Source organism: Pipistrellus hanaki (genome assembly GCF_964339955.1).
Source record: "Pipistrellus hanaki genome assembly, chromosome: 15".
Taxonomy (NCBI): domain Eukaryota; kingdom Metazoa; phylum Chordata; class Mammalia; order Chiroptera; family Vespertilionidae; genus Pipistrellus; species Pipistrellus hanaki.
The window spans coordinates 43069882-43138975 of record NC_140517.1 but is presented as its reverse complement, the minus strand read 5'-3'; the positions used below and the strand labels follow the sequence as shown (position 1 = coordinate 43138975).

Below are 69094 nucleotides of genomic sequence, written 5' to 3'. Positions count from 1 at the left end.
GGCCGGAGACCAGGACACGGGCTTTATTGGAGGGGAGGGACCTGCCGGGCTGGCTGCCTCCCAAAGGAAGGGAGCGCACCTGCAGGGGTGAGGGCGCCTTTTGAGGGGGAGAACGGGAAGGGGTGGGGCTTAGGGCACTCGGCACGCGCTGATTGGCGGTTTCATGTAAGACACATGATTGGGGACTTAGGGACTTAGGAATCGGGACTTAGGGTACTTGGCAGGTGCTGACAGTCCATGTAAGGTGGTTCATGTACAGTCCATGGAAGGCGCCTGGTGAGGCGCTCAGGCATGTCCGGCCGCAGGTGCAGGTTACGTCATTCTCCGTCCATCAGTGGGGTGAAGGGAGGATGTATCATTCATTTCTTTCCAGTCTATCTTTTTTCTTTCAAATTTAATAAATCTTTATTGCTCAGATTATTACAATTGTTTCTCCTCCCCCCCCCATAGCTCCCTTCCACCCAGTTCCCACCCCACCCTTTGCCCTTACCTCCCCCCCGACTGTCCTCATCTATAGGTGTATGATTTTAGTCCAGTCTCTTCCTGCACCCCCCGCACCCCTTTCCCCGTGATAATTATCAACTCACTCCCTGTCTTTGCCCCTGATTCGATTGTATTCACCAGTTTATTCTGCTCCTCAGACTTTTAATTCACTTGATTTTTAGATTCACTTGTTGATAACTATGTATTTGTTGATCGTAATTTTTATCTTTTTTCTTCTTCTTCCTCTTCTTAAAGAATACCTTTCAGCATCCAGTCTATCTTTTAAAGATGTCATAGGTTCTCCCTCTTCCCCCCCTTCACTGTGTCCACCACCTCCCTGGCCTCCAGCCCCGTGGCACCCCCTCTCTAGAAGAATCTTGCTAAACCATGAACCTGCTTAGAGCCTGCTATGGCTCCCCAGCGCCCCCATCCCTGACCTACAAGCCCCCTCTCTGAAACGCCTTTCCCATACCCTTCTATCAGGTTAACATTTCTCAGTCCTGCAAGGTCCTGCGCGGCCACCCGCTCCGCTGAGACACCGGCCTGAGTCCCTCCGCCTGAGCCGAGCCCTCCTCCCAGGACGCCGGGCTGGTGTGGCGGTTCTGCTGGGCTGTGTGTGCGGTTCCTTTGCGTGCTCCGGCCCATGGAGCTGCCCAGAACCCCCAGAGTTCAGGGACAAACACGCCAGCTTCTGAATGGAGAGACTGAGGCAGCAGCTCCGTGAAGGAACCAGTGGACAGAGTCAGGACTTGGGAGCCCTGACCTCACGCCGCCTCGCTCAGTGGTCGGCAAACCGTGGCTCGTGAGCTACATGCGGCTCTTGTGTGTGGCTCTTCCACAAAATACCATGGCCTGGGCGAGTCTAGTTTGAAGAAGTGGCGTTAGAAGAAGTTTAAGTTTAAAAAATTTGGCTCTCAAAAGAAACTTCAATCATTGCACTATTGATATTTGGCTCTGCTGACTAATGAGTTTGCCGACCACTGGCCCTAGCTCATCCAGTTATGTTGAGTGTTTGTCTCAGGTTGCTAAGTGATTTTATAACATCCTCAATAGAGGCACACGTGTATGTAATTTATGAATAAAGGATATATTCCAGCCCTAGCCTGTTTGGCTCAATGGACAGAGCATAGCCAGAGGACTGAAGGGGTCCTGGGTTTGATTCCAGTCAAGGGCATGTACCTTGGTTACAGGCTCCATCCCCAGTCCGTTTGAAATACATGCAAGAGGCAGCCATCAACGTGTCTCTCTCACATCGATGTTTCTCTCCCTGTTTCTCTCCCCCTTCCTCTCTCCCTAAAAATCAATTAAAATATTTATATATATATATATATATATATATATATATATATATATATATATATATTATTGAATTTTTACAGAGAGGAAGAGAGAGGGATAGAGAGTTAAAAACATCGATGAGAGAGAAATGTAGACCAGCTGCCTCCTGCACACCCCCTACTGGGGATGTGCCCCCAACCAAGGTACATGTCCTTGACTGGAATCGAACTCGGGACCTTTCAGTCCACAGGCCAACGCTCTATCCACTGAGCCAAACCAGTTTCCGCAATAAAAATATTTTTTTAAAAACAAAACATGTCCTCAGAATCAGCAATTATGGATATTTTTTTATCCATATCTAAAGTTTTACATATGTCTTCTTTTACCCCAATTGACCTCCCTGACCCACACCGCGGGCAAGCCCCCGCTGCCCTAGTCTGTCCATTGGTTATGCTAATATGCATGCATACAAGTCCTTTGATTGCTCTCTAACCCCTCTCTCCTCCCCTACCATTTGTCTCTGGGTCTATTCTTTTTTTCTTTTTTCTTTTCTTTTTTTAATTTTTTCTATAACATTTTATTAAAAAATAAATGTATATTTTATTGATTTTTACAGAGAGGAAGAGAGAGGGATAGAGAGTTAGAAACATCTATGAGAGAGAATCATTGATCAGCTGCCTCTTGCACACCCCCCACTGGGGATGTGCCCGGAACCAAGGTACATGCCCTTGACCGGAATTGAACCCAGGACCTTTCAGTCTGCAAGTCAACGCTCTATCCACTGAGCCAAACCGGTTTCAGTTGGATCTATTCTTGTTCATCAAATTATCCCACATATGAGTGAGATCATGTGATATTTATCTTTCTCTTACTGGCTGATTTCGCTTAGCATAATGTTCTCCAGTTCTACCCATGCTGTTGCAAATGGTTAAAGTTCCTTCTTTTTTTTATAGTGGCATAGTATTCCATTGCATAGATGTACCACAGGTTTTTTTTTTTTAATATATATTATTGATTTTTTATAGAAAGGAAGGGAGAGGGATAGAGAGTTAGAAACATCGATGAGAGAGAAACATAAATCAGCTGCCTCTTGCACACTCCCTACTGGGTATGTGCCCGCAACCGAGATACATGCCCTTGACCAGAATCGAACCTGGAACCTTGAGTCCATAGGCTGATGCTTTATCACTGAGCCAAACCAGTTAGGGTTACCACAGTTTTTTAATCCACTCATCTACTCATGGGCATTTAGGCTGTTTCCAAACCTTAGCTATTGTAAATTGTGCTGCTATAAACATAGGAGTGCATATATCCTTTGGGATTGGTGTGTCTGGTTTCTTGGGATATAGTCCTAGGAGTGGGAGCACTGGGTCAAATGGTAGTTTCATTTTTAACTTTAAAAAATATATATATTTCACTGATTCTTTATAGAGAGAAAGGGAGAGGGATTGTCAGAGACATCAATGAGAGAGAAACATGGATCAGCTGCCTCCTGCACCCCCCCCCCTCCCACTGGGGATGTGCCCACAACCAAGGAACATGCCCCTGACCGAAATCGAACCCAGGACCCTTCAGTCCTCAGGCCGACGCTCTGTCCACTGAGCCAAACGGACTAGGGCCATTTTTAACTTTTTGAGGAAACTCCATACTGCTCTCCACAGTGGCTGCACCGGTCTGCATTCCTACTAGCAGTGCACGAGGGTTCCTTTTTCTCCACATCCTCACCAGCACTTGTCGTTTGTTGTTGATTTGTTGATGAAAGCTATTCTGACAGGTGTGAGATGATGTCACATTGTTGTTTTGATTTGCATCTCTCGGATGATCAGTGACTTTGAGCATGTTTTCATACGTCTCTGGGCCTTCTGTATGTCCTCTTTCGAAATGTGTCTATTTAGATCCTTTGCCCATTTTTTTATTGGATCGTTTATCTTTCTCTTGTTAAGTTGTATGAGTTCTCTGTAAATGTTGGAGAATAAACCCTTATCAGAAATATCATTGGCAAATATGTTCTCCCAGACAGTGGGCTTTCTTGCTACAACATATGTCTGCTATTTTGCTGACTATGGAGTCTTGTTGGATTTTTATGGTTTTCCATCTTACATTTTAGTCTTTTAGCCATTTTGAGTTTGTTTTTTTGTTTATGGTGTAAGTTAGTGATCTAGTTTCTTTCTTTCTTTTTTTCCTTTTTTTTTTTTTTTTTCATGTATCTGACCAAATTTCCCAGCACCATTTATTGAAGAGACTGTCTTGACTCCATTGTATGCTCTTTTCTCCGTTGTCAAATATTAATTGAACATAATTATTTGGGTCAATTTCTGTGTTCTCTGTTCTGTTTCACTGGTCTATATGTCTGTTCTTGTGCCAGTACCAGGCAGTTTTGAGACACGTGGCTTGGTAATATAGCTTAATGTCTGGTATATGATCCCTCCAACTTTGTTCTTCGTTCTCAGAATTGCTGTGGCTATTCGAAGTCTTTTTTTATTCCAGATGGATTTTTGGAGAGTTTGTTCGAGATCTTTGAAATATGCTGTTGGTATTTTAATGGGGATTGCATTGAATCTGTAGATTCCTTTGGGTAGTATGGACATTTTAATGATGTTGATTTTACCAATCCATGAACATGATATGCTCTTCCATTTGTTTATGTTTTCCTCTATATCTTTTTTTAATGTCCTGTAGTTTTCCGAGTACAGGTCTTTTACTTCCTTACTTAAGTTTATTTCTAGGTATCTTAGTTTTTTTGGTGCAATGGTAAATGGGATTGTGTGTGTTTTTTTTCACTTCTCTTTCTGTGAGTTCATTATTAGTGTATAAGAAGGCCATAGATTTCTGGGTATTAATTTTGTATCCTGCTAAATTGCCAAATTCATTTATTAGGTCTGGTAGTTTTTAAAAAATATATTTTTATTGATTTCAGAAAGGAAAGAAGAGAGAGAGAGAGAGAGAGAAACATCAATGATGAGAGAGAATCATTGATTGGCTGCTTCCTGCACACTGAGGCAGCTGATCAATGTTTCTCTCTCATTGATGTTTCTAACTCTATCCCTTTCCCTTTCTCTCTATAAAAAGTCAATTATACACACACACACACACATATGTATACATATCCTATCTAATAAAAAAAAACCATGCAAATTGACTGTACCCCTGCCACGCCCACAAGCCATGCCACAAGCCAATCAGGAATGAGTATGCAAATTAACACAACCAAGATGACCGTTAATTTGCATATCCAGGTGCAAAAGGAAGACTGAAGACAGTGTGGAAGGAAACCAAGTGCTGCAGAAGGGAGCGAAGCTGTGGAGAAGCAAGCGGGGCGGCAGAGATGGCCACAGGAAGCCCTATTTTTGCAGAAATCGTCCTGCAATGGGCCTCTATATAGGAGTTGTCAACAAGACCTCAGAGGTTATTTGGGAGGTATTTTTTATTTATTGATTGATTTTGAGAGAGAGATCGAGATCAATCTGTTGCTCCATTTATTTATGAATCATTGGTTGATTCTTGTATGTGCCCTGACCGGGGATCGAACCTGTAACCTTGGCTTATTGCAATGATGGTCTAACCAACTGAGATACTCAGCCAAAGTAGTTGGGTATTTTTTGATGAGCAAATGCAGTCATAGATATCAAACACTTAGAACAGGATCAAGCACATGTTAAGTGCTATATGAATGTTGGCTTTTAGTATTTGGAGTTTTGTGGGGGGGGGGGAAATGTCTTAAATTCACACTAACAGTTAAAGAATGAAAAACTCCCCCCAAAACTTTGCATCCTCAGTGTGGAGACGTCCAAGAAAACGTGGAAGCACGCACAACCTCTAACAGCCACGTGTGAGCATGCGGAGTCCTCTGGGCTCCCCAGGGCGAGTGCTCCAACATTCTGTGCTGGACGGAGCTGTGTGGGCGAAAAGCTTGGACACCTCCCAGTCTACACTCTGCCACGTGCTTTCCATTTTCTTCTTCTTCTTCTTCTTCTTCTTCTTCTTCTTCTTCTTCTTCTTCTTCTTCTTCTTCTTCTTTAAATATATTTTATTGATTTTGTACAGAGAGGAAGGGAGAGAGATAGAGAGCTAGAAACGTCGATGAGAGAGAAACATCAACCAGCTGCCTCTTGCACACCCTCTATTGGGGATGTGCCCGCAACTCGGGTACATGCCCTTGACCGGAATCGAACCTGGGACCTTTCAGTCCGCAGACCGACGTTCTACCACGGAGCCAAACCGGTTTCAGCTCCATTTTCATTTCCTTGTTTTGGTCTGTGTAGTGGCATGAAGGGCATGCCCTTTCCTTCCCCTTCTCTCCCCTCCCAAGAGATGTCCACCTGAGACCTGTGACTGTGAACTCGTTGGGGAAAAGGGTCTTTGCAGACATGATGAAGGTAAGGATCTCGAGGTGAAATCCGGGTTATCTGAGTGAGCCCTAAGTCCAATGGTAAGTGTCCTTCCGAGAGACAGGCAGAGGTGATTGAGCACAGACACACGGAGCCTGGGCTGATGCAGCCACAGCCAGGAACACTCGGAGCCACCAGAAGCGGGAAGAGATGAGGCATGACCCTTCCCCAGAACCTCGGTGTGAGTGTGGCCCAGCTGACACCTCGATTTCGGATTTCCAGCCTCCGGAACTAAGAGAATAAATTTCTGTTGTTTTAAGCCACCAAGTTTGAGGTGATCAGGAAACGAATATCATCTAGGGGCCTATCCTCACCCGGAAGGCATAGTTTCTCTGGCTTTCAGATACCATGTCACAGGGGGAAACTGGGGCTTGGAAAAAGGCTGGAGTCAAAACCAGACCTCAGACCCCCAGAGATCCATCTGAGATCCAGGGGTCATTGTGGAAACTTGCAGATATTTTGCCCATTAAAATAATACTAGAGGCCCAGTGCATGAAACTCCTGCACCAGAAGGGGGGGTCCCTCAGCCCAGCCTGCACCCTCTCCAATCTGGGACCCCTCGAGGGATGTCTGACTGCCCAATTAGGCCCGATCCTACTGGGATCCCTCTCACAATCCAAGACTTCTGGCTCCCAATCACTCGCCTGCCTGATTGCCCCTAACTACTTCTGCCTGCCAGCCTGATCATCCCCTAACCACTCCCCTGCCAGCCTGATCAACACCTAACTGCTCCCCTGCTGGCCTGGTCACCCCTAACTATTCTCCCCTGCAGGCTTGGTTGCCCCTAACTACCCTCCCCTGCCGGCCTGGTACCCCCAACTGCCCTCCCTTGCAGGCCTGGTCCCTCCCAACTGCCCTCTCCTTGCAGGCCATTTTGTGGTGGCCATCTTTGACCACATGAGGATGGCCATCTTGTGTGTTGGAGTGATGGTCAATTTGCATATTACCTCTTTGTTATATAGGAGGATAGAATGCAGCCCTGGCCAGGTAACTCAGTTAGTGAGAGCATCATCCTGATACACCAAGGTTTCAGGTTTAATCATTGATCAGGGCACATATAAGAAAGTGGAAGAACAAATTGATGTCTCCCTCTCTCTTTCCCTTCCTTTCTCTCTGAAATCAATAACAATTTAAAAAACATAGAGAATGCTTATTGAGTTTTATTTTAAGGCGGTGGTGGAGAATACAAGGTTTGTTTGGTGTCTTGTTTGCTTATTTGGTGGGTGACTTTGAGCAAGAAATAAACCTTTCCATGCCTCAGTTTCTCCTTCTATAAAATGGGGAGAAGGCCTGGCTGGATAGCTTGGTTGGTTAGAGTGTTTTCCTGATACAAGAATCAACCAGGGAATGTATAAGTAAATGGAACAACAAATCAATGTTTCTCTCTCTCTTGCTTCCTCTCTCTCTAAAATCAATCAATCAAAATTTATTTTAAAATTCAAAACTTTAAAAAATAATAAAAGAAATAAAATAGCGATAAGGAGATAAGTTATCTCATGAAGTGGTGGTGTGGAAAATGAATGGCATCAGAAGGCAAGAGTTAAAACTGCCACTTGTATCATTTTCAAGGAAAACCTAAGAAAATCAACAAACTATTTCAATATGAGAATTTGGTCAACCACCAATATTTAATGGCATTAATCAATTAGAAGTTATAGCAGAAAGAAAATGAGTTCATAAACTAGAAACTTACCTTCCGCATGTTCATTGGTGACCCTCAAATTTCAATCTTGGACCCTCAGCTCCCTCCTGCACTGGGACTTCTCAAAGGTGTCTCCAGCCCTGAGGCACTGGCAGAATTCTCAGCCTTCCTCCCCAGTCTGATCTTCTGGTTCCAGTTATTGCCAGTCCCTCAAAACTAAGCATTCTTCTTCTTCTTCTTTTCTTTTTTTTACAAAGTTATTGTTTATTTGTTTAAATATGTATTTTATTGATTTTCCACAGAGAGGAAGAGAAAGGGATAGAAAGTCAGAAACATCGATCAGCTGCCTCCTGCACACCCCCCACTGGGGATGTGCCCACAACCAAGGTACATGCCCTTGACCGGAATCGAACCTGGGACCCTTCAGTCCACAGGCCGACGCTCTATCCACTGAGCCAAACCGGTTAGGGCTCTTCTTCTTTCATTAAAATATTTTTTTTTATTAATTTCAGAGAGAAAGGGAGAGGGAGAAAGAGATAGAAACATCAATGATGAGAGGGAATCATTGGAAAATGTTTTCAGCTATCTTATTTTAAGATGCACAACTGAATAGAATGGATATTGAGTTATGTCCATTTCAAACTAGGCTAAAACCAGCCAGTTTCTTCCAACATAGGGTCACTAGAGATGCTGAAGGTCCTATACAGAACAGGGGCATCCTATATAATAAAAGCCTAATGTGCACATTGACCAAATGGTGGAGTGACCGGTCGCTATGACACGCACTGACCACCAGGGGCAGATGCTCCCACAAGGGGAGCACCGCTCAGCCAGAAGCCGGGCTCACAGCTGGCGAGGGCGGCAGCTGTGGGACAGTGGTGATAGCCTCTCCTGCCTCCAGCGCAGGCAGGCAGTAGGTAAGGAGCAAGGGGTCCTGGGCTGCGAGAGGGATCCCAGCCTGGAGAGGGCGCAGGCTGGGCTGAGGGACCCCCACCCCCACCCCCAAGTGCACAAAATTTCATGCACCGGGCCTCTCTTCACATATAAAAATCCAGATAGTAATTCTACCAGAAAACCAGGAGCATTGTAGACTCAACGTGAGAAAAATGTTTTATCAAAAATGTGGCGTTGGATAAATAGTGTCATTAGGGATGATCTAGTTATAGAGCTTCCTTGAGAATATATTCTTCTTTTTTTAAAAAAAAAATATATTTTATTGATTTTGTACAGAGAGAAAGGGAGAGAGATAGAGAGTTAGAAACATCGATGAGAGAGAGTCATCGATCAGCTGCCTCTTGCACACCCCCTACTGGGGATATGCCCGCAACCAAGGTACATGCCCTTGACCGGAATCGAACCCGGGACCCTTCAGTCCCCATGCGACGCTCTATCCATTGAGCCAAACCAGTTTCGGCAGAGATCCTTCTTTTAAAAAAAAAAAAAAAAAAAAAAAAAAAAAAATTCTGTATAGTATTCCATGGTATAAATGTCCACAGGATCTTTTTATCCACTCATCTACTGATGGGCACTTGGGCTGTTTCCAGATCTTAGCTATTGTAAATTGTGCTGCTATGAACATAGGGGTGCATATATCCTTTCTGATTGGTGTTTTGGGTTTCTTAGGATGTATTCCTAGAAGTGGGATCACTGGGCCAAATGGGAGTTCCATATTTAATTTTTTGAGGAAACTCCATACTGCTCTCCACAGTGGCTGCACCAGTCTGCATTCCCACCAGCAGTGCACAGGGATCCTTTTTCTCCGCAACCTCGCCAGCACTTGTCATTTGTTGATCTGTTGATGGTTGCCATTCTGACAGGTGTGAGGTGATACCGTTTTAAGATGCCGTTTTAATTTGCATCTCTCTCATGATCAGTGACTTTGAGCATTTTTCATATGTCCCTTAGGCATCTGTATGTCCACTTTGGAGATTGTCTATTTAGGTCCTTTGCCTATTTATTTATTTTTTAAGTATTTTATCTATATTTAATTTTAAAATATATTTTATTGATTTTGTACAGAAAGGAAGGAAGAGAGATAGAGTTAGAAACATCGATGAGAGTCATCGATCAGCTGCCTCTTGCACAACCCCCACTGGGGATGTGCCCGCAACCAAGGTACATGCCCTTGACTGGAATCGAACCTGGGACCTTTCAGTCCCCAAGCCGACACTCTATCCATTGAGCCAAACCGGTTTCAGCCCTTTGCCCATTTTTTAATTGGATTGTCTTTTTTTCTTTTTTTTTTTTCCTTTTTTTAAGTATTTTATTGATTTTTACAGAGAGGAAGAGAGAGGAATAGAGAGAAACATCGATGAGAGAGAAACATCGATCAGCTGCCTCTTGCACACCCCCTACTGGGGTTGTGACCACAACCAAGGTACATGCCCTTGACCGGAATCGAACCCGGGACCTTTCAGTCCGAAGGCTGACACTCTATCCACTGAGCCAAACCGGTCAGGGCTGTTTGCCTTCCTTTTGTTAAGTTGTATGAGTGCCCTAAATATTTTGGAGATTAACTACATCTCTTCTTAAATGCTCCTTTGACAGGAAAAACGTTTCTGCCCTCCCATTCCCCACCCCCAGTTAAAATGGTGTCGCCACATTCTTCTATTCACTTATCTTAAATTTAATATATATTTTTTATTGATATTTTACAGAGAGGAAGGGAGAGAGAGATAGAGAGCTAGAAACATCGATGAGAGAGAAACATCGACCAGCTGCCTCTTGCACACCCCCTACTGGGGATGTGCCCGCAACCAATGTACATGCCCCCGACCAGAATCGAACATGGGACCTTTCAGTCCACAGACCGACGCTCTACCACTGAGCCAAACTGGTTTCGGCAAATTTAATTAAATTTAAACTTTCCATCAATATTTCTCTCCTCTCTACCCTCTTCCACCTCCACCCCAACCCCTGCCATCACCGCCCTGTTGTCCATGTCTATGACTTCTCTCTCTCTCTCTCTTTTTTTCCTTTTTGCTCAATCCCTCAACCTCACATGCACCCCCACCACACCCGCCAGAGCTGTGTGCCTGCTTCTGTGAGTCTGTCTCTGTTTTGCTTGGTAGTTCAGTTTGTTCATTCAATTCCACGTATGAGTGCAATCATATGGTACTTGTCTTTCTCTGACTGGCTTATTTCACTTAGCACAATGCTCTCCAGGTCCCTCCATGCTGTCCTAACGTCCCCACATTCTTGTCCTTCATGGCACTTGTCAGGTTTATGGGACTATTAATTCACTGATTCTTAAACATTTTGGTCACAGGGTCTCTTATGCTCCTAAAAATGATCGAGGGCCCCAAAGAGATCTGTAGATGATGTGGATTATCTCTATCAATAATCACTGTATTGGAAATGAAAACGAATGTAGTTCAGACATATTCACTTCATTTAAAAAGAATATAAAACCAACTTCCTGTTACCAGAAGCCACATCGTTTGTTGTTGTTAATCCTCACCGGAGGATATTTTTCCCATTGACTTTTAGAGAGAGTGGAAGGAAGGGAGGGAGGGAGGGAGAGGAAGAGAGAAACATTGCTGTGAGAGAGAGACATTGATTGGTTGGTTGCCTCCTGCTGGGATCAAAGCTGCAACCCAGGTATGTGCCCTTGACTGGAATCAAACCCAAGACCCTTTGGTCTAACCACTGAGCAACACTGGCCAGGGTTATAGTTTGTTGTTTTCATCCTTCCCCGAGGATATCTTTCCATTATTTTTAGGGAGAGTAGAAGGGAGGGGGAGGTATATGTAGAGAGAAATATCGACGTGAGAGAGACACACGGATTCGTTGCCTCCTGCACATGCCCAACTGCGGCCGGGGAAAGAGCCTGCCACTGAGGTAAGTGCCCTTGACCGGGATTGAACCCGGGACCCGCAGTCCACAGGCTGGTGCTCTATCCAGAGCCAAACTGGCTGGGGCCAGGGCCATAGTTTTAATTAAAAACCAAATTTTCCAGAACTAAAATTAGTGATTTAATTTCTAAATTTAAAGTTTAGTAATTTTTGCAAATTGCTTTAATGTCTGGCTCAACAGAAGACAACTGGGTCCTCGCCTCGCTTTCGCGTTTGGTCTGTTGTGGTACTGGGCAGCCTGCACCGTACACTCAGGAAACAGCGAGAGGGGCCTCCAGCCGGTGTGGCTCAGTGGATAGAGCATCAGCCTGCAGACTGAAAAGTTCCAGGTTCAGTTCCGGTCAAGGGCAACTGCCTGGGTTGTGGGCTAGATCCCCAGTAGGGGATGTGCAGGAGGCAGCCGATCAATGATTCTCTCTCATCATTGATGCTTCTCTCTCTCCCTTCTCGCTGAAATCAATTTTAAAAAAGTGAGAGTGAAGAAGGCAGGTGTTTTCTTCTTAATCGTCTTAATACGATGATGATGATGATGATGATTTGACCTCAGGGGCCTCTTGAAGGAGAGCTGGGGACCCAGCCAGCCTCCCAGCCAGGGGTCTGAGACCGCATTTTGAAACCCCTTCTTAGCTTGGGGTCCTCCAGAGCCTAGAGTCAGGACGGAGGGAGCAGAACGCCATTGGGGCCAGGCAGCCTGGTTCGAGAGACAGCTCCGACTGCTCCCGAGGTGACCTGAGTCAGGGTCTGTACATCTGACCTGGGGTGATGGTTTGGAAATCAGCTCCCAGGGCCGTAGGGAGCCCAAAGGAGGCCCGTCTCAGAGTCGCGCCTGGCATTCTGCACACCATCACCATCGCCGTTATAATTTTAAAACATCATTTTCTTTTATTACCAACACTTCTTATTCATGCAGTTAATTTCCCCAGAGGCCTGTCTTGTGCTGGTCGGCCCCGGGGACACGGTGATGATTGAGGAGGGCCTGGCCCTGCCCCCTGGGGTGCCCTGCCCAGTGGGTCAGAGTTCATTTGTGAGGGATTCCCTTAGCGCCAGGTCCCTGGAGAGTATTTTTTTTTTTTTTTAGAGAGAGAAAGGGAGGAAGGAAGAGGGATAGTTAGAACCATTGATGAGAGAAACATCAATCAGCTGCCTCTTGCACACCCCCTTGGGGATGTGCCCACAACCAAGATACATGCCCTTGACCGGAATCGAACCTGAGACCCTTCAGTCCGCAGGTCAACGCTCTATCCACTGAGCCAAACCGGTTAGGGTCCCCCCTTGACTTTTAGGGAGAGTGGAAAGGAGGGGGAGAGACGGGAAAAGAGAAACACGGGTGTGAGACAGACACATCCATTGGCTGCCTCTCACACGCACCCGGCCCAGGACCCCGGATGGAGCCCACACCGAGGTCAGTGCCCCTGGCCGGAGTCAAACCCGGGACTGAGCCACACTGGCCGGGCAGGAGCCGGGAGGGGCATTGCAGAGCGCGGGAGCAGCACGGCCAGCGCAGAGGCAGCTGCCGGGCTCCTGTGCCCGTGGCTCTGCCCCGGACCCTCTGCCCTGATGCTGGCGGGGACAGGGCGCCTCTCGGCTGATCCCCCCTCCTCAGCCTCTCTCTCCGGAGAAATCCGTCCCTAGAGGCGGGGCTGCGGGGGGGACGTCCCTCCTCGGATCTCACCCCAGCCTCTCGCGCCGCAGGCCCTGCTGGCTCTCCATCGTCCGCAGGGGACCTGCAGGGACCTGGGCAGAAGCGGCGCCGGGGGGCGCGGGGTCGGGCCGGACGCCTCCGCGGCCCCCGCTCCCTCCGGAGCCGCCGCTCGGGCCGGCCGGGCGGGCGGGTGAGTCAGCCCCGCGGCGCCCGCGTCACCGGGCCGCTCGGCGCTATTTCGGGCTCCGGGCGCTATTAATAGCGGCTCCGGCCCCGCGCCCGGCCCGCGGCCGCCGCCCCGCGTCACCGGCTAAGTTTAGCGGCGGAGGGGACGCCGGCGGCCCGCGCCTCCCGCCGGCCCCGCTTCCAGAGCCTTCGGCCGTCTCCCTCCGCCCCCCGCCCGCTCGCCCCGAGCCGCCGGGAGGGGGTTATGGGGGGGTCCCCCCTTCTGCACCCCCTCCGCCCCCTGCCCGGCGCACAGGACACTGGAGGTTGGGGTCCCGGGAAGGTCTGGGAGGGAAGCGGGGATTGCACCTAAGTCTGCGCTGGGGACCTTCGGGAGGAGGACGCGGGCCCCGGGGGACCCGAACTCTCCACGCGGGGCGCGGGGGAGACTCGAATCCAGGACCCGAAAGCCCAGTTTGCGAATCTGGTGTGGAAATCAAACTTGCAAAAAAAAAAAATGTAGACCCAAAGGCAACTCTCCCCGCACCTCCCCACCCCGCTAATCTAACGGGCTCAGAGTGACAGGAGCCGCACGCGCTGGGGTCTTTGCAGCAAGTTTGCGGAATAAAAGCGAGGCAGCCGCCTTCCGGGAGCCTCGCCCCGCGGGGTCCCGCCCCGCACAGCGGCTCTGCGGTCCCCACATCCAGCATCCTCTGCTGGGGCGCCGCCGCCCCCTGGCGGGAGAGGCGGGCGTTGCAGGTTTGCTGGGCGGCCACTCCCCCAGAGACAGGTTGGAGGGGTCCCTCTGGGTCGCTGGGGCCAGTGTCTTCATTCCTCCAGTGACCTGAGGGTCCCTAAGGGGAGGGTGACGGGGAGGCTTAGCTCAGAGGAAGAGCGCAGGCTCCAGCAGTCCTCCCCGGGGGGCGGAGACCCCCAGTGAATGGCTAAAAGGGGGTTAGTACCCAACTCTATGAGTACTTTTTCCCTATGCATACCCCTGTAAAGTTTAATTTATAAATTGGGCATAGTAAGAGATTAGCAATAACAACGAACAAGCTGAAACCGGTTTGGCTCAGTGGATAGAGCGTCCGCCTGCGGACTGAAGGGGCATATACCTTGGTTGCGGGCACATCCCCAGTGGGGGGTGTGCAGGAGGCAGCTGATCGATGTTTCTCTCTCATCGATGTTTCTGACTCTATCCCTCTCCCCTCCTCTCTGTAAAAGATCAACTGCTAAAATAGAGCTCTAGCAAGAGAGTGTAATGAGCCAAAGCCGGTTTGTGGATAGAGCGTCGGCCTGTGGACTGAAGAGTCCCGGGTTCGATTCCGGTAAAGGGCATGTACCTTGGTTGCGGGCACATCCCTAGTAGGGGATGTGCAGGAGGCAGCTGATCGATGTTTCTAACTATCCCTCTCCCTTCCTCTCTGTGAAAAATCAATAAAAATATATTTTTTTAAAAAAGTTCAAATGTAATAAGCTACCCAGCAAAGCTATCATTCAGAATCGAAGGCCAGATAAAGAGCTTCACTAATAAAAAAAAGCTAAAGGAGTTCATCACCACCAAACCAGAATTATATGAATTGCTGAAGGGGGTTCTTTCAGAAGAGAAAGTAAACAAAGATAAAAATTATGAACAACAAATACGTAATTATCAACAAGTGAATCTAAAAACCAAGGAAATTAAAAAAATCTGATGAACAATATTAACTGTTGAATATAATAGAATCAGAGGTATGGAAGGGGAGTGAACTGACGATTCTTGGGGAAAAGGGGAGAGGGGGGCGTGGGAAGAGACTGAACATAAACTGTGCACCTATGGATGAGGACAATGGGGAGAGGGGAAAGGGCAGAGGGTGGGGTGGGAACCTGGTGGAGGAGAGCAATGGTGGCGCGGGGAGGAACATTTGTAATAATATGAAAAATAAAAACTTATTAAAAAAATAAATAAAAATAAATAAATAAAAAAAAAAAAAAAAAAAAAAAGTTCAAATGTATTTAAAAAAAAAAAGATAGTGTAATGAAAGATATGAGAATGTAGTCTCTGTATCTCAAGATAGTCTGCTGTGTGCTGTATTCAGCTTTTCCCTTAAAGGAGGCACTTCATGGCTTCTCTGTGGCATGTCCGAGTGGCCATTCTTGCCCTTGGGGGCAATTATTAACTAAAACCTGGGGGACCGGAACTCAAGCCCCGGGTAACTCTTTGTCCATCTGATGACGGAGCCACAGGAGTTCATTTCGCTACTCAGAACGCTGTGCAATGGAAGACTTATCAATAGTCCATTTCTGGAATTTTCCATGTAATGTTTTGGGCCAAAGTGGAACGAAGGTAACTGAAATTGTAGAAAGCAAAAGCGCAGGTAAGGAGTGGGGGGTGGGGAGCGGGGAGAACGACTGTGTTTTTTGTGTGTGTTTTGTTTTGTTTTTGTTAATCCTCACCCAAGGGTATTTATCCATTGATTTTTAGGGGAAGTGGGAGAGAGAGGGACAGGCAGAGAGAAACATCGATGTGAGAGAAACACATCGATTGGTTGCCTCTTACAGGGACCCCAACCAGGGCCTGGGCTGGGGAGGAGCCTGCAACCACAGTACATGCCCTTGACGGGAATCGAACCTGGGACCAGGCCGATGCTCTATCCACTGAGCCAAACCGGCTAGGGCTTGGCTTCTATCCTTCATTCCTTCGCACAACATCCAGGTTGGTAGCGTCTGGGTGCCAGACCTGTGATACAGCAACAGCTACAATGGCGCCTGCCTGCCCAGGACTTGGTTAAGACTGGTTTATTTATATGACAAACCTGAATACAGCGCATGCCAGCTACTATTTTAGCTCCTTTGCATGTAACTCATCCCGTCTTCATAATAATTATACTATTATTATCCTCATTTAAAATATATTTTCATTAATTTCAGAGAGGAAGGGAGAGGAAGAGATAGAAACATCAATAATGACAGAGAATCATTGATCTGCTGCCTCCTGCACGGCCCCCACTGGGAATCGAGCTTGCAACCCGGGCATGTGCCCTTGACTGGAATCGAACCCGGGACCCTTCAGTCCACAGACTGACACTCTATCCACTGAGCCAAACCAGGGCTACTGTCCCCATTTTAGAGACGAGCGAACTCACACACACACACACACACACACACACACACACAGGCGCTGAGTTGCTGGTGCAAGGCCACACTGCTAGTGTTGTAGTGTAAGTCCCACTTACAAAGGACGCCTCGAAAACGTCGAACTATGGAGTCATTTATTAAAAGCCGGCGGCATGCGAGGGAGCAAAGCACTCCAGACCTCGCAGCCCCGAACAGCTTGCCACGCCTGGCTTATATTGGCAGAATATCACCAAAGCATCAATTACATCTTTGGGTCTGGAATGAGGAACCTGTTTCTCAAAAAGGCATTTTCACAGAAGCAGAAGCTGAGCAACTTAGTTATCTACGAATCACTGAATCACCAGAAACATTATCTGGGACCGGCCACCTGGACAATTTGGAATAATTGTGCTGTCCAGATTCTGGGATCACTGAGTCAATAGGAATGCACTCTCTGTAGCTACCGAGGCCATTTAGATTCATTGATCTGACTCGGGTCCCAGGAATGTGCTTCGATGACCAGTGAGATCACAATCAATGGGACATGCAAACCATCATCGATGGAGTATTGATGATAAGTTCAGAAAATCAAAATAACTTTTTATTTTGATGATAAGTTCAGAAAATCAAAATAACTTTTATTTTATTTTATTTATTTTTAAAACATATTTTATTGATTTTTCACAGAGAAGAAGAGAGAGGGATAGAGAGTTAGAAACATCGATGCGAGAGAAACATCGATCAGCTGCCTCTTGCACACCCACCACCGGGGACGCGCCCTTTCAGTCCGCAGGCCGACGCTCTATCCACTGAGCCAAACCGGTTTCGGCTCAAAATAACTTTTAAATGAGCACAGAACCCAAAACAGCAAGGTTAAAATATTACACAGCAATTTTTACCCAAGTATGGTTGCTACCATACTTCACTAGTCAGTGGCCCTGGGAAAATTACACCCGTGATGACACTGCTTATGGAGGAAGGAGAATCGGGGGATGGCAGAGTTCTCAGCAGCAGCAGAGACGTCGGGGAGGTGGAGGACCGGTACCTTCTAATTTTGCAAGGAAAACTGCCAGGAATCCAGAATTTGAGATTCCAGTGGGGAGGGTGAAATAAAGATATTTTCAGAGGAGGGACTGTCCACAATGGTCTGTGAATGAATAGAAGAGCAGGTGCCCTCACATGAATAAAAAGGAACAGAATTATTATGGGTTGAATTGTGTTCCCTCAAAAATATATATATTGAAGACCTAACCTCACAAGGTAACCTTATTTGGAAATAAGGTCTTGGCAGAGATAATGAAGTTAAATTGTGGTCACCAAGGTGAGCTCTAATCCCATCTGACTGATGCTCTTATGAAACGGAAATTTAGACACAGACACACAAACACACACAGAGAAGAGACACAGGAAAAAGATTGGCATCTAGCCGAAACCGGTTTGGCTCAGTGGTAGAGCATCGGTCTGCGGACTGAAAGGTCCCAGGTTCGATTCCAGTCAAGGGCATGTATCTTGGTTGCGGGCACATCCGCAGTGGGGGGTGTGCAGGAGGCAGCTGATGGATGATTCTCTCTTACGGATGTTTCTAGCTCTCTAGCTCTCTCTCTTCCTCTCTGTAAAAAATCAATAAAATATATTTAAAAAAAAAAAAAAAAAGATTGGCATCTACAAGGAACACGGAAGGCTGGCTACCCCAAGCTGGGAGAGAGGCATGGCCCTACCAACACCTTGACTTTGGACTTCCAGAACTGTGAGACATACATTTCTGCTAGTTAACCCCCCAGTCGTTGGTACCTTGATACAGCAGTCCTGTCCTAGGAAACTAATACAAAAAATGTATTCATGGCCGAAACCGGTTTGGCTCAATGGATAGAGCGTCGGCTTGGGGACTGAAGGGTCCCGGGTTCGATTCCAGTCAAGGGCATGTACCTTGGTTGCGGGCATATCCCCAGTAGGGGGTGTGCAAGAGGCAGCTGATCGATGACTCTCTCTCATCGATGTTTCTAACTCTCTATCTCTCTCCCTTCCTCTCTGTACAAAATCAATAAAATATATTTTTTAAAAATGTATTCATGAATCAGTTGTGCAAATAAAAATTAATTAGAAAAATAGGCTCCTAACAAAAGCTGGAATCCGTGGATAGAGACATGTCCATGGATATGAAAAAAATGTCAATTCTCTCATAATTAAGCCATCAATTCAATGCAATTCCAATCTCAATACCAAAAGGGTAGGATTTTTCATGGCACTAGAAAAGCAGCTGCTAAAATTCAGCCAGAAGAGAAAATGTACAAGAATGGTAAAGACAGCCGGGACCGGTTTGGCTCAGTGGATAGAGCGTCAGCCTGCGGACTGAAAGGTCCCGGGTTCAATTCCGGGCAAGGGCATGTACCTTGGTTGCGGGCACATCCCCAGTGGGGGGTGTGCAGGAGGCAGTTGATCGATGATTCTCTCTCATCGATGTTTCTAGCTCTCTATCCCTCTCTCTTCCTCTCTGTGAAAAATCAATAAAATATATTATAAAAAAAAAAGAATGGTAAAGACAAATTTGAAAGACAAATTTGAAACTGAATAGAGGGGGAACTTGCCTCATGTAAATAGCAAAACATATCAAACTAAAATAATTAAACAGTATGGGGTGGAGGCAAGAAACAGATATGGAGATCAATGAAACATAATAGAAATACACCTGTGTGTGTGTGTGTATGTATATATATATATATATATATATATATATATATATATATATATATGTGTGTGTGTGTGTGTGTGTGTGTGTGTGTGTGTATATACACACACATATATATATGGAAACTTGGTACATGATAAAGATGGAATATTAAAACTGGGGCAAGGATTGACTTTTATACATATATTTCTAAAATTTATTTCAGAGATGAAGGGAGAAAGATAGAAACATTAATGATTATCTGTGCCTCCCACATGCCCCACACTGGGGATTGAGCCTGAAACGCAGGCATATGCCCTTGACCAGAATCAAACTTGGGACCCTTCAGTCTGCAGGCCAACGCTCTTTCCACTGAGTCAAACTGGCTAGGGCAGGATTGATTTTTAAAATAAATGGTATTAGGACACTTGGCTGCATTCATTATAAATGCTGCCTTAGGCATTTTCTAATAAGTCTTGTGTAGGTTAAAGACAAAAGCAAAACTAGAGAAAGTTTTAAAAGAAATGATAGAATATATTCATGACCTTGGGGTATGGCAGGCCTCTTAATACACCAAAAGCAGAAGCTAGGATGGAACAGATTGGAAACAGCTATGAATAAACACTAAGAATTTATGAGAGACAGAAATAAACAAAATTAAAATACAAAGTACAAATTAGAAGGAAATATTTGGAAGATATGTAACTGACTAAGAGAATCGGAAACCATAAAGCACTCCTACAAATTAATAGTAATAAAGGAGGCGTAAAACCCTATTTAAAAAGTGGGCAAAGGATATGAGCAAGCGATTCACAACAGACAAAACACATAAAGCCAATAAACTCACGAAAACATGTTCTCTCTCCTTAGTAATCAGAGAGTTGCAAGTTAGAACAGCGTGGTACTATCCTTGCAGGAAATGACTAATCTGTAACTCATCAGCCAGGTCTGCTCCGATGTCCCTTCCTCCAGGAAGCCTTTTTCTGACCCTCAGGCTGGGGTGGGATCCTCCGTCACACACCCGGCCACGCACACCCACGCACCCCCTGCCTGGCCCGCTGGGCTCCCGGGCCCCAGCCCAGCCCTCCCTGAGCCGTGCACGGTTTGGGACCCCAGGCCTGCCTTTCCCTCTGGACCACGAGCTCCAGGCGCGGGGCTACCGTTAGTCATCGGTGTGTCACCAGCGCTGCCCGGCTCAGGGCCAGAACCGAGGAGGCGCTGGCTTGGGGAATGTGTGTAGAATACAGGAATGAATGGGGAAACTGAGGCCAGGTCAATGGCAGAGCTGGGATTCATTCCAACCCAGAGCTGTGCAGAGAGAAGGGACCTGGTTTGACCTCCCACCACCTCCCGCTCAGCGAGCCCTGCCCGGAGCCCCAGCACACAAGAGGCGCTCCATCAGAGCTTTGCAATCGAACTGATGGGCAACCTGAGCCGCTCAGGCCGGAGGACAGAGGGCTCTCTCCAGCCCGAACCTCCACAGTCCTCCAGGACCATAGAGCGCTGCGCGGGACGGCGCTCTGGGCTCGAGGGCTAGAGAGGCCGGAAGTGCGGCGAGCCTGGGGACGCTCTAGCCGCGCCGGTCTTTTCCCGGCGGCTCGGGGCGAGGAGGTGAGTCCTCCCGGCGCCGAGGCTGCGGGGCTGGGGCGGGAAGGGCAGTGAGCGGGGGGGGGACAGGTGGAGGGAGGGGAGGAGGGCTGGAGGCTGCTGGTGGCGAATGGCAGCCGCGGAAGCCAATCCGTAGCTGCGGTGTCCGAGATGGACAGGCGGGAGGGCGGGGCGGGCATCCAGGTGCGCTCCCTGGGGCGGGGCGGACGGAGGTGGGGACCGCGGCCGGGCGGGCTCTGAGAGGCGGGGTGCGGTGAGGGGGGGACGGAGGGAACCTAGGGCCCTTGTGGGGCGGGGCGAGCCGCAGGGGAATGCACCCTCCGGACGGGGCTTTGGAGAAGCTGGGGCGCTGGGTGTTTGCAGTGGAGGCCTGGGATTTTTTTATTTTTATTTTTATGTTTGGCGGGGGAGGAAGGGGGAGGTGGCTGTGAGGGGGGGGGTTCCTGCTGGGGGGATGGGGATGCATACGCTGATGTCTCAGTCGCTCCCGCCGCCCCGTCTTCACTCACAGGCCCCATCAGAGCCTCGGGATGGACGAAGGGGGAGTGCGGCCGCCGGCGGAGCCGCCCACCAGGAAGAGATTCCTCATTCCCCTGGACGAGGACGCGGTCCCTCCCGCTGGGGTAGGACGGAGAGATGGGGGTGGGGGTGGGAAGGGGTGAGGGTGGGCTCCCCGGACCCCCCTCTGGGAGGGCTGTGCGGGGAGGGGGACGGGAAGGGCCAGTGGGTCAGGAAATGTTGGAGTCCTTTGCTTCCCATCTCAGTTTCTCTCTCTGTAACATGTCACGGTGGTTCTAAGAGAGGCCTAAGGCAGGGGCCGCAAACTGGCAGCAAACGAGTGGCCCGGGGATGTGTTTATGTGGCCAGCAACCTGCAAGGCCTGGATTTCTTGCTGACATTTAAGAATTGGAAGGTTTTGCCGAAACCGGTTTGGCTCAGTAGATAGAGCGTCGGCCTGCGGACTGAAGGGTCCTGGGTTCGATTCCTGTCAAGGGCACGTACCTTGGTTGCAGGCACATCCCAGGAGGCAGCTGATGGATGTTTCTCTCTCATTGATGTTTCTGGCTCTCTATTCCTCTTCCTTCCTCTCTGTAAAAAAATCAATAAAATATATTTTAAAAAGAATTGGAAGGTTTTGCAATTTTAAAAGAAAGCTGGCACTTTTGACATCTTTTGGTCTGCTCCTTGGTCAGTCGAAGGTCTGGCAACATGGAGATCTCTCACAGGAAAGCAGTTGGCTGGTGCTGAGTACTGGCTGCTGCTCATGGGCTAGGAAGAAAAGAAAGTGCACTCAGCCAGTGTGGCTCAGTGGTTGAGCTTTGACCTATGAACTGGGACATCACAGCTCTATTTAGGTCAGGGCACTGGGCTTGATCTCCAGTAAGGGGCGTGTGTGTGTGTGTGTGTGTGTATGTATGTGTGTGCAGGAGGTAGCTTATCAATGATTCTCTCATCATTATGTTTCTATCCCCCCCTTTCCCTCTCCCTTCTTCTCTGAAATCAACAAAAACATATTTAAAAAAAGAAAGAGAAATTAGACTAAGGATATAAGATGCGATGGAGGAGAGGTGGGGCCTTTGGTGGGACAGTCAGAGGACTGCCTCTCGGAGAAGGGGACTTCGTGGCAGAGACGGGAGTAGGTGATGCAGCGAGCTGTGTGACATCTGGGTGCAGAGGCTCTGAGGTCAGAGGGAGCCTGGTACGTGCGAGGGCAGCACGAAGGCCAGTGGGCTGAGCAGAGAAAACAGGGAGAGGGCTATGGCGACTGCTGTGGCTTTTACCCTGAGGCAGGCTCTGTGCAGAGGAGGGACATGATATGACTGTGGGGGGCGGTGAGGGTTGGGCAGGGCACTGGTGAGGAGGTGATGACCGTGGTCCAAGGGAGAGAGGACGGTGACTGGGACCGAGGTGGAGGCTGAGAAGTTGGGAGAGGTGGAAAGATTCTGATTTTGATCCCTCCCACCCTCTCTCCTCACAGGTCAAGCCCTTATTCCGATCCGCTCGGAGCCATCCCGCCACAGAGACCTCCCCGCAGGCCGCCCCTCAGACCTACGCTGAGTATGCTATCTGCGGACCGGAAGGCGGGGCTGGAGCCGCGCCCCCCAGCGGGCCCGAACCCCAGGCAGGAGAGACCCCCGGCCAGGCTCCCAAACCAGGGGCGAAGTCCAACAGCATCATTGTGAGCCCCCGGCAGGTGAGGAGGAGGATGGAGAAGTGGGGCTTTACGTTTTAGTGGGAAAAATAGTAATAAGGATGACTATCTGGTATGCAGTGGAAGGAGGTGTAAGTTCTGGCCATTGTCCTCTCAGCAGCACAGTTCATCCATCCATCCATCCATCCATCCATTCATCCATCCATCCATTCATTCATTCAACTACTGTGTGTAGATTGATGCCTTCCCACATGTCTTACTTTGCTATAACAAAAATGCCATAGACTGGGTGGCGTAGACAAACGTTTTGGAATTATTTCTCACAGTTTTGGAGGCTGAGAAGTTCAAGATCAAGGCACGTGCAGAATTGGTGTCTCAGAGGTTCATAGAGGGCTGTCTGCCCACTGTCCTCACGTGAAGGAAGGGGTGAGGGAGCTGGGGGGTCTCTTTTATAAGGGCACTAATCCCCTTCCTGAGGGCCCCACCCACATGACCTCATCACCTCCCCTCACCTCCTAATCCCATTCCATTGAGGGTCAGGTTTCAGTTTTGATGGGACACACACATTCCATCCACAGCAGGCTGACTACTCCCGTTGGAGGTGTGACTGTGTTAGTGCAGTTACATTTCCTAACCCCAGTTTTGCTCCTTTATTCAAAAACTATTTATTGAACACAGACCCGAATTCAAATCCTGCTGCGCTGCATAGTCGCTGTGTGATCTTGGGCAAGTGGCTTACCCGTCTGTGCTTTTAAAATGGGGTTCACACCCTAACCACTGGTTTGGCTCAGTGGATAGAGCGTCAGCCCGTGACTAAATGGTCCCGGGTTCAGTTCTGATCAAGGGCATGTACCTTGGTGGCAGGCTCGATCCCTAGTAGAGGGTTTGCAGGAGGCAGCCGAACGGTGTTTCTCTCTCTCTCTCTTCCTTCCTCTCTGTAAAATAATAAAATATACTTAAAAATAAATAAATAAAATAAAATGGGGGTTCATCCACTTACAGTCCACAAATACATTCAGAGGTTGCCAGATGCTGTTCTAGGCTCTGGGGATAGAGTGATAGAAAGAAACATACAGTCTCTACAATTGATGGAGCTGGTTTTCTTTGTAGAAAGACAATGATAGGACTCCAGAATGTGAAAAGATGGGGTGGGGCGGGGGCTGGGAAGAATCTGTAAAACTGTCAGCAATTAAAAAAAAAAAAAGGTGTGAAAAGATGCCCAATATCATTAGCCATCAGGGAAGTGCGTATCAAAACTACAATGAGTGCCCGGCTGGTGTGGCTCAGTGGTTTGATTCCCGGTCAGGGCATCTGCCCAGGTGTGCAGGAGGCAGCCAATCCATGATTCTCTCTCATTATTGATGTTCCTATCTCTCTTTCTGTCTCCCTCTTTGAAATCAATAAACGTATATTTTTTAAAAATAAACACAATGAGATTCCACCCACACCTACTGGAATGGCTAGACTGGAAAGCACAGTCGGGGATGAGTGCTGTGAGGCTGCGAAGGATCTGGAGCCCTCAGACGCTGGTGGGAATGTAAAATGGTGCAGCCATGGAGGATGGTCTGGCAGTTCCTTAAATACTTAATAATAGAGTTAGCACATGACCCAGCAAGTCCACTTCTGGGTACATATCAGAGGGTAATGAAAATGTACATCCAGCCGAAACCGGTTTGGCTCTGTGGATAGAGCGTCGGACTGAGGACTGAAAGGTCCCGGGTTCGATTCCGGTCAAGGGCATGTACCTTGGTTGCGGGCACATCCCCAGTGGGGAGTGTGCAAGAGGCAGCTGATCGATGATTCTCTCTCATCGATGTTTCTAATTCTCTATCCCTCTCTCTTCCTCTCTGTAAGAAATCAATAAAATATATTTAAAAAAAAAAAAAAAGGAAAAAAAAGAAAATGTACGTATACCAAAATCTTGTACGCAAATGTTCATAGCGGCATTATTCACAATAGCCAAAAAGTGGGTGAAACTCAAACGCCCATCACCTGATGCCTGGCTTCTTTCCCTGAGCTTGTTGAAGGTTCACTCATCCCTTTTCATTGCTGAGCAGTGTTCCATTCTGTGCATTTGCCACATCTTGTTTCTCCATTCATCCATTGCTGGACAGTCCACTGGGTTATGCGTACGTTTCTGTTATTATAAAAACGCTGTGAAGTTTTGTGCAGATGAGTGGTTCCCGTTCTCTTGGGTATTGATCTGGGCGTGGATTTGCGGGGTCACATGACCACTCCATGTTTGACTTTTTCAGGAACTCCCAGACTATTTTCTAAAAAGTTGCATTGTTTTACATTCCCACCAGTAATGTGTGAATGTCCCAATTTCACCATATTCTCTCCACCTGTCATTGTCTGACCTTTTGTTTTTGGTCATCCTATATAATAAAAGCCTAATGCGCTAAGTGTCCAGTTGACTGGTCGGCTGTTCAACCAATCAAAGCATAATATGCTGTTGGGACCGGTTTGGCTCAGTGGATAGAGCGTCGGCTTGGGGACTGAAGGGCCCCGGGTTCGATTCCGGTTAAGGGCATGTACCTTGGTTGCGAGCACATCCCCAGTAGGGGGTGTGCAAGAGGCAGCTGATCGATGACTCTCTCTATTTGATGTTTCTAACTATCTCTCTCCCTTCCTCTCTGTACAAAAATCAATAAAATATATTTAAAACAAAACAAAACAAACAAACAAAAACCCAAAGCATAATATGCTAATGATACGCTAAGGCTGCTCAACTGCTTGTTATGACGAGCACTGACCACCAGGGGGCAGTCAACCAGTTGCTATGATATGCACTGATCACCAGAGGGCAGATGCTCTGACAGGTAGGTTAGCTTGCTGCTGGGGTCTGCAGATCAGGACTGAGAAGGCCAGACAGGCCCTGGAGCCCTCCCATTGTCCCTCCCAGGCTGGCCAACCTTCTGCATCTCTCCACTGCCCTCTCAGCATCCAGGGACCCCTCGAGGGATGTCAGAGAGCTGGTTTTGGCCTGATCCCACGGGCCAGGCCGAGGGGCCCTACTGGTGCATGAATTCTTTTTTTTTTTTTTTTTTTTTTTTTTTTTCCCTTCTATTCCTAGTTTTCTGAGTTTTAAAAAAACATATTTTTTTATTGATTTCAGAGAAGGAAGAGGGAGAAAGAGAAACATCAATGATGAGAGAGAATTATTGATTGGCTGCCTCCTACATGCCCCCTAATGGAGATTGAGCCCAAAACTCAGGACCCTTCAATCTGCAGGCCAATGCTCTATCCATTGAGCCAAACCGGTTTCGGCCAGAGCTGGATTTTTTAAAATCATGAATAGGTGTTGGATTTTTGTCAAATGCACTTTTTGCATAAATTGATACGATCTATTTTTTTCTTCTTTACTTTTTTTTTTTTTTTTTTTTTTTTAATAAGTTTTTATTTTTCATATTATTACAAATGTTCCTTCCCCCCCCCCCACCATTGCTCTCCTCCACCAGGTTCCCACCCCACCCTCTGCCCTTTCCCCTCTCCCCATTGTCCTCATCCATAGGTGCACAGTTTATGTTCAGTCTCTTCCCACACACCCCTCTCCCCTTTTCCCCAAGAATCGTCAGTTCACTCCCCTTCCATACCTCTGATTCTATTATTGTTCTGATTCTGAAAATCTGATTCAACAGTTAATATTGTTCATCAGATTTTTTTTAATTTCCTTGGTTTTTAGATTCACTTGTTGATAATTACGTATTTGTTGTTCATAATTTTTATTTTTGTTTACTTTCTCTTCTGAAAGAACCCCCTTCAGCAATTCATATAATTCTGGTTTGGTGGTGATGAACTCCTTTAGCTTTTTTTTATTAGTGAAGCTCTTTATCTGGCCTTCGATTCTGAGTGATAGCTTTGCTGGGTAGCTTATTTTTGGCTGTAGGTTCTTGCTATTCATCACCTTGAATATTTCTTGCCATTCCCTTCTGGCCTGCATGGTTTCTGTTGAGAAGTCAGCTGACAATCGTATAGGTGCTCCTTTATAAGTTACTACCTTCTTTGCTCTTGCTTCTTTTAATATTCTCTCTTTATCTTTTGCTCTTGGAATTTTAATAATGATGTGTCTCGGTGTGGTCCTCTTTGGATTCCTTTTGTTTGGAGTTCTGTGCGCTTCCTGGACTTGTAAGTCAAATTCTTTCACCAGGTGGGGGAAGTTTTCTGTCACTATTTCTTTCAGTATGTTTTCGATATCTTGCTCTCTCTCATCTTCTGGAACCCCCATAATTCTGATGTTGGTTCGCTTGAAGTTGTCCCAGAGGTTTCTTACATTATCTTCAATTTTCTGGATTCTCTTGCCTTCTAGCTTCTGCAGAGGAGTGTCTTCTGGCTCTTTATGTTCCAAATCTTTGACTTGATTCTTGCGATCTTCCCTTCTGTTTTTAGGACTCTGTAGAATATTTTTTATTTCAGACAATGTATTCTTTATTTCTTGTTGATCCCTTATCATTTCTTGTTGACTCCTTATTAATTCTAGTTGATCTCTTTTCATATCCTCATAGGCCTTATCCATCTTTTCTAGGAAATTCTTGAAAAACCTTATAAGCGTAGACTTGAACTCTATATCCAGAAGCTTTTTGTCCTCCATTTCTTTCGTTTGTGATCTATTTTGTTGTCGCATTTCGCAGTTACAGATGGGACGGGGTTTCAGGGTGGAGCCTGCAGCTTTGGCTTCCGTCAGCCCCGCCCTATGCGGGTCCTTCAGTGCTCGCTGCCGGCGCCTCTGAGAGAAAGGTGCCCTCGATTTTCGCCTGCTGCCAAACAGTCTATGCTCTCCCCCAATGAGCCCGGTATTGGGGTTCAGTTCAGTTGGAAGTGGAGTTGGAGGTGGCGTTCACAGCAGTCTGGAGCCCCAGTCTCCTTCCCGTCAGGGCAATCCTGCGGCACAGCCGACCGTCCCTTCTCTGGGGGCAGTGTGCGCGCCTCCGGGACCTCCTTTCTCCGCTACCCCGGGGTTCCGACTTACAGCCCAGCTCCCTATGGCTGAGCCTGAGTCCCCGGGGTCTGGCCCAGAACTGGGGTTCAGAGCAGTCAGGGGCCCAGCACAGTCGGAGTTTTCTCTCCTTCCCGCTAGGGAACGCCCGCCAGGCACTCGGCCTCCCTCCTCTCCGGCTCCGTCCTCTTCGCGTGCGCCGCGTGTCTCCGTACCTTAGGCTTTTACAGCTCCTCCGCGCTTCCTTCTGGTTTTCTCCTTGCTTCTTGTTGTAGGATTTCCAGTCAGTCGACTTTCCTGTAGTTCTGGGTAATGTCCATTTTATATTTTAGTTGTATTTTATTAAAATTGTTGTGTGCGGCTGCGGCTAGTTGCCTACCCGAGCAGCCATCTTGGATTCTCCCTGGTGCATGAATTCTTGCACCAGGCCTCTAGTATCCTTTAAAAATTAAAATATGATCCCGCCCCTTTTCATGGCTCCCACGGGCCTCCAGTTAGATGGCCCAGGGCCTGTGTGACTGTGGACCCCCACAGACTTCCCGCCCCGGCTGCTCTGGTCAGCCCACACCCACCACGGGAGCAGGTCCCACCCTCTTAGATCCAGCCCCTCATTGGCAGTTACACGTTCAGCCCTGAGATCGTTTTGTTGAATGACTGTGGCCCGCAGGAGAGGAGGGTTTTGTCTGTCTGGGTTACTGCTGAATCCCCAGTTCTTAGGCACGTGGCTGGTGCTCATTAAATACTTACTGGATGTGCAAAACCGTTTGGCTCAGTGGATAGAGCGTCGGTCTGTGGATTAAGGGGTCCCAGGTTCGATTCCGGTCAAGGGCATGTACATTGGTGGTGGGCACATCCCCAGTGTGGGGTGTGCAGGAGGCGGCTGATCAATGGTTCTCTCTCATCATTGATGATTCTCTCTCTCCCTCTCCCTTCCTCACGGGCATCAGGGAATCTAACCGTGGCCTCCTGGTTCATGGTTCCATGCTAACCACTGAGCCGAACTGGCCGGGCAGAGGAGAGAGAAGTTGCAAGACCCAGGCGCCGGGCAGGAGAAGGGTGGGGAGGTGCTGAGAGAGTGGCTCCAGGGGTGGCCGTGGCTCCAGGGTCCTCCCTGTTAATGGCTTCCGCTCTCCCTCCCTCGCCAGAGGGGCAACCCGGTGCTGAAGTTTGTGCGCAACGTGCCCTGGGAATTCGGCGACGTGGTTCCCGACTACGTGCTGGGCCAGAGCACCTGCGCCCTCTTCCTCAGGTGAGCGGCTGCCCGCCTGCAGGAGGGCGCGGAGGGCGCGGGGTGCTGGGCTCTCCCCGGGGGCCGCCAGGCATGGGGCTGTAGCCATGGGCCTAGGGTGGGGGGAAGAGGCCGGGCTGGGGGCGCCCGGAGTGACAAGAGCTGGGCCCAGACGCCTGTGCCTGAGCAGCCTGGGGCCGGGTCACTCATGCCCCAGACTGAGCGGCCCCAGCATCCAAGCCTGAAGGTGACCAGACCCAGGATTTCCCCGTCCTCCACCCCGTTACACCCTGGTCCCTCTCCAGACAGAGGCCCGGGGAAGTGAAATTTCTAAGTTCCCGGCTCCCTGCAGGCGTGAGGGCGGGCGGCTCCGGGCAGAGATGTCCCTGGCTCCCAGGTGGAGGTGCCCCCTCCGTCCCCACCAGCCAGAGCCCTGGGGTGGCCCCTGCTTCTCTGGCAGCTGCGCGGCGTCCCGGTCTTGGTCTCCAGGGCGCTGGCCTCCTCGGCCGAAGCCAGTCTCCCCTCCTCAGGGAAGACCCGGGGCCGGCCTTGCAGGGAGCCGGAGCCAGGCAGCCCCTCTGCCAGCCCCGCTGTGCCCCTCCTGCAGGGGGAGCACTGACCCCGAGCCTCAGCGCCCGGCCAGGCTGCCCCGCTCCCCGCGTGTTAGAATGGAGGGGGCTCCCTGGAACTCGGGCCAGGAGACCCCTCATCCTGCCTCCTCCCTCCCAGCCTCCGCTACCACAACCTCCACCGGGACTACATCCACGAGCGGCTGCAGAGCCTGGGGAAGAGCTTCGTGCTGCGGGTGCTGCTGGTGCAGGTGGACGTGGTAAGCGGGTGCTCCCCTCCGGCTCCGTCCCGCCTGCGCAGCGGGGGCCGCGGCCTCCTGGCCGCCAAGGGGACCGTTGAACCCCTTCCCAGGAGAAAGGCCAGGGGAAGCCTCAGGGAGGACCCGTCTTCACATCTGACGGTGGCACCCTGCGTTGTAAGGAGGTGGGAGGGTAAAGTGACCCATCTCCGTCTTCCCCAACCGGCTTTAGCTAGTCCCGGCACTCCGCCCCTGCATCTTACTCGAATCTGTTCTACGTTCTCTGTCCGCACAGCCTGGCCCGATGTAGGCCCCTCTCATGCCTGGGTCCCTGCCCCAGCCTCTCCCTTTGTCCCCTGGCCTCCAGCCTTGACCCCTCTCCTCCTTAAAGCCGCCAGAGGGGTCCCCCTAATGCACAGGTCTGGTGTTCAAACCCCTAACTGGGCCCTGGCCAATGTTGCCCAGTGGTAAGATCGTCGGCCCAAGCACTGAAGGGTCTCCGGTTTGATTTCTGGTCAAGAGTACGTACCTGGGTTGAAGGTTCGATCCCTGGCCCTAGTCAGGCAACCAGTCATTGTGTCTCTCTCACATCAGTGTTTCCCTCTCTCTGCCTCTTTGTCTCCCTCTCCCTGCCTCCCTTCCACTCTTTCTCAAAAATCAGTGGGAAAAATATCCTTGGGGGAGGAATGACAACAACCGAAAACACCCTAAGTGGCTTCCCGGTGCTCCCCATGGCCAGGAAGCTGTGTTCTCACCCCGCTCTCTGCCCTCATGCCCGAGCTTCCGCGTGAAAACCCTCTCTGTTGCCCTGGCCCGCGGCTCCGTGGGTTAGAGTGTTGTCTCAATATGTCAAGGTTGCAGGTCTGATCCCCGGTCAGGACATATATAAGAATCAGCAATGAATGCATGAACAACACCTCGATGTTTCTCCCCCTCCCTCTTTCCCCCTTTCTCTCTCTCTCTCAAATCAATTAAAAACAAACAAACCTTTCTTTCCCATCCTCCGTCCCATTGCTCACGCCCTCTCTTTTCTCCCTTCCTGCACACGCTCTTCCCGTTTAAGGTTCCCTTTTCTGCTCTCCTGAGCTGCCTCTCCCCCTCTTCATCCTCCGTCAGGTCTCAGCTCAGACGGCTCCTCCTCGGAAGCTCTCCCAGACCACTCTCCCAGACCACATGCTCCTCTGGGGTCTCCGCCCCCGGCCCTCCAGCTCTGGCCACTGTTCCTCACTGTCTGAGGATGCGTCTGTCCCTCCAGACGGCGAGCTCCGGGAGGAGAGAACCAGGCTGTCTCGGTCCCTGCTGGCTCCCAGCACTGCCCAGCACAGGCCAGCACCCATAGGAGCTTAGGGAGTGTCAGTGAATGGAAGGTTCCCGACATCCGAAGCCGCTGTGTTTTCAAGACTACAACGCCTTGCTTTCTCCCAGATCGCTCATTCTGATGTTCTTCTCTACCCAGAAAGACCCTCAGCAGGCCCTCAAGGAGCTGGCTAAAATGTGCATCCTGGCAGACTGCACGCTGGTCCTTGCCTGGAGGTGAGATCGAGGCTCCCGCCCAGGTCAGGCTCTATCCCGAGAGTCATCCTCTCCCCCATCCTCCTCAGCCCTTCCCTTCTCCTCCCTCCTCTCTCTGTGAGCCCGGCCCAGGCACTGCCTCTCTCTGGCCTCATCTGTGACATAGGTCCTAATGTCTTCCTGTAGGGATGTAGGCACAAAGGCAGGTAACATAGATCAAATCCCAGGACCATACTAGTCACTTATGAATTAGACATAAAATCTAGCTGAACAATTCATTGAACTTCTGGTTCTCTAAAGACCATAGACTGGTTCTCAAAAAAAAAAAGAAAGAAAAAAAGAAGCCCTCTTTCACACCATAAACAAAATGTAAATCCTGACAAGTGATTTTTCTTTTATTTCTAGAGGCCCAGCGCATGAAATTTGTGCATGGGCAGGGGGTCCCCTCAGCCCAGCCTGTACCCTCTCCAATCTGGGACCCCCGGGGGGATGTCCGACTGCCGGTTTAGGCCCAATCCTGGGGATCAGGCCTAAACCAGCAGTCGGACATCCCTTTCACAATCCTAGAACTCTGGCTCCTAATTGCTTACCTGCCTGGTTGCCCCTAACTGGCCCCCTGCCAGCCTGGTCACAGGCTGACACTCTATCCACTGAGCCAAACTGGCCAGGATAGTGACAAATGATTTTTTAAAAAGTACAATACCCCTAGTTGGTTTGGCTTAGTGGATAGAGTGTTGGCCTGTGAACTGAAGTGTCCCAGGTTTGATTCCGGTCAAGGGCACATGCCCAAGTTGAGGGCTCTCTGAAATCAATAAAAATATATTTTGGGAAAAAAGGCAAGTACAGTAGCCCAGCTACAGTGGTCAGTTGGTTGGACGTTGTCCTGTCACCAAAAGACTGCAGGTGCCGTTCCTGTCAGGGCACATACCTGGCGTGAGGTTTCAGTCCTCATTTGGGGACATAAGGAAAGCAGCTGATCCATGTTTCTCTCTCTCTTCCTCTCTGCCCTTTCCCTCCCTCCCTCTGCTCTCACTAAAACTCAATGGGAATAAACATCAATGGAAAAAACCCTTGGGTGAGGATAGATAGCGTCAGGATAACTTACGTTAACCCAAAATAATATTTTTACAATAAGAGTGTTACAAGAAATTTAATGGGAGAATATTTTTTATAATCTTGGGGTATGAAAAGTCTTCCAAAGCAAGACATAAGCCCCTAAATCCATGAAGGAAAAGGTGGGCTGATTTGGGAAGATTATAATTAGAATCTTTCGAATGTTGAGAGATGCCGTAAACAAAGGTAAAGGCAATGACAACTGTAGCCTGTTTGCTCAGTGGTTAGAGCATCTGCCTGAGGACTGAAGGGATTGGGTTCAATTCTGGTCAAAGGTATGTACTTCGGTTACATGCTTGATTCCTGGCCCCAACCGGAGGTGTGCAGGAGGCAGCCAATCATATGTTTCTCTCACATCGATGTTTCTCTCTGTCTCTCTCCCTTCCTTCCACTCTTTCTGAAAAACCAGTGGAAGAAATACCTTCGGGTGAAGATTAACACAACAACAAAAAGGCAAATGACAAACTAAGAAAAAAGACTTGGTGTGTATATAACAAATTTAAAAACCCTAATTTATACATGGTCATGCAAATTACATTTATGCTAGAGGCCCGGTGCACAAAAATTCATGCACAGGTACGGTCCCTAGGCCTGGCCTGCAATCATAGTGACTGGTCGAGCGGTCGTTCTGGTCATTCTGCTGTTAGGGTCAATTTGCCTATTACCCTTTTATTATATAGGATAGGATGGTAAAATATATATATATATATATATATATTTTAGAGAGAGGAAGAGAGAGGGATAGAGAGTTAGAAACATCGATGAGAGAGAATCATCGATCAGCTGCCTCTTGCACATCCCCTACTAGGAATGTGCCTGCAACCAAGTACATGCCCTTGACCGGAATCGAACCCGGGACTTTTCAGTCCGCAGGCCGACGCTCTATCCACTGAGCCAAACCGGTATCGGCAGGATGGTAAAATATATTTAAATTTTTGTTGTTGTTAACCCTTACCTGAGGACATTTCTTCCATTGATTCTTATGTTGTTGTTGTTTTTTAAATCCTAAGTGTTGTTTTTTTTTAATATTTCAAAACCACAGCCAACTTTATATTTTATTTATTTTAAAAATTAATCTTAGAGCCCTAGCCAGTTTGGCTCAGTGGATAGAGCGTCAGCCTGTGGACTGAAGGGTCCTGGATTCGATTCTGGTCAAGGGCATGTTCCTGAGTTGCAGGCTCCTGACCTTGGTTAGGGGCATGTAGGAAGCAACCAGTTGATGTATTTCTCTCACATCAGTGTTTCTCTCTGTCTCTCCCTCTTCCTTCCACTGTCTTTAAAAAAAATCCTTGGGTGAGGATTTAAAAAATAATAATAAATTAATCTTAGAGAGATAAAGAGAGGGAGAGAGAGAAATATTGATGTGAGAGAGCAACATCGATCGGTTGCCTCCTGCACATGCCCCAATGGGGATCAAACCAAAACCTGGGTATGTGCCCTGACCTGGCATCAGCCCGCCACCTTCTGGTGTATGGGATGAAACTGCCGTCAACGGAGTCACACCAGCCAGGGCTAAATGTTTGTATCATATTAATATATTTACATTAACATTCACTGTTTACAAAGAACCTCCTACAAGTCAATAAAAAAAAGGTGACCCAGTTTTTAAAAAGTCTAATACAGGTAGCCAAAAACACCTAGAAAATTAATAAACCAATTTATAATTTATCAGGAAAAGAGTAGAATATGAAAAATGATGTGCTATTTTTTACCCATTTATTCGGTGAAAACATCGAGACGGATAGTATGAAATGGGCACCTGCATGTTCGGTTGGCAGGAGACATGATTGGCTATCAAAACATGGAGGTAGGCCGAAACCGGTTTGGCTCAGCGGTATAGCGTCGGTCTGTGGACTGAAAGGTCCCAGGTTCGATTCCGGTCAAGGGCATGTACATGGGTTGCGGGCACATCCCCGGTAGGGGGCGTGCAAGAGGCAGCTGGTTGATGTTTCTCTCTCATCGGTTTCTAGCTCTCTCTCTCTCTCTCCCTAGTCTCTGTAAAAAATCAATTTTATATATATATATATATATATATATATATATATATATATATAAAGATTGATGCTTCCCTTTAAAAAACAAAACAAAACAAAAAAACAAAACATGGAGGTAGTAATGGGTAAAGGAGGTCAAACATATGGTGACTTTGGGTGGTGAACATACAATGCAATATACAAATGATGTATGACGTAATTGTGCACTTGAAACATATATAATTTTTTAAAATATATTTTATTGACTTTTTATAGAGAGGAAGGGAGAGGGATAGAAAGCTAGAAACATTGATGAGAGAGAAACATCGACCAGCTGCCTTCTGCACACCCCCCAACTAGGAATGTGCCCGCAACCAATGTACATGCCCTTGACTGGAATCGAACCTGGGACCCTTCAGTCCGCAGACCGACGCTCTATTGAGCCAAACCGGTTTTGGCAAATCTATATACTTTTATTAACCAATGTCACCCCAGTAAATTTAATAGTAATAGTAATTTTTAAAAACCAGAAAATAGACACACAAATTTCTGCACTTGGAATTTCTACTTGCTGATGATCCCTGCTTGTGTGTGCAAATCCACAATGACACAGGCTGTAACATGTAGTTCAAAATTCTGAAGTGTTATAAAAAGGGTATATGTGTAGACTGCATGTTATATATATACACACTGAGTGGCCAGATTATTATGATTTCTGAACACATAATAATCTGGCCATTTAATGTGTGTATATGTGTGTATATATACTAGAGGCCCGGTGCATGAATTTGTGCATGGGTGGGGTCCAGCCATCCTGGCCAGGGAGAGGGGAGATGGGCGGTTGGCCAGCCTGCCTCCTGGTTGAACTCCTGGTTGAGGGGACAATTTGCATATCAGACTTTTATTATATAGAATATACACTGAGTGGCCAGATTATTATGCGTTCAGAGATCATAATAATCTGGCCACTCAGTGTATGTGTACACACACACATACACACACACATACACACACACACACACACACACACTCTCAACAATATATATAGAGAAGTGTCTCCTCTCCTTCCCTCCTACTCCACTTCCCTGTTGTTGGTTTCTCGGTTCCCTTTCAATGTTTCTGTAAGACACAAGCAGCCTGTGCGAAATCATCTTAGTTTCCTTCCTTTCTTAGACGTAGGCATGCTGCGTACAGATGCCCCTGGGCTTACGTTGGGGTTACAGCCCAGTAACCCATTGGTCAAGGGCATGTACCTTGGCTGCGGGCACATCCCCACTGGGGGATGTGCAAGAGGCAGTTGATTGATGATTCTCTCTCATTGATGTTTCTAACTCTCTATCCCTCTCTCTTCCTCTGTGTGAAAAGTCAATAAAATATATTAAAAAGAAAAAGAAAAGAAAATGCCGGAAGGCGGATGCAGTTACTGCGCCTGCCCCGCGGACGCCGCGGCTCAGCCCGGTGGGTTCTGCCGAGTGCGCATCACTTCTGCGCGTTGTCAAGTCGAAAAGCCGTGCGTGGAGGCAGAGCGCTGGGCACTGCAGCCTGCTCTGCCCTGCGCTGTCATTATCTGCAGGTCTTTTCCATGGCCTGCAGAGAGCAGCCTCATTTATTTGTTTCATAGCCGTGCAGTAGTCCAGTATAGTATCCACATTTTTAAAAAGTAATACACATTATGATTTAAGAGCAGTTTTTTTGGTTTTGTAATTCTTTTTTTAAAATATATTTTAAAGACCGAGCCTACAACCCGGGCATGTGCCCTGATGGGGAATCGAACTGTGACCTCTGGTTCATAGGTAGACACTAAACCATTGAGCCATGCCAGCAGGCTCCTTCCACCTCTCTAAAGTCAATTAAAAATATATAGAGAGAGTTCCCACATACAATTTCTCCTAGTGTTTACATCTTGTATTAATTAGTGTGCTACATTGGTTACAGTTGTGTTGTGCATTCTGTAGGACTTGACAGAGGTATGACATGTGACCAGAATTCCTGCCTCCATGACTAACTCCATTTCCAGCTCCTCTCTGTCTCCGCTGGGTGGGGTGGGGCAGAAGCTTACAGAATAGTTTCATTGTCCTGAAGTCCCTGTGCTCTCCTGGTCATCCCTCCCCTACGCCCGGAACCACTACTCTTTGTCACCTTTGTCTCCATGGTTTGCCTTTTCCAGAACGTCCCCCTGGAATCAGACAGTTACCGCGGAAATGGGGAGAGCCAGGCCTCCCTGTGCGGGGAGAACCCCGTTCTTCTCACCGGGGGTCTTTTTTTTTTTTTTTTTTTTAATATATTTTATTGATTTTTTACAGAGAGGAAGGGAGAGAGAGAGAGAGCTAGAAACGTCGATGAGAGAGAAACATCGACCAGCTGCCTCCTGCACCCCCCCTACTGGGGATGTGCCCGCAACCAACGTACATGCCCTTGACCGGAATCGAACCTAGGACCTTTTGGTCCGCAGACTGACACTCCACCGCTGAGCCAAACCGGTTTCGGCCTCATCGTGGGTCTTTATCCTGTGTCTCCTCTGCTCACAAAGCACACCCCTTCCGGCCACTCACTGCGGGGTTTCCCCACACCAGGCAGTCCTCTGCAGTGCCCACTGGGTTTCCTACAATTTCACTCAATCGTGGCGCTGTCTGTCTGGAGACGGCAGATCCCACACTCCGGGCGCGGCAGCCAGCACCCGTGCCTCTGACCCAGCGGCTGTGGGGGGGGCAGGCCTACGCCCCCTCTGGTGTGACAATTAGCTGGAGAGGCTCATCGAACTCCGGAACACTGACTTACGTTCATCAGTTATTTTTTAATTTAATCCTTATCCGTGGATGTGTTTTTTAATTGATTTTATAGAGTGGGGAGTGGGGGTGGGAGAGAAACATTGATCGGCTGCCTCCCATACGCACCCCTGTTTACCGGTTACTGAAGGACATAGACACCCGCCGGGCTGTTTACCGGTTACTGAAGGACATAGACACCGCCGGGCTGTTTACCTGTTACTGAAGGACATAGATGCACAGCCAGGGGAGGACTCTGAGGGCGCGGCCGGGAGGAGCCCGAGCAGGACTGTCTGTGCCCGGGGAGCGGAGTGAGTCACGCTGGGTGGATGTGCTCACAGCCCGGACGCTCTGTGAACCCCGTGCTTCCGAGGAAGGCAGCTCCTCACCTCGTTGGCCTGATCAATGATTAACTCCCGTCCAGCCCCTCTCGTCCCTGGAGGTGGGGCTGGGGTGGGGCCGAAACTTCCAAGTTTCTAATCATGGCTTGCACTTCCGGGGGACCGGCCCCATCCCGGAGCCCACCGAGAGCCCCTCACCAGAACGAGGACGCTCCGGTGCTCTTGGCACTTACACACTTACAGGGCCCGGCGGCTGTGCCGGGGCCGAGGGCAGCACCAGCCTAGATTCTGTGTTATCTCACGGCCTCTTCAGATTGGCTCCTTCCACTGAGCTTGGAAGGTTCCTCCATGTCTTCTCGTGACTTGGTAACTCACTTTCTTTGTTTTTGTTGCTAATCCTCACCCGAGGGTATTTTTTCCATTGATTTTTTTAGAGAGGATGGAAGGGAGGGGGAGAAACACAGAGAAACATCAGTGTGAAAGAGACACACCAATGGGTTGCCTCCTGCACGCTCCCTGACTGGTGCCAGGGACCAAGCCTGCAGCCGAGGTACCTGCCTTTGACTGGAATTGAACCCGGGATCCTTCAGTCTGCAGGTGGACACTAACCACTGAGCAACCGGCTAGGGCAGTCACAGTTTTAATCACTGAATAACAGCTCCTTGTGTGGATCCACGTTCTTTTCCAGCTGTTAAGCTACTCCCTTGTGTAGATGGGACAGGCCAGCCCCCTGTTGGTCTCTGTCTTTCGCTGTTACCCCCAGCACTCCTACTTCTGTCCTGAGTCCCGGGAATGGGCTTTTTAGGCCAAAGGATATCTGTAACTCTGTGCCTCCCCTCTGGGTATGCACCGCTATACTGTTTATTTGGGGGAAATGTACTTACGTATTAGTTGTATATTAAAACAAAAGCAAGTATAAAAATCACGCTATGGCGCCGAAACCGGTTTGGCTCAATGGATAGAGCGTCGGCTTGGGGATTGAAAGGTCCCGGGTTCGATTCCGGTCAAGGGCATGTACCTTGGTTGTGGGCACATCCCCAGTAGGGGGTGTGCAAGAGGCAGCTGATCGATGACTCTCTCTCATCGATGTTTCTAACTCTATCTCTCTGTACAAAATCAATAAAATATATTTAAAAATATATATATATCACGCTATGGGGAAGTAGCAGAGTACAGAGCCTGGCGGTGCCCTGCCCACTGAGGGAGTCTCTCCTCGCCAGCCGAGTAACCTGGGCAAGGGTCTCAGCCCTGCCGGGATCTCTCCGGCGGTCCAGAAGCTTCTGACTGTAATGGGTGTGGGCCTGTGATGGCACACAGCGAGGCCCCTGGGCTGTGGTGCAGCCATTTCATAAGCGAGACTGAGCTCTGTCTTCTGCAGTGGAAGGGTGTGCTGGGCATAGTGTAGAATGCAGAAATGAAAGCAAGTTACACAGCTGGATCCAGGGTGCTAACCTGTGTGTCCTGAGCAAATGGCATTACAGTAATAATAACGCCTGCTGCACAGAGAGAAGAGCTGCAAGCCCATTTCATGGAAAACAACAGAATCAGAAAAATGAATGTTTCTTCCAAGAATGTAATAAAAAATGCAACCAACATTGAATCAACAAACATTTTTTGCCAGCTGGATTTTGAAGGCTAAGAAAATGCAAGACAGCCCTAGCTGGTTTGGCTCAGTGGATAGAGCATCGCCTGCGGACTGAAGGGTCCCAGGTTCGATTCCGGTTAAGGGCATGTACCTTGGTTGCGGGCACATCCCCAGTAGGGTGTGTGCAGGAGGCAGCGGATCGATGTTTCTCTTTCATCAATGTTTCTAACTTTCCATCCCTCTCCGTTCCTCTCTGTAAAAAAATCAATAAAATATATTTTTTTAAAAAGAAAGAAAGAAAAATACTTTTGCCGCAACTGGTTTGGCTCAGTGGATAGAGCGTCGGTCTGTGGACTGAAAGGTCCCAGGTTCGATTCCGGTCAAGGGCATGTACATTGGTTGCAGGCACATCCCCAGTAGGGGGTGTGCAGGAGGCGGCTGGTCGATGTTTCTCTCATTGACGTTTCTAGTTCTCTATCCCTATCCCTTCCTCTCTGTGGAAAATCAATAAAAATATTTTTAAAAATACTTTTATTTACTTCGACTCAGTTCATTAGTCTCAATTTCCAGAGGAAAAAGGCCAGCATATATAGACCCTTTTTATGATTTAGCTGTTTCCACTGTTTAAACAGTTAATTACATGTCACAAAAACTGGGCCTAATATCAAAATTAACGGTGATTTTTAAATCATGTTTATTGATATAAAGGATTCAGCAGTTAGCACTCTGAGTTCTTCTTTTCTTTATATATATTTTTATTGAGATGAGAGGAAGGGAAGAATCAATGATGAGAGAATCATTGATCAGCTGCCTCCTGCTCACCCCCACTGGGAATGGAGCCCACAGTCTGGGCATGTGCCCTGACCGGGAGTTGAACCGTGACTCGTGGTTCGTAGATTGACAGCGTAATCAGAGCCATGTCGGCCAGTCTGAGTTTTTCTTTTGAAGGTGGGCTTTATTATTTTTTAATGTATTGATTGATTGATTGAATTTAGAGAGGAAGGGGGGGGTGACTCATTTAACTGTCACAGTTCTGCCAGCAGCCTACTTGACAGATGAGGAAACTGAGGCCCAGAGAGGTTAAATCACTGGCTCAGGGTCACTCATGTGGGAAATGAGTCCTGGTCAGTGTCCCAAGCTCTGGTCTTTAGCCTGAAAAACATACCAGGGGGCATTTCGAGGAGGCTGAGAATGTTCACTTTAAAAGAAAATATTATACTTTTATTGATTTCAGAGAGGAAGGGGGAGGGAGAGAGCGATGGAAACATCAGTGATGAGAATCATTGATTGGCTGCCTCCTGCATACCCCCTACTGGTGATGGAGCCTGAAACCTGGGCATTTGTCCTTGACCAGAATGGAACCTGGGACCCTTCAGTCCGCATGGCGATGCTCTATCCACGGTGCCAAACTGGCTAGGGCTGCTCATTTTTCTATATATTAGTTTGAAGTCAGCAGTTACTACCACCGTAACGGAATGAATCTAAAACATGACCCTCCCCACCCTGGCTGACCCGAATGTCCTCTCCCCCAGCCCCGAGGAGGCCGGGCGGTACCTGGAGACGTACAAGGCATACGAGCAGAAGCCGGCAGACCTGCTGATGGAGAAGCTGGAGCAGGACTTCGTGTCCCGGGTGAGGCCACAGCACCCCCTTCCCCGCCTCCCCAGTCATGCCTCTCCTCCCCTCTCCCAGCTGAACAGCAGCTAGTGGGGTCTAAGCACAAACCTAACGCTGCCCTCCCCAGATCAACACCGTCCTGTGGCTCCCGGTGCCCTCAGGGAAATTCTGGCTTTCTTGCCATGCTCTGCCAGGCCCTGCCCGCCCCCTGCCTCGCATTTCCTGACCCTTCTCCCACGCCTACCAGCTTCTCCAAGTATCCCACCTTTCACATATGAGCTCTGTGTGCTCCCTCCTCCAGGAAGCCCTCCCTGATCCCCAGGCCAGGCCAGGTCAGGTGTCCTCACTGGACCCTCCCATCCCAGCCCATCTGAATCACCACTGCCTGGAACTAATCTGTCTCCCACACTGTACTGGGACCCCAGGAGGGCAGAGCCAGGCTGTCTTAGTCTCTGCTGTGTCCCCAGCACCACCCAGCCTTCAGTGGGTACTCAGGGACTATCCACTGAACGAGTGATTGAATCTGGGCTCCAGTCCCATCTAATAAAAGGGTAATATGCAAATCAACCGAACAGTAGAACTACTGGCTGCTGTGATGCACACTGACCACCAGGGGGCAGATGCTCAATGCAGGAGCTGCCCCTTGGTGGTCAGTGCGCCCCATGGGGGAGTGCTGCTCAGCCAGAAGCCGTGCTCACAGCTGGCAAGCACAGCTTGGATGGCCACCTCGCTGGGCTCTGGGCTGAGGGACAACGCCCCCCATCACAAATGTCATGCACCAGGCCTCTGGTGATGGAGTAATGGCGGATGTCTGCAGCCACCCTGAGGTGGGTACCGCCAGGACTCCCTTCAGCCTGGGAATGGAGGCCCGGAGATGAATTCCCGAGCAGCACCTCCCAGGGAGTAAGCAGTGGGGCCTGGTGTGAACACAGCTCCGCCTTCAGAGCTAGTCTTCCCCTGGACACAACCAACTAAAAAGGTGGCATTTATCTTCTCATCACACAACCGACACCCTTTCAGCTATTGGGGGGTCGCTCTAAGATGACCTCTTTGTCGGTATAAAAAAAAAAAGCGTTTATTGAGCACCTCCTGCATGCAAGGCAGTCTGGGGACACAGCAGTAACAACACTGCCCTCATGGGCTCAGCCCTGCTCGCTCTTCTCCCAACTCACTCTGCCTCCTCCCCCCCTTCCAGGTGACTGAATGTCTGACTACTGTGAAGTCAGTCAACAAAACGGACAGTCAGACCCTCCTGACCACTTTCGGGGTAAGGAAGGCTTCCTGTGTCCCTACAGGCATTCCTGCCCCCGTGCCTTTTCGAGGAAGCCCCCTACTGTTCCCTGACCCCCCTACCCTCCCTCCCTGCCCTCCCAGAGGCCCTCCCCCCCTTCCGGGAATGTCTGAGATCCCTGGCCAGCTGGGGCAGGGCGGGGTCTATGGTCACCTCCCCTGACCCTTCACTCCCCCCTCCTCAGTCTCTGGAACAGCTCATAGCCGCATCGAGGGAAGATCTGGCCTTGTGCCCGGGCCTGGGGCCCCAGAAGGTAAGAGATCTGGAATGGGCTCAGGGGGCAGGGGGCAGGGGCAGGAGGGGAGCCCCAAAGAGATGGGACCCCAGATCCTAAAGTTCTGAGGTTTCCGAAGCCCCCCAGTGCCTCTCCTCTAGATGGGGGAAACCGAGGCCCAGAGGGTGGGACCAGCCCAGCCTCACAGCCAGCGGGGAGAAAGAACCACGGCCCACGCGGATGCACCGAACAAATGGCTCATTTAATGACGGCTCCTCTCCCCCCAGGCCCGCAGGCTGTTTGATGTCCTCCACGAGCCCTTCCTGAAGGTGCCCCGGTGACCCCAGCTGCCAGGGCGGCCTCTGTGTAACAATAAAGCGTCTTCCCGCCAGGCTCCCTGTGTGCTGCTGCGACCACCGAAGGGGTTTTCTCTGCTCTGCCGCCCAGGCGGCCCTCGGCTTTCTCAGTTGTCCGCGTCCCTGGAGGAGGCTACGCAGGCTCCTGCTGCAGCTTCTTTCTCCTCTTCTCCCGTCTCCTGGGAGCCCCCTCCCCGGACTCTGGATTCAGAGGCGGCTCTGGCATCTCCTCCTGGGATGGCGTCTCTGGCACCCCTCTCTCCGGGCCCCCCTTCTTCCTCTTCTTGGCGGTCCCCGGATCCGCCCTGGCCTCGGGCTCCGCCATCTCACCTTGTGGGCCAGCCGCCTCGGTCCCTGGCTCTGCCTCTCTGTGCCCTCTCTCTCTCTTCTTCTTCTTGGGCGATGCCAGAGCTGCCTGAGGCTCGGGGTCGCCTGGCAGTGCCGGCACCGTCACCTCCTCCTGGGGCTCCACCACCTCCGTCTTTGGCTCCACCAGCGGGCTTCGCCATTTTTCCTTCTTCTTCCTCTTTCTGGTGGGTGCCAGCGCTGCCTCGGCCTGTGGCCCCGTCTCACCGCGTGGCAGCTCAGGCTCCACCCGCTCCCCCGGGAGCTCCCGAGTTCTCATCTCCGGCTCCACAGCCTCAGTCCCCGGCTCCCCCGGCTCCCCGCACCCCTTCTCTTTCTTCTTCTTCTTCTTCTTGGAGGGCGGCAGTGGGATGGCTTCCTCCTGGGGCTCCTCCTTCACCTGTGGCTGAGGCTCCGCTGCCTCCCCCTCCACAGCCTCCGTCCCTCCTGTGCCCTTGTGCCTCTTCCTCTTCTTAGCGGGGGTCAGGACTGGCTCCTGCAGAGGCTCCGTTTTAATCACGAGTTCCAGCTCCACAGTCTTTCCTCCTGGCTCCAGCTCCCCCGTGTCCGCCTCTTTAAGCTTCTTCTTCTTCTTGCTGGGGGACGGGAGCAGCACTCCCGGGGGTTCCAGCCCCTCGGCCTCGGGCTCCGGCTTCACCGCCTGCAGCTCACTGGGATGCTGCTTTTTCCTCTTCTTCCCCACGTCCACCCCCGAGGACCCCACAGCCGTGTCCCCCTCCAGGGCCCCGTGCCCATTCACCGCCTCCAGAGGAACGGCGGCCTCAGAGACATGCTTCCTTTTCCTCCTCCCCGAGGCCGGCGGCCCCAGGGCCACGGCGGCCCCAGGCCCTGTGACGGGCGGGCTGCCGCCAAAGGCACAGAAGCGAGGCCTCAGGCCGGGGGGGATCTGCGGTGGGGGGCTTGTGGGAATGGGATGCAGCGGGATCCCCGATGAGGACTCTTGGGGGCCCTCTAAGATCCTCAGGCTGCCCTTGGGGGCCGGGGCACAGGTGAGGCCGCCTTCAGCCTCTGCCGAGGGGGCCAGCAGGGTGGCGTCTCCAGCGTGGGGGCTGCCGCTGCTGAGGACCCGGTAGCGGTGCCGCTTGCCTGCCACCTTGCCCTTCACCACCTGGGAGCCAGAGAGCGGCAGCAGCCGCCCGTTGAGGCTGAAAGGAGAAAGGGGAGGGCAGAAGCCGGTCAGAGTCTTCCGGTGGCACAGGGGAAAGGAGCTGAGAAAATGCATTTCTAGGTTCAAGGCCCTCTAAATCCCCCCAAGTCCATCTACGAGGGTGGCAGGGACTCCAGGGAGGCGGCTGGGACCACTCACCAGTCCGGGACGAAGTCCACAGGGGCCTGGATAAGCCACAGTTCTGTGTCTGGGCCCGTCAGCGCCTCCAACGAGAAACGAGTGGACTCTGAGGATGGGGACGTCGCGGTAAAGTTGGGGGGACAAGAGAAGCGAGCAGCACCTGCAGAGGGGAAATCGGGTCTGTTGACATTTTCCTGCCAGTCCAATCCTCCAGGCCCTGGATGGTAGAGCCGAAGACCATCGGAAAACAGAGATTTACATTACGATTCATTAACAGTAGCAACGTTACAGCTACGAAGTAGTAACGAAAATAATGTTATGTTTGGGGGTCACCACAACATGAGGAGCTGTATTAAAGGGTGGCGGCATCAGGAAGGTGTAGAACCGCTACTCCAGGGCGCCTATCGCACTGGTCCCAACCTCTTGAGCGCCCCAAAGGCCCGCAACCGGTCTCGCCAACGGTGGGTTCCACGGAGACGCCTTAATCTTCCACTGATCCAAATCCGGGGGGGGTGGGGGGGGGCTCTTTCCTACACTGGTAGCCTCCCAAGATATCCTCTCTCCGGCCGAACCCCCTCCAGTGCCCCCACCCCGCCTTCCACGGGGCATGCTTTTCGCAGGTCCTGTTTCCGGGGATGTCCCTTTTCCCGCCCAGACGCTCCCGGCGCCCCTTTCTCCTCCCACCAGCCAGCCTTCTGCACCCCGACGGCCCGCCCTGAAGCAACTCACCTCCGGACGGGGGCCCCGCCATCCCGGTGCCCGCGGCTCACGCACAGACCGGCAGCTAAGCCGCCCCGGCCCCGCCGCCGACCACGTGGAGCCGGAGGGGCGGGGCCTGGCTCGGGAGCGCCCAAAGGGCGCGGGGCGGGGAGGTGTCGCCGGGAGCCCGCGGGCTTTGTGAGCAGAACTGCGGGAGATTTCCATTTGTGCGGAGCAGACAACCAAGGAAGATATATTTTCCTGCAAACTTGCTCCCAGATCCAGCTGATTCGACGTCTGGCGGGAGGCAGAGCCCCACCCGGCCTCGGCGGGCACCCCCCTTAGTGTCTCAGACATTGTTGGCTCCAACGTCGCCTTAAAGGGGCAGCCACATGGATGAACTGAACTCTTAAAGAGACAGGAGGATCGATTGGTCTGAAATCCTTAAAGAGAGAGGTAAGCGTCTTGCTTGGCGTGGCTGTGCTTTCAGGGTTACCGTCCCTTCTGGGGAGGCCCCGGTGTCTCGGGAGTCCAGAACTTTCAGTGGGAGGGATGGGGAAGGGAAGGAAAGGGGGTGATTCCTCTCGAGGGGGTGAGGTACCAGCCAGGGGCGGGGCTTCTGGACCTCGGGGGAGCGGGAAACATGGGGGGGGGGGGGGCGGAGCCTCCAGACTTGCGTGGGGCCGTGTGAGCTGAGGGATAGGGCCTGTGGATCCAACCAGACAGGTAGCTGTCCTGGAGGATTTCATCTAAGGTGACCAGACGTCCCGCTTTTGGCGGGACAGCCCCGAATTCTTTTTTTTTATAATATATTTTATTGATTTTTTACAGAGAGGAAGAGAGAGGGATAGAGAGTTAGAAACATCGATGAGAGAGAATCATCGATCAGCTGCCTCTTGCACACCCCGTACTGGGGATGTACCCGCAACCAAGGTACATGCCCTTGACCGGAATCGAACCCGGGACCTTTCAGTCCGCAGGCCGACGCTCTATCCACTGAGCAAACCGGTTTCGGCGACAGCCCCGAATTCTAAATGTGACCGCGTCCCGGGGCGTTTTAAAAAAGTCCTGATTTTTAAAATTTTTTAAATCGGGACTTTTTGTAAAACGCCGCCGGGACGCGGACACATTCTTAGAAATCGGGACGTCTGGTCACCTTAAGGAGCGCATTCCCGAAGGCGCTGGGGAAGGGAGAGGGAGAAGCCCAGAGCTCCTTCCCGAACCCCGGGCGCCTGTAAACAGCAGCACGTGGGCCCACCTTTGGGGGACGCGTCCACGCCCCCCACCCCCACCCCGGCTGCGGCTGCCTCCCGCGGGGCGGCGGGCAGAGCAGCGAGACAGCGGCGAGACAGGGTGACCCAGCCGCATTCCTGGCCGGTGTGTCAGCGCTGCGGCCCGCCCCCTCTGCCTGCCGCGACTTCGGATCCTGGCCCGCATTGGGGTGCCCCTCTCTTTTCAGGGGGCGAGCGGCTCCCCGGAGCGGAGGGAGGGTCCGCGGACGCGTCCCCTCCGCCGGGGACCCCCAGACGGGTCCCGCGCGCGGGGTAGAGCGGAGACTCCGGGGCGTCGCCCCTGCGGGCGCCGGGACTACAATTCCCAGAAGACCCCGCGGGGAAGACCCCAGTGGACGCCGCTGGGGACCGTAGTCCCAGCCGGGGGCGGTTGCTGGGATATCTCGTAAGATCCAGTCCATCCCCCCACCCCACCCCCACCCCCTTTTTTTTTTTTTTTTTAATAGGTTTTATTGACTTTTTACAGAGAGGAAGGGAGAGGGATTAGAGAATCAGAAACATCCAGGAGAGAGAAACATCGATCAGCTGCCTCCTGCACACCCCCTACTGGGGATGTGCCCGCGGCCAAGATACATGCCCCCCCCCCTTTTTTTTTTTTTTTTTTTTGGAAGGATACTCCCTAATGGGAAAACCTCTTTTTAAAAAAATATATTTTATTGATTTTGTACAGAGAGGAAGGGAGAGAGATAGTTAGAAACATCGATGGGAGAGAGTCATCGATCAGCTGCCTCTTGCACACCCCCCACTGATGACATGCCCTTGACCGGAATGGAACCTGGGACCCTTGAGTCCGCAGGCCGACGCTCTATCCACTGAGCCACACCGGCCAGGGCCAGTCTGCCCTTTTTACCGACGGGGAGACTGAGGCTCAGGAACTCGAGGGGATCCTATTTGGGGAGACCTCCTTTCGCTCTAGGGATAGGGCGTAGTCTCCCCCAGTCTGTAACCTTCCCTCCCTCTGGCAGTGTCCTAACCGCTCAAGAAGGGGGACCCTGAGCTTGGAGGGGCGGGGCAGGGATTCGGGGGTCCGTCTTCCGCGGCCGCCGGGACGTGGACGTGTGGCCTCCGTTTCCTCGGCCAGGTCTTTCTGGGCTCCTGGGCCTCGCCCTTCCTGCCTGTGCAATGGACTTCGGATGCCTCTGAACGGGAACGGCTCGGCCCGCGCCCCGCTCCTCCGGGACTACAAGTCCCAAGGTGCTCGAGGCGACCCCGGCTCCCGCTCCCCTCCCCTCGGGGACCCGCCTCCCTCCAGCCCGAGTCACGTTGTCCAACCTGTTCCCGGAGCCCGCCCCGCCCTCCGCTCCCGCCGCCGGAGCCGAAGCCGGAGGAAGACCCCTGGCGCCGGGATCGGCCCCTGACCCGTGAGTTCCGCCTCCCCCGGGGCCGGCGGCTCCAGAGGGGCCGGCCCCGCGCCCCCGGGGGGCCTGGGCGGGGAGCCGGACGCCGGGTCCCAGCGCGGAATTGGGGTGCGCTGACGCAGGGTCCTGGAGGGAGAGAGCTTGGATACTGGGTTTGCTGGCCGAAGGCGGGGGGCCGGGGAGCCTGAGTCCTTGGAATTTAGGACTCGGACGCCGTGGCCCGGGGGTTACGTTGGAGCTGGGACTCCTGAGTCCCTCGAATTGCGGGCTCTCGGAACCCCGAGTCTTGAGTGGAGTTGGGGAAGCGGGTGCCTGAATCCGGGGCCAGAAATGGGAGGCCCGCGCGGCTGGGGCTCCGGGATGGGAGGCCATCCCACCCGCTCCTGCTGCCCTCTCCGCCCAGCCTGTCGGAGAAGACTTGGGGCGGGGAGGGGGCAGTGGAGCCCCGGTTCCTGAAACGGAGCGAGACCAATACCCGGGGGTCCCTCCGGAGGCCGTGTGGCGCTCCCCAAGCTCCCCGGCTCTGGAGTGGGGGCTGGGGTGGGAGGGCCGGGGCAGTTCTCCAAACTCCCCGGTGCCGCTGCGCGATCCCCAACATGTCATTAGCCGAGGCGTCAGACCTGCCTAACCAGAGAGGGACCTCCGCCCAAGGGCGCCCCCTGGCGCGGGCGTGGTGCCTCCGATTGCCCCATGGAGGTGGGAAACCACTGGGGTTTGCAGAGGGCGGGCGTTCTAGGTAGAACCCAGGGCAGAATTCCAGAAGGTGGGGTTGGAGTCTGGGAGGCTTGCGGAGCTGGGCACCACACAGTCTTTACACAGAGAAGATGGGGGGGGGGGGGGGGCGGGCACCAAGCTCAGAGGTCAGAGTGGAGGGGAAACCAAGATTTGGCATCTTCCCCCCCCCCCCCCCCCCCGCAGCTCTCTGGGGTGCAGAATTCCTTGCACTCCCACGGGTTTTCTAACTAACCTTTCCCCTCCCAGGGCTCCCGGCCCTGACCCTGAGGTGAGAATTGTCACCTCCGCCCCCATCTGTCTGACCTGAGGTAGCGTGGGAGATAAGGGAGGGGTAGAGGCTAATTCTGGAGGTGTGTGTCTGTCCTGGAAGCAGGGGGCAAGGGGGAGGGGAGGGCAGGGCCCCGAACGTCCCTCCGTCCGTCTCCCCTTCTCTCCACCCACACGTGTCATGGGAAAGGATTAAACGAGGGGGTGGGGAGGCAAGGAGCTCCGGTGAGAGAGGGAAGAACTTCCTCAAAGTTTCGGCTTGAAGGGCGTTTGGGTACAGCCTGTGATGACATTAAAAATAATAGGCATGGCTGCCAAGACGGACCTCACCGCATGCCAGGCTCCGGGCTGGCAGGCCGGCCGGACGGCTCCCATTGTCTCCGGCAACTGTTCCAAGGTGTCGCTTCCAGTGAGGTTTGCTGACCCCACCCCGGGGAAACGGGCCGGAGAGCAGGCACAGCCCGCACCCTGGGCTTCCGCCGCCTTCTCTCCGGAACCTTCCAGGGCTCCTCTGTGCTTAAACCATGGTGGATGACCCCTGGCCAGAACTCAGGAATGTACATGGAGAGTTCAGAGCTCAGGAAGTGAAGACGCCAGTGGCTCAAAGGCAGGGTTTTTAGAATCTCAGAGAGAGTGGAAGGGGAAATTACTTTGGGTATTAAGCCCTCACTCTATGCCAGACCCTGTGGTATCTTAGTGAGAAGCAAAGGAAGACCGGGACGAAGAATCCTATATGTTTGAACTTTATTTGGTGCCCGGCACTGTTCTGAACGCTGTTTCAAACACATAAGTTATATCTCTCAAACCTCTCACCCCTGTACGGTGGAGGTTTTCATCGCCCCATTATACACACGGGAAAACTGAGACACGGAGAAGCTAAATAGCTGGTAGTCCAAGGAAGAGGCTTAGAGAGGGTAAGGTCCCAGCCCAGCTGTCCCCAGAGGGGGGTACCCGGTCCCAGAGAGGGTGGGGCTTCTCCTAGCGTCCGTCTGTCCACACGCCTGGCGCCCTGACGCTCTGGCGCTCTGGCATGGTTTCTACCAACGATGATTCCTCTGGGACGACCCCACCCCCACCCCACCTCCTGCCTGGATTCTTAACCCAGAGAACATGGTAGGAGTGCAGAGGAGGGAGCCTGGGAAAGAGAGCTGGGGGCAGAGGGCAGGGGAGAAGCGGGAGCTCGGGTCGGAGTGTACCTGGGGGTGAAGGGCTGGGGCCTGGGAGCAGAGGCCCCGCCCGCCCCGCTCCTCCGCCCGGGAGGCGCTGCACCTGCCCAGACCCGCGCCGCATTCCCGGGGCCTGAGCTCAGGTGCTGTCCGCCCGCCGGGCTGCGGTCGGGCGTGGCTCGGAGCGCCCCCTGGCGGTCCCGACGCTCCCTCCGCCCGCACCAGCCCCGGGTCGGGGGCCCCACGCCCAGCGTCGGCATTTCCTCTGAACCAGAGGATGTCAGCGTGGGATCTGAGCGTCTTAGAAATTTGGAAATCATGAGATCCCCAAAAGAACCGCTCGCTGCCAAAATGCTGGCACAGGAGGCTGCGTAGAATGGTTCCATGTTTATATTTTAACAGACGCAGGGTGTTTCCTGTGTCTCTAAGATTCTAAAAGACCAGGTTCGACCCCTGTAAGTCTCTCCTGCCTGCGGCCTCAGTTCGCAGAGCCCTAGCTCCTCTCGCACCTTCTGGCCGGTGGGGTCCCCACAGCAGTCCTCTGAGGGCGGCTGCTGTTCCTCCTCATTTTACGGATCAGGAAACCGAGGCACTTGCCAGGGTCCTGGGATAGCCAAATTGGAGAATTCTAGAATGTTCCAAAGATAGCATCTTGGACTTAGAACTTTGGAACAATAGACTCTCCAGCTGAGGGTTTGGGGCTCTGTGGACAATCTCAAGGTCCTTACAGTTTCAGAGTCTAGGCCTCTGAGAGACTAAGAGGCCCCTCGGCACAGCTGACTTACCTCCTCCCCTCGTTATTGGGGAAACTGAGGCCCAAAGTGTGGAGGGGGACTCGTTGCCCAAGGTTATACACTCCCAACACACCCGTCCGAGCCACCAGCTCCAGCAGGTTCTGTCCTGAGGCTTTCAGACGGAGGCCCGGATGGCATGCCCCAGCCCGCCCGCTGCCCACGCCGAGCTAAGCTGTTGGTGAAGCCTGGGGAAGTGGCAGAGCTGGTGGGCGTGGCAGCTGCTGTGGGATGGCGATAGTGCTGGCCTGACTGGTTCCTGGTGGCCTGGCGCCCATCCACTGGGCTAATGACCACAGCAGCCCAGCCACCACCCCTCCCCCCCACCCCCGGTCTTCCTGTTGACACTGGGTCCCTATGTGCTAGGTCTCCTCTGGGTGGGGACTCTGAGGAAATGAAGCTGAGTGGTCCCTGCCCTCTGGGACCCAAAATAACGAGGTAGATCCGGTGTGGAACGTCGTACATTGGGCTTCTTGGCAGGTGACCTTGAACAAATGTTGCTGGTTTGACAATCACATGAGCTATTGGGTGCAGAGCATTTGGCAAGTTTCTAGGAGGCAGCAGCTCATCGGTACATGGTTGTTTCATTTTATTATACCACGGAACTAGCACAGGTCCTCGCACACACGAGGCAGCACAATTATCATTCTTGTTTGTTTTTAAACAGAGAGGAAGAGAGAAACGCTGATTTGTTGTTCCACTTGTTTATGCATTCACTGGTTGATTCTTTTTTTAAAAGTATATTTTCATTGATTTCAGAGAGGAAGGGGGAGAGAGAGAGAAACATCAACGATGAGAGAGAATCTTGACCTGAGTCAAACCAGGAACCCTTCAGTCCCAGCCCAGCGCTCCATCCACTGAGCCAAACCAGCCAGGGCTCACTGGTTGATTCTTGTTGTGTCCTGACTGGGGAGCGAATCCCCAACCTTGGCATATGGGAACCATGCTCTAACCAACTGAGCTACCTGGTTGGGGCCAGCGAACCCCAAGATTGAGGGTTTGCTCCCCAGACAGAGCACATACCAGGATCAACCAGTGGGTGGGTGGAGCAACAGGTAGATGTTTTTTTCCTCTCAAAAGCAATACATTAAACATTTTAAAAGCTCTAATAGGTCTGGCTCAGTGGATAGAGCGTCAGCCTTCGGACCGAAGGGTCCCAGGTTTGATTCCAGTCAAGGGCATGTTCCTTGGTTGTGGGCACATCCCCAGAAGGGGGTGTGCAGGAGGCAGCTGATCGAGGTCTCATCGATGTTTCTGTCTATCCCTCTCACTTCTTCTCTGTAAGAAAATCAATAAAATATATATATATTTTTAATTTAAAAATGTCCTCAGCATCTAGCATACTGTTTCCTGGTCCCTAGTTAGGTATTCAGTAATTAATACTTATTCTTTTTGATGTTGTTATTTATTATTATTATATTGACTTTGAGAGAGAGAGAGAGAAACATCGGTTTGTTGTTTCACTCGTTCACGTGTTCAGCAGCTGACTCTCGTATTGTGCCCTCACCAGGGAGGGAACTCACAGCCTGGGTGGATCAGGATGATGCTCTAACTAACTCAGACACGCAACCAGGGCTTGGTGGCTATGTTATTGCATTCTCTCTTCACTGTAATGCCTGGCACATAGTAGGTGGTCAACGGATCGATTGTCGGAAGGAATTACTCAGATCTTTTTTAAAAATATATCTTATTGATTTTTTTACAGAGAAGAAGGGAGAGGGATAGAGTTAGAAAACATCGATGAGCGAGAAACATCGATCAGCTGCCTCCTGGGCATGTGCCTGCCACCAACATGCCCTTGACAGGAATCGAACCTGGGACCCTTGAGTCCGCAGGCCGACGCTCTATCCACTGAGCCAAACGGATCAGGGCAATCCAAATCTTATTAGGGCTGAAATAGAGAGATGGACAGAGTCATGTAGAGTTCATTGCCCTGCGCCTCCCCGGAGGTTTTGAAGGAGCTGGCATTTTCCAGCGGGAGAGCAGAGGGGTTCGGTGCTTCCAGGGGAAAGAGCTGGCAAAGCCCCGGCTTCCCTGCAGGCGGCGGGGTTGGGGGTTCGGACGGGCGGTGTCTGAGAACCTCCCCGCTCCCCGCCGCAGGCGTCCCGCTCCGGCCGGCACCATGGACAGCGAGGCGTTCCAGAGCTCGGGGGACCTCCTGGACCTGAACTTCCAGTGTGAGCTGGGGGAGGGGGCGGGCCGGGGGGCGGGCCGGGGCCCCTGCTCGGAGGGCCGGGTCCTCACCGCCGCCCCCGCCCGCCCGCCCAGCTCTGGCCATGAGGCACATGGACCTGAAGCAGATGGAGCTGGACACGGCGGCGGCCAAGGTGGACGAACTGACCAAGCAGCTGGAGTCGCTGTGGTCAGACTCGCCGACGCCACCGGGCTCTCAGGCCGGAGCCCCCGCGAGGGTGAGCCCGCTGGCCGGTTCCCCACCCTAATCCCCCACCCCCACCCCAAGCCCGCTGCTTTCCGCAGGGAGTTCAGGCCAGGCTGCTGGGGCGGCTGGGGGGGGGGGGGAGGAGGCTCTTGCCACTTTAAAAGGGACCCGGGGACCCTGCCAGGACCCGTGGAAGAAAGGGGGCATCTTTCTTTTTTTTAAATATATTTTATTGATTTCTTACAGAGAGGAAGAGAGAGGGATAGAGAGTTAGAAACATCGATGAGAGAGAATCATCGGATCAGCTGCCTCCTGCACCACCCCTACTGGGGATGTGCCCGCAACCAAGGTACATGCCCTTGACCGGAATTGAACCTGGGACCCTTGAGTCCGTAGGCTGACGCTCTATCCACTGAGCCAAACCGGCTTCGGCAAAGGGGCCTCTTTCTAAGGGGCTCAGAGCGCTGCATGGACCGGCCTGAGCCCTGGTCTCCAGCCCTCTCTCTCCCCACGCGCTCCCCCGGGCTCTGTGCCTGAGTCTCCAGCCCCGGTCCAACCTCCTGGGGTTGGTTTTCGATGATCCCCGTTGCCCTCCCCCCAGCCCTCTCGTAATGTCTGACCCCTCGACGGCCCGGTCTCTCCCCAGCTGCCCCGGTACAGCTCCAGCCCGGTCCCAGAGCCCTTCGGCAGCCGCGGGTCCCCCCGGAAGGCGCCCGGCGACGGCGCGGACTCCCCGTTCGGACGCTCGGAGAGCGCCCCGGCGCTGCTCCCCTACAGCTCGCTGTCCCCCAAGGGCCGGCCGTCGTCGCCGCGCACCTCGCTCTACCTGCAGCCCGACGCCTACGGCGGCCTGGACCGCGCGCCCTCGCCCCGGCCCCGCGCCTACGACGGCGGCGCCGGCGGCTCCCTGGGCCGTGCGCCGTCCCCGCGGCCCGGCCCCGGCCCGCTCCGCCAGCAGGGCGCCCCGACGCCCTTCGACCTGCTGGCCCGCGCCAGCTCCCCGCGCGGCAGCCCCCTGGCCGAGGGCCCGCAGGCCTTCTTCCCGGAGCGCGGGCCCTCGCCGCGCCCCGCCGCCTACGACCCCCCGGCCGCCTTCGGGCTCCCCCTGCAGGGCGCGGGCGGCAGCGCCTTCGCCCCGCCGCTGCGAGCGCAAGGTGCGCGCGGGCCCGGCGGACCCCGGGGGTGGGAGTGGGGGGTGCGGGACCTGGGACCAACCTCCTCCCGCATCCTCATTCGCCACCCCCCCCCCTCAGACGACCTGATGCTGCGCCGGCGGCCCCCCAAAGCCTGGAACGAGTCGGACCTGGACGTGGCGTACGAGAAGAAGTCTTCGCACGCCGTTAGCTACGAACGTCAGTGATGGGAAGCCGGGGGAGGGCGGCATGGGGGGCATGTGGGAGCCGGAGAGGCGGGCCCCAGACCCTAACGACCCCCCCCCCCCCGCAGGCCTGGACGCCTTCGGGAGGCCCTCCTCCCCGGGCCTGCAGCTGTTACCCTGGAGGGAGAGCAGCCTGGACGGGCTGGGCGCCGCCGGCAAGGTGAGGGGCCGGAGGGGCTTGGGAGGGGCTGTCGGGCAAGGGCCAGGGGCGGGGTCAGGGCTAGTCTCCCCCTCCAGGCTGTGCCCCGCCCCCGTTTTCTGTGCCCTTCCCTCAAGCTCTTCCTTCTTCATCCTGCATTTCCCATCCTTCCCTGTCCCCTTTCCCTCGCTTTCTCCGGCTTCCCTCACCTCCTTCTCTCCCTTCTCATCTTTTGCTCCCCCTCCCCACCCCAACCTTCCCTTCCCTCATCTTCCTCCCACCTGAGCCCCTCTCCTTCCCTCCTCCCCCCTTTCTCCCCAGGACAACCTCACCAGCGCCACCCTGCCCCGCAATTACAAGGTCTCCCCTCTGGCCAATGACAGGCGCTCTGACGTGGGCAGCTACCGCCGGTCGCTGGGCTCCGCGGGGCCATCGGGCACTTTGCCGCGAAGCTGGCAGCCCGTCAGCCGCATCCCCATGCCTCCTTCCAACCCCCAGCCCCGGGGCGCCCCCCGCCATCGCCCCATCCCCCTCAGCATGATCTTTAAGCTGCAGAACGCCTTCTGGGAGCACGGGGCCAGCAGAGCCACGTTCCCTGGCTCCCCCATCTTCTCCCGACCTCCGCAGCCCAAGCTGCCTCCCCAGCCCCAAGCACCTCCCCAGCCCCAGCTGCTACCCCAGACCCAGCCCCAGCCCCAGGTGCCCCCACAGCCCCAGTCACAGCCACAATCCCAGCCTGGCCTCCAGCTCCAACACCCCGCCCCAATGCCCCAGTTCCCCCAACAGACTTGGAGTGAAGGTGAGTCAGCCATGCGGGTCCCAGAGGGCGTGGTGAAGGGAGGTCCAGTGGCTGGGGACCAGACCAGCAGAGGTGCCATCGCGGCCCAACACCTGCAGAGAGCAAGGCCAGATAAGCTGGGGATTTACGGGGGAGCGAGGGACGGACAGTAGGATGGTTAAACATGGACTCGAGTCAGACTGCCGGGCTCCATGCTGAGCGTCTGAGCAGGTCACTCCACCTCTCTGAATCTCCGTTTCCTTGAGCGTAAAGGGAGATGATAGAACCCGACTTACTTAAAATAGGGCCCAATGTATAGTCATCTCACAGCTATCTTATTTTTTATGGTAATTATTAATGTTTTGTGGGGTGAGACCAGTGCAGGGCCCGGAGTTGGGTAGACTGGGTTTTGAGCCTCTCTCTCCCTCTCTGATGCTGTGAGATGCAGGATAAATTAGCTAACCTATCTGAGCTTCTCTTGTCTCATGTGTGAAGAGAGATGGATAATACCTATTGCACACGTTCCATTGGGAATTCGGTGTATTATAATAGTAATGTGTATAAAGTGATCTTTATTATTTCTACCTGTTTTTAACGCTCTGGTGGAGAGGAATCAGGCAGCCAGAGAGACTGGCAAGGCCAGGATTCTAGTCCCAGCAGGAGTTTTCTCCTCACATGCTGGAGGAGAAGCACTTAGATTCTTTTTTCTTTAAAATATATATATATATTATTGATTTCATACAGAAAGGAAGAGAAAGGGACAGAGTTAGAAACATCGATGAGAGAGAATCATCGATCAGCTGCCTCCTGTACACCCCCTACTGGGGATGTGCCCGCAACCAAGGTACATGCCCTTGACTGGAATCGAACCTGGGACCTTTCAGTCCGCAGGCCGACGCTCTATCCACTGAGCCAAACCGGTTTTGGCAACACTTAGATTCTTACAACTTCAAGTCTATCACGATGGCAGGAGTACGGAGTCAGAACTGAGGTTGTCACTGGGCAGCTGGTTTGCTGCCTCTGAGGCTGAGTTTCCCTTTCTATGAAGGAGGTGATAATAAGGATAGTGAGGTGAGAGTTCAACCAGACAGGCGTGTTGCAGCACCAGCCACATGCTAAGTGCTTGACAGAGGAAAATGGCACGCAGCCCAGGGACAGTGTCGCCCAGAGAGCGAGAACTGCCCTGAGGCCACACAGCGAATTGCAGGTTTTGGAGGCTGTGGGGCGGGAGTCTTGGGGGTCTCCTGAGAACCCCTCTGATCTGCCTCTGTTCCTTCTAGGCACCCCCAAAGCCCCTGCTGAGCTGGAGCCCGAACCAGAGCTGGAGGGGCTGCTGGCTCCGGTGCTGGAGGCCGGCGACGCAGATGAAGGCCCTGTAACTCGGCCCCTCAGCCCCACGCGGCTGCAGCCAGCACTGCCCCCCGAGGCACAGTCGGTGCCCGAGCTGGAGGAGGTGGCGCGGGTGCTGGCCGAGATTCCTCGTCCCCTCAAACGAAGGGGCTCCATGGAACAGAGCCCCGCTGTAGCCCTGCCCCCCACCCACAAGAAGCAGTACCAGCAGATCATCAGCCGCCTCTTCCATCGTCATGGGGGGCCTGGGGGCCCTGAGCCTGAGCTGTCCGCCATCTCTGAGGGATCTGAGGCCAGGGCAGGCCCCCCTGCTCCTGCCCCGCCAGCTCCCCTACCGCCTCCGGCCCCGCCCCAGAGCAGCCCACCAGAGCAGCTGCAGAGCATGGTAAGTGATGGAGGAGGAAAGTGAGGCATATTAGCACCTGGGAGGTGCCCCTTCCCTTTTAGAGCAGAACTTGGGAATTGGGCCCACCACGTCTGCCGCATCCCATTGGCTAGGAACCCAGGTGCAAGGGAGGCTGGGAAATGTAGTTTTTAACCCTAGTGTGCCCATGTTCAAAAGAAAGGAAGAACACTTGGAGAGACAACCCAGTCTCTCCCGGTTCCTCTCCAATACATCCCCACCAGGCCAGAGCATCCTTTCAGGAATCCTGGAGTTTTGTTTGTGTTTTTTTATTTTTTTTATTGATTTTAGAGAGAAACATTGATTTGTTGTTCCACCTATTTATGCATTCCTTGGTTGATTCTTTTTTTTTTTTTTTTTTTAAGAAGGAAGGCTGTCAAGTTTGTTTATTTACTTTTAAGATATTTTTATTGATTTCAGAGAGGAAGGGAGAGGGAGAGAGAAATAGAAACATCAATGATGAGAGAGGATCATTGATAGGCTGCCTCCTGCACACCCCCCACTGGGGATGTGCCCACAACCAAGGTACATGCCCTTGACCGGAATCGAACCTGGGACCCTTCAGTCCGAAGACCGACGCTCTACCACTGAGCCAAACCGGCTTCGGCTACTGGGAGCTTCTATTCAGATTTCCCAGAGCAAGCCTCTGGTTCCTGGGGCTGTGGCTGCTGTGGTTCAGTGCCCAGCAAGGCTTGCCAGGCTCAGATACCAGTTCCACAGCACCAACCCGCTGTGCAGCCTTAGGCAAGACACTTACCCTCTCTGGGCTTGTCTTCTCTTCTGTAAAATGGGGTGAGGATAATGGTAGGGCTGCTATGAAGATGAACTATATTAACATATTGCTTGGCCCTTGCCTGTGAACTGCTATTACTGCTATTATTTGGCCAGGGGGTGACCTCCTGCTGATCTTGTCTCGTCTTTGCATCATAGCTGGGATTGGGGTGTGTGGTCGCATAAAATAGTCCTGATCGCTCAGAGTGGGGAGATGGAGGGGAACGATCCCCAGAGAAGTGGGGGCACCTCTAAATGCCTACTCCCAGGCCCTCCTGAGGGTGGAGCCAAGAACTGTTGAGGCTTAGGATCTTGGTGTCTTGAAGATGGCCCAGTTGCCTCATTGTGGAATCACAAAATCCTGGCCACAGAGAAACTTGAAGACTCACAGAATGCAGTAATTCAATCCTGGAATCACAATCACAATTCTAGAATCTTATAGCACTGAAGGATTGGAGAATAGGATTTTAGAATTTGGGCCAGGGCTAATTCCTGATTCTTAAAGTCCCTAGAACTGAAAATTAAAGACTTGCCACTTGAATCATAAAATCATAGATTAGTGCACTATATGTTGTTATAGAGATTTATATTTTAAATGAATATTTCCACTAGAAAGGAATACCCAAACACCATTGAAACTTAAGGAAATAGGTAAGACTACAGAGGCCAAAATCAGGCCCACATGGCTCAGTAGTTGAACCTCAACTTATGAACCCTTCGATTCTGGTCAGGGCACATGCCCAGGTTGTGGGCTCCATCCTCAATGGGGGCCATGCAGGAGGCAGCCGATAGATGATTCTCATCATTGATGTTTCTATCTCTCTCCCTCTCCTTTTCTCTCTGAAATCAATAAAAAATATATTTTTAGCCCTAATCAGTTTGGCTCAGTGGAAAGAGTACGGGCCTGTGGACTGAAAGGTCCCAGGTTCTATTCCGGTCAAGGGCATGGACCTGGGTTGCGAGCACATCCCTGTAGGAGGTGTGCAAGAGACAGCTGATTGATATTTCTCTCTGATCGATGTTTCTAACTCTCTATCCTTCCTTCGCCTCTGTAAAAAATCAATTATATATATATAATTTTTTTTTTTTAAAGAGACCCCAGAATCACAGCGCTCAGAGAGAACTCTGACTTAACATTTTGAGCATTTCCTTCCCAATCTTTTGGAAGTCACTGACGCCCCCACCCTGTCGCCCAGGAGATGCGCTCGGTGCTGCGGAAGGCAGGCTCTCCGCGCAAGGCGCGCCGCGCGCGGCTCAACCCGCTGGTGCTGCTGCTGGACGCGGCGCTGACCGGGGAGCTGGACGTGGTGCAGCAGGCGGTGAAGGAGGTGAGCGGCGGGGCGCGGGGCGGCGGGGCGCGGGGCGGCGGGGCCGCGGAGGCGCGGACTGAGCCTGGCTCTCTGGGCGCCCAGATGAACGACCCGAGCCAGCCCAACGAGGAGGGCATCACCGCCCTGCACAACGCCATCTGCGGCGCCAACTACCCCATCGTGGACTTCCTCATCGCGGCCGGCGCCAACGTCAACTCCCCCGACAGCCACGGCTGGTGAGCGGGGCCGCGGGGGCCGGGGCGGGGGCGGCGGCGGCCGGGGGCCGGGCGGAGCGGGCGGCCGCTCACCCGCCTCCCCGCCCAGGACCCCGCTGCACTGCGCCGCCTCCTGCAACGACACGGCCATCTGCACGGCGCTGGTGCAGCACGGCGCGGCCATCTTCGCCACCACGCTCAGCGACGGCGCCACCGCCATCGAGAAGTGCGACCCCTACCGGGAGGGCTACGCCGACTGCGCCACGTACCTGGCAGGTGCGAGGCGGGGCGGGGCCTGCGGCGGGCAGGTGGGCGGGGCCTTCTGGTGGGCGGGGCCTGCTTTGTGGGCTGGTGGGCGGAGCCGCCTCGGAAGGGGGAAGGGAACGGGGGCAGGGGGGGGGCCGCAGATGCCACGCACACTGGTCAGAGAGAGGACTTGGGGTCTGTCCCAGCCATGTAGCTCAGGCAGCTTAAGAGGGGCCGCAGGGTGAGCCTCCCGCACAGGTGCAAGCAGGGGGTGGGAGGCCGAGGGTGCTACCTGGGAGGGAGAGGGGTACCGTGGGGGCTGTGTCTTGCCAGTTGGACTCCATTGGGGAGAAAAGTGGTCGTAGGAATTGCGGAGTTCATCTGCTTTCTCACGGAGGGGGGAGGAGGGGCTGGACTTTCAAACTCTACCATCTCCCTGGCATAGAGGGGGCCGGGCAGGTGGCACCCGTGGGAGATACAGCGCACACAGCTGGTGGGTGAGCAGCCACGGCTCCTGCAGAGGGGCTTGGGGACTCCTCCACTGGTAGGGAGAGAGGAGACTGTGCCATGTCCCTCCAGGAGGGGGGCGCCTCACCTCACCTCACCGGGTACGGGAAGAACTGGGCAGGCTGGACCCCGGGGTGTGCACACGCACCTGGAGGGGCATAGGGCAGGATTAGGAACTTAACCGATGGGTAAGGCAGGCTGGAGGACGGGGCTGGGACTGGGCGTTTAGGAGAGGAGCCTCGAGGGCGAGGCAAGCCAGCTGTGCCAACTGTGCCTGCTGTGTCTGCTGTGTCAGAGGGTGGGTGAGAGCCACGGGCTGTGACATCGGCCCTAGGTGACCGGGCAGAGGGGATCTGACCACTTGTGGGGAAGTAGATGTTCAGCAGAGAGAGGAGGGGCTGTGGCCTCCGGGGAGGGGCTGGGCCATTCACCTTTGTCCTGCCCACCCTGACGGAGCACGGAGAGTTCTGTGAGGGCGGACTGGCCAGCGCACCGGAGGGAGGGGGGGAGAAATTGGAACTCCGCGGCTGCAGCACTGAAGAGGCGGGAGGTGGTGGGCCGCGGGGCGGAGGTGTGGGTGGGCTGTGCCATCCAGAGGGCTTTCTACAGCCTTTTTGGAAACTTCATCACTTAGGGAGGTGGAGCGGTGTGGACTGCACCGTTGGGAGAGGGGAGATGGGACCGCGGAGGGGAAGGCGGAGCAGGGCTGTGCCATGTGAAGGAGCCCTCTGTGGAGACTGTGCCCCTTAAATGGCGAAGGGAGGGAGGAGAGGGACGCAGATGACTCTATCTCTTACTGTCCCGGAGGGATGTATCAGCTGGAAGGGGGGCTCACTGTACAAGAGGCATGGGGGCCTCTGGCCCTGTCTTGGGAGTTGGCCCAGCTTGAGGCACCCCAACGTTCTCCAGTTTTAGAGACTCCCAGTCCTGGCAGCTGACTCCAGCTCAGGTGGCTTCCTCTCTCTCCTCCTCCCCCCCGCCAACCCCCACCCCGAGCTGGGGCAGCACCAACCCCAGGCCTGTGCCTGTCCCGTGTCCCTGAGTGTCCGGCCCCCCGGGCCCCGCCCTCACCGCCCCGCCCGCCCTTCCGGTTGCAGACGTGGAGCAGAGCATGGGGCTGATGCACAACGGCATGGTGTACGCGCTCTGGGACTACAGCGCCGAGTTCGGGGACGAGCTGTCCTTCCGCGAGGGCGAGTCGGTGACGGTGCTGCGCAGGGACGGCCCGGAGGAGACGGACTGGTGGTGGGCCGCGCTGCACGGCCAGGAGGGCTACGTGCCCCGCAACTACTTCGGGGTGAGCCCAAGGGAGACGCTGTGGGGCCTGCTGATGGCTGTTGGGGGGACGGGGAGACCCCACAGGGAAAAGGAGGGCCCATTACAGGGGAGGGGCGGGGTTCAGTAAAGCCCGTCTGGGCCTGGGAAGGTGAGGGAGCCCGGCTAGTAACGGGGTAAGGAACAGCGCTCCCTGGTGGTGCTGCGCGGGGTAGCACCGATCCTGCCTCCCTGGCTATTTGATTGGCTCGTGCTCAGATGGTTTTATTATCGTCCCTTATTATGTTCACTAGAGGCCTGGTGCACGAATTCGTGCACAGGTGGGGTAGGGTGGGCTGCCCCCTGGGGGTGAGGAGCACTATGGGGGGCAGGGCTGGCCAGGGGGAGGGGCCGAGTGCGGTTGGGGGGCTGGTCACACTCAGGCCAAACTCCTGGGTGAGGAGACAATTTGCATATTCCCCTCTTATTATATAGGATGGGAGGCAGAGAGTGTATTTTAGCCAAGGGGAGAGGCGGACAGTGACATTGTCATGCTGGGGCCATAGTTAACGGGTTCTGTTACAGATGGGGAAACTTTCATTGCCCTGAATTGGGCAGGATGAGGAAGAATCCGTTAACAAATCGAGGGAAGCAGTGAGGGAGAGGTCCCACAAGGGTCGTGAAGGAGACCAGGAGGACCCCAGGGTGTCTGGGAGAGGAGATGCTCTTGATTTGGTGGTGGGTGGGGGCGGGTCCCAGCCAGTCAGCCACGGGGCGGGGAGAGGCAGGCGGGGTGGGGGACTCGGAACCTTCCAGGTCACCAAGCAGGCTGCTGACTGGCGGGCTCCGTGCGGTGCCTGACGGTGACAGGGACTCGGAGGCTCCAGAGCAATGGGATGATGGAGACTGTCTCGTGTTTGGGGTGGATGGGCGACTCCCACCAATTGGGGGGGAGTGGGTGCTCCTGGTGTCTGAAGCTCTTGTCTCCCTCAGCTCTTCCCCAGGGTGAAGGCTCAGAGGAGTAAGGTGTAGCCGGAGAGAAGGACGTTTTCGGGGGAGACGGAGGAGGCGGCGTGGCCTTGGCTCAGACCGCGATCGGTTACCGCTGCGCCGCCCCGCACCCCACGCCGGCCGGGGTGGGCTCTCGCCGCCAGCGCTCCGCTCTCCTGGGAGCCCGGGGAGAAGGAGAACCTCAGCCTTACGTTCAGGAACCTGCCTTACCTGCGGGAGGTCCTTGGGGGGCGAGAGAGAGCCCCCCGTCGGCCCAATCAGATTCTGTCCAAAGCGCCCTCCACCCCTAGCTGTCCCTCAAAGCAAGCCAACCCATCACCCCGGTGGGATGGGTCCCCCTCCAGTGGCTTCACCTGGGAGTCACCTCTGCCCCCGTTTCTCCCAGCGGCCTTGGGGGGGACCCGGCGAGGCACCCTGGTCTCTCCACCGGGATGGCTGCACCCTCCCCCCACCCCACCCCCGCACCCGCCAACCGACCAAGTGCCTTCACACAGTGCTGGTTTGATAACAAAATGGGGGCGTTCTTCTTTATAAATAAAGGTAGTTTGCACAGAAATCGGCTTCCTTCTCTCTGGATCCCATTCCGGCTCAATCAGCGATCGTGACTGTCACCGTTTCTGGCAGAGCAGTCTCAAAGTCGCCTCCTTCGGAGCGATGTCCCTCGGGTGGATCCCGTTCTTCCTCTGTCAGCTGCCTCTGCTTTTGTTTTTGGTAGCGCCTTGATCTCTTTTCGTGTTCTTGGTTCTTCTCGAACATCTGTAGGCGTCTGAAGCACAGCGCAGTGGTAGGTCCGGTGATCCTGGTGTTTGGGGCCATCACCCCTGCCCCTGTGTCTGCTGGTCCTGCCTCCTGCGGGGTTGTGTTCCTCCTGTGTGTTGGCATCGATTGGGAGATCCTTCCCAACAGGCTTCACCAGAAATCCGGGTGGCCTTGTGGAGAGTACGACCTTGAAGAGTGTGCCACTTTTTTTTTTTTTAATTGATTTTTTACAGAAAGGAAGGGAGAGGAATAGAGAGCTAGAAACATCAATGGGAGAGAAATATCGATCAGCTGCCTCCTGCACACGCTTTACTGGGGATATGCCCTCATCCAAGGTACATGCCCTTGACCGGAATCGAACCTGGGACCCTTCAGTCCGAAGGTTGGCGCTTTATCCACTGAGCCAAACCAGTTTCGGCTGAAATCAATAAAAATTTTAAAACTTTTGCTGAAACTGGTTTGGCTCAGTGGATTGCGGCACATCCCTCAGTAGGGGGTGTGCAGGAGGCAACTGATCAATGTTTCTAACTCTCTATCCCTCTCTCTTCCTCTCTGTAAAAAAATCAATAAAAATATATATTAAAAAATAAAAACCTTTGACAAAGCATGAGCTTCTATCTCTTCTGAGTAGTTTTTTTTTATTATTTAATATATTTTATTGATTTTTTTACAGAGAGGAAGGGAGAAAGATAGAGAGCTAGAAACGTCGATGGGCGAGTCATCGATCAGCTGCCTCCTGCACGCCCCCCACTGGGGATGTGCCCGCAACCAAGGTACATGCCCTTGATTGGAATCGAACCCGGGACCCTTCAGTCCGCAGGCCAACGCTCTATCCACTGAGCCAAACCGGTTTCGGCCTGAGTAGTTTTTGATAAATCATAAAGCTACAATACATCATTGTATTTGCTGTGCAATATGATCACCACCACCCTCTTCTCCCTCTCCCTTCTCTCCTCAGTAAAGACATTTAAAGACAATAATTGACCGGTGGTGTAACAGTGGGGATTGTAACCCACCCCAGCATTCTTTTGACATTGTTTCTGTAAATGATGACTCTACTAAGTAGCTTGTAGAAAAACAGCATGTTTGTAAAAGAATCTTAGGAATCAATTTCAGAAGATACAGGCTCTGACCTTTAGTCATTCCAGTTCTGAGAAATTTTCTGACCTTCAGCCATGGAACCAGGATGACAGAGACCAGGATAACGCATACCAGACTGTCACTTGACTGATTCTTTGAGATTCCTCATAGGAGTGGGTGGTGCTGGCCTGGACGCAGAGAATTTTTAGTGGCCTCCCCTTTGAATCGAACCCGGGACCTTTCAGTCCGCAGGCCGACGCTCTATCCACTGAGCCAAACCGGTCCTGGCTGGAGCATTCTTATATTATTATCTCCACTTAGGTGTCTGCGTGAAACTGTCCTTAATGAACAAAAATGAGTAAATGGGTTTTATTTTAGTTTAAATTAATTGAATTTTTAAAAATCACAAAGAATGGGGAACGAGGTGATTATTTTAATAGTAGGAGCCAGCTTAAAGAAGAGAATAAAAATCCCTAAATTCTGGATAGAGGTCCTCTCTACATGCACTGAGAGTGAAATAAATCAGAAAAGCTTGCTCAGAGGGAGTTATGAGTATTTATGATCTTTAATATTTTAAGCATTGAGATGTGAACAGTGAACTAGGGTACTGTTGATAACAAACATTTCTGGAATTTTTCAAAATTCTACGAAAGCAGAGACTAATGAAAGAACATCATCCATGTATCCACATCTAACATTAAAAAATTATCACTGAAACCAGTTTGGTTCAGTGGATAGAGCATCAGCCTGCGGACTGAAAGGTCCCGGGTTCGATTCCGGTCAAGGGCATGTACCTTGGTTGTGGGCACATCCCCAGTAGGGGGTATGCAAGAGGCAGCTGATCGATTCTCTCTCATCGATGTTTCTAACTCTCTATCCCTCTCTCTTCCTCTCTGTAAAAAAAATAAATAAAATATATTAAAAATAAATAAATAAAAATAAATTAACCTATAAATGATTTGGTTTCTGTTCCAATCAAATGGACTTGCAGTGGATTCCTGGGAGCCCATCATTCTCTCTGTACCAGTTAAGAACTGGGATTATCTTCTGAGAAATGCAACAATAGGCAATTTCATTGTTGTGCACCAGACACAGCACAAACCTAGATGGTCTAGTCTACCACATATCTGGGTTATTTGATCTAGCCTACCGCAGCTATGCTACAGGCCTCTGCAGCTTGTGACTCTACAAAACAACATGAGATTAAATCAAGCACAAAAAAAAATGATGCTATCAGGATACAAGGTAGCCCGGCTGTGTGGCTCAGTGGTTGAGTGTTGACCCATGAATCAAGAGGTCACTGGTTCAATTCCCGGTCAGGGCACATGCCCAGGTTGCAGACTTGATTCCCAGGGTAGGGCATGCAGGAGGCAGCCAACTGATGAATGGTGTTTCTCTCTCATCAATGTTTCTTTCTGTCCTTCTCCCTTCCCCCCTCTCTCTCAAAATCAATAAAAACGTTTTTTTAAAAAGAGAGACAAGGTAAAGGAGATGTGTGAGGCTGCTGTTGGTATAACACAGTATACTGTATTACAGCAAACCTTTTTTTTATAAGTAGAAAGAGTACACTCTAAAATAAAAAAAATATATATGACATAATATGCCTTAATCAGTTTGGCTCAGTGGATAGAGTGTCTCCCTGTGGACTGAAGGGTCCCAGGTTCGATTCTGGTCAAGGGCATGTACCTTGGTTGTGGGCACGTACCCAGTACCCTCCAGTAGGGAGTGTGCAGGAGGCAGATGATGGATGTTCCTAACTCTCTATCCCTCTCTCTTCCACTCGGTAAAAAACGCAATAAAAAATTTTTAAAATGGCATAATAAGCCAGTACCAGAGTTATTTACTGTCATTAGCAAGTATTACGTACTGTGCTATACTTTTATATGACTGGCAGCACAGCCGGTGTGTTGACACCAGCGTCACCACAAACACGTGAGGAATGCATGAGCTGCGGTGTTCAGGTGGTTCTGATGTCACCAGGCCACAGAAATGTTTCAGCTTTGCAGTGAGAGATAACCAGCTGGAATCCCGGTCGGGGCACATACCCACGTGGCCAGTCTCGATCCCCAGTCGGGGGCGTGCGGGAGGTGGCTGATCTTTGGCTCTCAAATCGATGGTTCTCTCTCTCCCTTCTTCTCTAAAAATCAACAATAATAAAAAAGCACTCATTTTTGTTTTCACTTCCGAAGGTCAGAAATCTGAACTCAGTCTCGCTGGGCTGACATCAAGGTGCTGGCGGGGCTGAGAGCCCTCAGGTCTCCGGGAGGAATCCCTTTGTTCCCTGGCCTCTCCCAGCTTCCAGAGCTACATTCCCTGCATTCATTGCCTCTGCCCCCCCCTCCCCTTCTCCATCTTCAAAGCCTGCAGGCAGCGTCCTGCTTCAGGGTCACCCTGTACAGTTAAGGAGCACTTGCTTAGCTTCGTCACACCTGCAAAGTGAAAGACGAAATAGAGAGGGCAGGAGACCGGGATGCCAGGACACAGGCTTTATTGAAGAGAAGAGAACCACTGTCAGCTGCTTCCAGAGAGAGAATAGAAGAGAGCGAGTGAGGGCCGGGGGTACAAGCACCTTTAAGGGGAGAAAAGAGAGGGGACAGGGCTTAGGACACTCAGCACATGCTCATTGGCGGTTCCATGTAAGGCCTATGATTAGGGACCTAGGGACTTAGGAATCGGGGGCTTAGGGTGTTTGGCAGGTGCTGAGTGGTGGTTCAGTGCTCAGGAATGTCCGGCTGCAGGTGGAGTTTACTTCCCTCCATCAGTTGGAGGAAGGGAGGATCTATCACAAAGTCCCTTTTGCCATGTGAGGGGACATTCACGGGGTCCAGGGATCCGTGCCTGCAGGTCTCTGGGGACCATTATTCAGCCTGCCCAGAGAATATGACAACCCAAATAAGGTGGTCAGGAGAGGCCTCAGAGAGGAAAGGACTTTTGAGGGAGGAAGCCACGCAGAGATCTGGGAAAGAAGCTTCCAGACAGACGGAGGAGCAACTACAAAGGCCAGGAAGAGGCGGAGGCAGTCATTCTAAGATGGCTCCCAACCCTCCGGCCTCCTGCGTTCACGCCCTGGAGTGACCCCGCCCTGCGCACGGGCTGCATGCAGTGACGTATCCTAAGGAATAAAATACAGCAAAAGCGCTGGACTGTCCCTTCTGACATAACAGGTTATGAAAGACGGCGACTTCCATCTGTGCCCCTCTCTCTGGCTCCGCTTGCTTTCTTGCTTTGATGAAGCCAGCCGACCTCAGAGAGGCCCCGCGCCAGGGACCTCAGAGAATTCCCTGCTGACATCCAGCAAGGAAATGAATCCTGCCAGCGCCCCGTGAGCTTGGTGGTGGATTGTTTCTAAATTGAGCTGAAGACCTGCCTTGGCTGGGGGCCTGCGGGCCGGGCAAGCTCCTGCATTGAGCGTCTGCCCCCTGCTGGTCAGTACACATCATAGCGACTAGTCTTTCCACCATTTGATCTACACACTTGCATATTAGGCTTTTATTATAGAGGATATTTTTATTGATCTCAAAGAGGAAGGCAGAAGGAGGGAGAGAAGCATCAATGATAAGAGACAATCATTGACTGACTGCCTCCTGCACACCCCTACGGGATCAAGTCTGCAATCCTGGCATGTGCCCTGACCAGGAATCAAACCATGACTTCCTGGTTTATAGGTTGATGCTTAATTGCTGAACCATGCAGCCAGGCTGGTTGGTTTTTTTGTTTTTGTTTTTGTTTGTGTGTGTGTGTGTGTTGTTTTTTATTAATCCTTATTTGAGGATATTTTTCCATTGATTTTTAGAGAGAGTGGAAAGGCGAGGAAGAGTCAGAGAGAACCATCAATGTGAGAAAGACATATCAATTGGTTGCCTCCAGCATGCACCCCGACCATGGCTGGAGAACATGCCCTTGACCGAATCAGTCCACCGGCCCACACTCTATCCACTGAGCCAAACCTGCTAGGGCGCCCCACAGCTATTTCTGAAGCAAACACATAAAAGCGAGCATTTATTGAAATCTTAATATGTGCTAAACCCAGTTTTAGCAGCTTTATGTGGGTTAGTTTAAGTGTCACCTACACTGTAGATAACCTAATTTTACATGCTTCGAATATAAGAAAATGCAACACCAGAGAAGTTAAGTAATATCAGGGTCATGCAGGTAGTGGAGTAGAGTCAGGATTTGGACCCAAGCATTCTGGTTCCAAAGTCCACAACTTAACCACCAAACCACAGTGCCTTTGTATTCACTGCCTGATTAAGACAATATGCTGCAAAGAGTAGGAGCTCAATAAATTGAAATATAGTGACAACCATACTTTGGTAAAAACTGCTGTTTGAATTTTAACCTTGCTATCTGACTTTGACCTTCGATTACTTGCTTAAACAATAGGGTAGTTACGGGAGATTGACTCCCACTGACTCGGTGGCTTCGGCTTCGGGGGTAGAAACTGTGAATAACCTTTAATTCTGCTTTTGTGTTATGGGCAGGATAGGGCCACATTTCAATGTCTAGCAGGATGTGACTGAGAACCAACCCTGCGGGCTGTCCCCAGTCTTTAGAATTTAGTCTTTAGGATTTTGGGAACAAAAGGAAAATGCTTGCGGTTTAAACCTTTAAAAGGAATTGCCTACCCCTGAAACGGTGCAGTCGTTTGGAGACCACCTGCGTGTGGTGCTCTCCCGACTGTCCTGGCCAGTCAATAAATCCTTGCCTGCTTTTTTTAATTAATTAATCAGCCTCCGGTGGTCTTATTTTTGAACCCAGGGTTCGACCCCACAACATTATGGAGGAGAGTTATTAATCCTAGAGAAGTTTAGGACACAGCAGGTATTTTATAAGTGCATG

At 52.1% G+C, this 69094-nt stretch overlaps 3 protein-coding genes across 10 annotated transcripts; 2 read left to right on the top strand and 1 right to left on the bottom strand.

Moving 5' to 3' along the window:
* The first annotated feature begins 20630 nt into the window (after positions 1-20630).
* On the top strand, positions 20631-42747 carry ERCC1 (ERCC excision repair 1, endonuclease non-catalytic subunit). Of its 5 annotated transcripts, none has more exons than XM_084906191.1 (10): positions 20631-20824; positions 21333-21444; positions 22800-23015; positions 29055-29158; positions 29867-29966; positions 31402-31478; positions 40767-40866; positions 42047-42118; positions 42228-42395; positions 42644-42747. In XM_084906191.1, the coding sequence occupies exons 2-10, from the start codon at positions 21352-21354 to the stop codon at positions 42695-42697; spliced, it is 984 nt and encodes a 327-aa protein (XP_084762317.1). In that variant the 5' UTR covers positions 20631-20824; positions 21333-21351; the 3' UTR covers positions 42698-42747. The 5 variants fall into 5 exon arrangements, with proteins under 5 accessions (XP_084762317.1, XP_084762320.1, XP_084762321.1 ...); XM_084906194.1 differs by having other exon boundaries at positions 20706-20824; positions 42327-42395; XM_084906195.1 differs by lacking the exon at positions 20631-20824 and adding an exon at positions 20828-21004 and having other exon boundaries at positions 42327-42395.
* Positions 42600-45336, bottom strand: POLR1G (RNA polymerase I subunit G). The gene is made up of 3 exons (XM_084906050.1): positions 45096-45336; positions 44385-44526; positions 42600-44223 (listed from the first exon to the last, which is right to left on the bottom strand). The coding sequence occupies exons 1-3, from the start codon at positions 45115-45117 to the stop codon at positions 42846-42848; spliced, it is 1542 nt and encodes a 513-aa protein (XP_084762176.1). The 5' UTR covers positions 45118-45336; the 3' UTR covers positions 42600-42845.
* Positions 45337-45437: 101 nt separating this feature from the next.
* PPP1R13L (protein phosphatase 1 regulatory subunit 13 like) lies at positions 45438-62972 on the top strand. Of its 4 annotated transcripts, none has more exons than XM_084905906.1 (13): positions 45438-45527; positions 52775-52851; positions 52943-53085; positions 53701-54208; positions 54308-54406; positions 54501-54592; positions 54893-55370; positions 56630-57084; positions 59070-59201; positions 59286-59419; positions 59508-59674; positions 61249-61448; positions 62399-62972. In XM_084905906.1, exons 2-13 carry the CDS (start codon positions 52797-52799, stop codon positions 62435-62437), a joined length of 2502 nt encoding a protein of 833 aa, XP_084762032.1. In that variant the 5' UTR covers positions 45438-45527; positions 52775-52796; the 3' UTR covers positions 62438-62972. The 4 variants fall into 4 exon arrangements, with proteins under 4 accessions (XP_084762032.1, XP_084762035.1, XP_084762034.1 ...); XM_084905909.1 differs by lacking the exon at positions 45438-45527 and adding an exon at positions 47508-47718; XM_084905908.1 differs by lacking the exon at positions 45438-45527 and adding an exon at positions 47805-47823.
* The last annotated feature ends 6122 nt before the right edge of the window (positions 62973-69094 follow it).

Coding starts and splice junctions, on each gene's coding strand:
- PPP1R13L (XM_084905906.1), top strand. CDS start 52,797: ATGGACAGCGAGGCGTTCCAGAGCTCGGGGGACCTCCTGGACCTGAAC. Junction 52,852..52,942: donor CCTGGACCTGAACTTCCAGT/GTGAGCTGGGGG, acceptor CCGCCCGCCCAG/CTCTGGCCATGAGGCACATG. Junction 55,371..56,629: donor CCAACAGACTTGGAGTGAAG/GTGAGTCAGCCA, acceptor TGTTCCTTCTAG/GCACCCCCAAAGCCCCTGCT.
- ERCC1 (XM_084906191.1), top strand. CDS start 21,352: ATGGACGAAGGGGGAGTGCGGCCGCCGGCGGAGCCGCCCACCAGGAAG. Junction 31,479..40,766: donor ACGCTGGTCCTTGCCTGGAG/GTGAGATCGAGG, acceptor CCTCTCCCCCAG/CCCCGAGGAGGCCGGGCGGT. Junction 42,396..42,643: donor CGGGCCTGGGGCCCCAGAAG/GTAAGAGATCTG, acceptor CTCTCCCCCCAG/GCCCGCAGGCTGTTTGATGT.
- POLR1G (XM_084906050.1), bottom strand. CDS start 45,117: ATGGCGGGGCCCCCGTCCGGAG. Junction 44,527..45,095: donor GGCGGGGCCCCCGTCCGGAG/GTGAGTTGCTTC, acceptor TCCCCTCTGCAG/GTGCTGCTCGCTTCTCTTGT. Junction 44,224..44,384: donor GTGGACTTCGTCCCGGACTG/GTGAGTGGTCCC, acceptor TTCTCCTTTCAG/CCTCAACGGGCGGCTGCTGC.